This window comes from Balaenoptera ricei, chromosome 16 (genome assembly GCF_028023285.1).
Source record: "Balaenoptera ricei isolate mBalRic1 chromosome 16, mBalRic1.hap2, whole genome shotgun sequence".
Classification (NCBI taxonomy): domain Eukaryota; kingdom Metazoa; phylum Chordata; class Mammalia; order Artiodactyla; family Balaenopteridae; genus Balaenoptera; species Balaenoptera ricei.
The window spans coordinates 3,553,979-3,626,067 of record NC_082654.1 but is presented as its reverse complement, the minus strand read 5'-3'; positions in this window follow the sequence as shown (position 1 = coordinate 3,626,067).

Here is a 72,089-nt window from a genome sequence, read left to right as displayed (position 1 = left end):
CTTAGGGACGGCAACGATGGCCCCGGGCAAACGTCATCCCAGCCACGGGAGGGGAGGTGGCACTCTGCCAGTGCCCAGAGGCCTGATGACACTCAGAGCATCCAGCCCGACCAGACCAGGAGCAGGGTGGGGAGGAGGACAGCTCAGGAGGGAGGCATGATGGGGAAGGTACCTTGTAAGCCCTTCCCAGCAGAGACAGGGAGCAGAAAAAGAAATGGGGGTCACATGGGTGGGCCGGCCAGCTTCCATTCAGCGTTGACTGAGAACATGCTTTCTTCAGGCACTGAGCTAGCTTCTAATCATCCGATGATGGCTGGCCAAGGGAACAGGCATGTGAGTAGCCAGGATGTGGGGATTCCTGCAGTGAGAAATGGAGCTCAAGGTGTAAATGGGGGGGATTTCTTTCCACCTGAGATGGCCACTTCCCCCATGCTCCAGCCTGGGTAACAAGGATTATCCACGTGTGTTCTATAATCTACCAGCATCCCATAAGATGGTGGAAGGGATAGAAAGGTTTGGTGTTGAAGAAAGTTTCCAAGGTGCTGTATCGGCACAGTTCAAGGGTTACTGAGTGCAAAGCTGATGTCACGGAGGATCGCCAAGGCCGGCTGGCATGACCATGAGGTCCTGAGACCCACTTCTTCAAAGGACACATCCGAGGGTTGTTCATGGCGCACCCTTAGGACACCTCTGAGTTTGATTCCACACCTCCAGCTGGTATGGTCTGTCCTTCAAACTGTCTAACTCTATCTCCTGTGCTCTCCCTCTTCACCGCCAGCTCACCTGCAGAAAATCGTCCCCAATTCTACCAAAAGGCAGTTTTCCAGAGATTCTGGCAAAGGTATTCCATCCTGAGCCCTCTGAGAAAGTCCCAGCTGCCCTTCAGGCATCGGGATCATGCTTGTGTGACTGTTATAACCACCTCAAGGACTAAATGGCTCTTAGTTTGATGTAAAAATGAAATGGCACAACCTTTTCTTCTTCTGTTTTCTTATCTGTAACTTGAAGATCCCATTACCACCTACTTCATAGAACTGCTGTAATGGCTAAATTCAGGGTTGCCAGGAAATACAGGGTGCCCAGGTAAAAACAGACTTTCAGATACACAAGGAGAGATTTTTAGGGTGAGTAGGTCCCAAATATTGTGTGAGACCGACTTATGCTAAAAAACTGTTGTTTATTTGAAATTCAATTTAACTGGGCATCCAGTATTTTTATTTGCTAACTCTGGCCCTGATTAAATCATACAAAGCACTTTGCAAGGTGATGAATAGTCACATGAATAGTCTGGAGGATAGTTAATGACAGTGATATTTGCTCACAGGTCAGTCTCTGATCCTGGACAATGAGTTTCCAGAGGGAAAGGAACCTCTTATTTTCATCTCTGACTCCTCAGTGCCTGAGTCAGGAGCTGGAATGTGGTTCATGTCAGCAGATTTTGAATTAAATGGTAGCTTTGAAATCAGTGCTTCTCCGAAGGATGATGGTACACAGAGGCGATTTGTTATCAATAAAATCCTCCCTTCCTTTTCACTCTTCTGCTGCCCTGTAACCCGAGTGGTTAGTTCATTATGACTAATTCAGTAAATAGTGGTGCTATTTGCGGTGCTGCCCCACTCCTGACCCCAACTGGGCATCTTACCATCTACGGGGATAAAGAGACATATCGCAGGCAGACCCTGCCCCAGGGGAACGCAGGCCCAGCAGACGGTGGGGAGGCAGCAGCGTAGCTCTGTGGTGAGGGATGAGAAGAACTTCTCTGGGGGTCGGTAAGGGTTGGGTGGGCATCCTCAGCTGAAGAAAAGCTTGAGCAAAATCACCGAGAAGGGGAAGAGCAGCTGGGGGTGCTATAACAAATTACCCCAAACAGGGGTGCTTAAGACAGCAGAAATTATTCTCTCACAGTTCTGGAAGCAGGAAGTCTGACATCGAAGTAACAGCGGGGCTCCCTCCGGGGCTGTGGTGGAGAATCGTTCTTTGCCTTTCCGGGTTCTGGTGGCTTCCAGCGCTCTGCGGCTTGCAGTCCCATCACCCGACTCCTCCTCCATCTTCACACGGCCTCTCTCCTCCTCCTTGGGTTCCTCTTACCAGGACAGCCGTGATGGGATTTGGAATTGACTCTAAATCCAGGTGATCTCATCTCAAGATCCTTAATTTAATCACATCTGGAAAGACCCTTTTCTCCAAATAAGGTCACATTCACAGGTTCCAGAGTCAGGGTGTGGACACGTGTTTCTGGGGCCACCATTCCCCCCACCACCATGGGGGGGGCGAGGAGCCTCCAGAGATGAGTTAGGAACTGTGGGTGGAGCCTGGCTCTAAAGGGTTTTCTAGTCAAGGCTGAGGAGTGTGGGGTTGACACACAGGCTTCGGGAGCCCCTGAGGGTCTCCGCCTGGGACTGACTTGCTCAGAATCGTGTTCTGAGAAGCAGGCTCTGGTGCCAGGCTAGAGGGGAGCTGGGAAGGGCTGGCCGAGAAGTGCGTGCAGAGACAAGGGGCTCCGGAGGTGCTGTACTTCCCTCCTGGGCCCACCTGCAGCTGGTCCAACGGCTCCCCACTCCACGAGGCTCCTTGAAAGTGGCTCAGGCCTCTGCCTACAGACGGGAGAACAAAGCTTTCAGTCTAATACAAGTTTCACAGATTATGTCTCTGTTTTTATGAGGCTAAAGGAAGCAGATCTCAAAATCGTGGAAGCCACAAGACTTCCCTGTGCTGCTAGCATGAAAGGATCCCTCCCCCTGTGCTTGGAAGGAGCTGGGAAAAAAACACCTAGATGCATCATTGAAAGAAAAATCAACCTTAGGGGTCTAGAGGTGTTCAAGGTGTCTCAGCATCCCCTTCCCCTGAACCACTCGTGACAAAGCAGCAAGAGGAGTCCACAGGGAACAGCACGGCCGAGGTCACACAGGGTGACTCTGCTTTGCCAGCATTAGACACCGCCTGGAATGGTCTTCCAACCTCCACTCCAAACCCACTCCCCAGAGGATGCCCTTCTCCCTCCAGAGTATCCCTAAAACGTGACTTCTGTGAACAGAATATTTTAGTATGATCGATATACAGACACACGAAGAGGAAGGCAGAGTGCCCAGCCCTCCTGGTCACCCAGGGAAGCTTCTCTAACTGGTGACACAGCAGCCGAAGAAAACTCCACTCCAGGAGGCAAGAACCTGGCCTCACTCTCCTCCTGTCCGGGTCCCTGGGGAAGATGGCAGACACTGAAATGGCCTAACTGATCACAAGCCAACAAACATCGCGTTCCGAGATGCTGAGGTCACCTGCTTGGAGCCACATGGAGGGGCCTGTCCTACTTGTGTCCCCACCTGGGCTCCAAGGATGGCACCTGTTTCTAAAGGCTCAAGTCGCACACATTCTGCTAGAGCGTGACTCTCATTAAGAGGGGCTGCGTCATGTGGGGCAGTGCTAATTGGATGTGGTTGGAAGCTCAGGAGGGGAAGAGGAGAAAGTCACTGACCTGTACAGTGACTTTGATGACACAGCGATGCCACCGCCCAGACGCCGAGCTGCAGCCTCTCCCCACTCCCCTCCCTCCTCTCCAGGATGTAGACACCAGGCTGTTTTATTTTCTTTAATCAACTACTACATCTGCCCGTGAAACAGCTGAGAAGGACACAGAGTCTGTTTTGCTGGAACTCCAAGCAGGGAAGAAACTACTCCAGCTGGTATTTTAGAGAGAGGCCCCTACGTTACCCTGTTGCATGCCAATTTCATCCAAGGGAGACCTGAAACTGTTTGCTCAGAATAAGCACCAGGATGTGGGCTCGGACTGCATCCTGGAAGCACCTACCTGTGTGTTACCTTCAGCAGCTGGAAATCAGGATGGTGTGATGGCAATAGAAAGAAGCCTCCGGTACATTTACAGAAGGTACGCTCACGTGAAGAGTCATTCTCCCCACCTCACACCTAGCAGCTGCAGCCACTGAAGAACCCGTGACTCACTAGGCGGAGACAGGAGTGTGAGCATGGCGTGTGTGTGTGCACGTGTGCCCGGTGCACTGGCTTGGGTGCACATGGCCGAGTGAGTGTGCGTTTGTGTGCACACGTGCAGTGCACATCTACTTGTGCAGGTGTGGCTGTGTGTGAGCACATGTGCACGTGTGTGCACGAGGTCTCCAGATGTGCATCTGGGTGTTTCCAGAGAAATACCCCAGGACACAAGGTCTCGTACATGCTTAGGCGGGAAGTTTGCTGACCCCAGCCCAGAAGTCCGCATCCATGAGGCGGGACTGAGAAAGAAAAGGTGCTGAGAGCAGGTGCCGCACCTGAGCTCCAAGGCCCTGCCCAGGGCGGGCAGAGCGAGTAGGAGGCCAGGCACAGAGCTGTCCCGTGGCTGCTGCCCTGTGGCTGTGGAGAGGAGGAAGGTTCTAGAAATTCTTAGGGGGCGGCTTTCAATAACCACCCAGGAAGAAGCCCCCAGATGCCAATGGGAAGTGGGGGAAAGAAGTGAGGGACGATTTCTTCCAGAGAAGCTGGCCAGGGCCACAGTGATAGCAACAAAGTGGCCCCTCGGTGGTCTCAGGAGACAACTGCACCTCCTTGGCCTGAATGTGCACTTGGAGCAGTGCCCGCCTTGAGCTCATGTGGGCTCCCTCCCCTACTTACGGTCAAATCTCCGGATTATCCGGAAGCCCCCAAGTGTGGCAGCGTGATGCTGTACATGGAGAGGGAGCCCTGGGTCGCTAAGCTGTCGCCCGATCCTTCCCACACGCTCCCCCCATCAAGAGAGGAGTTGGCGGGGGACCGTGTCCCTGCTCCCAGCCAACAAGAATCACAAAGTGTTTCTGTTGCTTAAAAAGAAAACCTGGGCTCACTTCCACCCAGTCTCGTGGAAACCAGAGCAACAGAAATCTAGGAACGCCGAGGCCAGGCCCCATGGCCAGAGGGCCCTGATTCTGGGGACACTCGTGTGCTCGCAGCCTGTCTGCAGGGAATTTCAGGGAGCAGCGCCGTACGGAGAGGCTGGCAAGCAGGACACTCTGCTGCTGGTTTTCTGTTGCTTTTGCTCTCGGCGCCTTGTGCAAATCTGCGCCCTTTAATCTCCAGAGGCTTTTCCTCCAGACCCACCCTGAGGAAGGTCACGGGTCCCTTTGGAAAGGAGGTGGGAGGCGTCCTATCGAAAATTCAGGAAACAACTGCTCGAATAAAGAGTGAGCTTTGAGGGGGTCTCCTGTCATCCCCTTGAAGAAATGCCCCCATCTGAAGAATGACAGAATCGACCAAAGGAAATCCAGATCTTTTGAAAGCCACCGTCAGAGAACCTGTCTCGAGTTGACATGACAAGAGTCCTAGAGGCTTGGATCTCACATGCCCCTAACAGGTGCTGGACGTGACCCCACTTGCCTCGGGGACCTGGGCTCCTGCTACTCTGAACACATGTCTCCATCACCCAGTGCACAAAGCCGCAAACCATTTTTTTTTATAAAGTATAGAATGAATTCCAGGTTATTCCTAGAGTCAGGAGCTCATCACAGGAAACCAAAGGACAAGTGGTGGCCCCCAGGCTGGGTGTGTCCTTGGCCCCTGTAAGGGCCTCGAGTGTGGGAGGTGTCCCCCAGCTGGAGGCTGAGTAAGTGGGGACCCAGGCGCCAATTCCAAGCTCCTGGGCAGGTCCGATTTCAGAACCACCGCAGGGTCCAACAGATGTGGCAACAGGAGGAGACAAGTGCCTCCGGTTGCTTTCCTGGATGAGCCTGATCTGGACATTCAGATTTCTTAACTCTTTTGTGGATTGTAGTACCAGTGAATAGACTAACATTGCCGTCCACTTAAGGGTCTCAGTCTTTGGCCTAAGGATCTGAGCAAAGGACTAATACAATCTCCCGTTCTATGAAGGGGTAGAAAGTACCCAGAGCTCATTTTTGTAAGTTCAGAGCAAGGTTTTGCCGCGAACATTCTAATTAGAAGTAGCCGAGTGCCATCCTGACAGAAGTCGGCTCCACTCTGTTAGAATCTAAATACGGTTTCTCAGCACCCCAGCTGGGGTCACAGAAAGGGACGTGATGTTAGGTTGCTTGCCAGGCTGAGTCCTGGGTGGTGAGGACACAGGCCGAAGCTGGGTGAGAACACGGACCTAACACGCCAAGAGCTTCTGGACACAGAAGCCTTGACAACATCTTCTTGGAGACCAGAGCGTCTGTACCCTGTTCTACTGAAATCCTCTAGGGATGCAGTTCTAGAAGCACACACTCGACCCTACAGCCCCAGCTGACATGCGATGAGAGGTCCTGCAGGAACACAGGAGGAAAAGGAAACACAGAGGACTTCCTGCTTCCCTCCAAGAGCTGGTCATCTAGAAAGGCACCCACATCTGACACGGGGCCTCCCTGCTATTTCAGTGGAAGAGAAATGTAAATGCCTTCTCGTGTTTCACCTTCAAGAAGTGAATCTCGGGCTTCCCTGGTGGCGCAGTGGTTGAGAATCTGCCTGCCAATGCAGGGGACACGGGTTCGAGCCCTGGTCTGGGAAGATCCCACATGCCGCGGAGCGACTAGGCCCGTGAGCCACAACTACTGAGCCTGCGCGTCTGGAGCCTGTGCTCCGCAACAGGAGAGGCCGTGACAGTGAGAGGCCTGTGCACCGCGATGAAGAGTGGCCCCCACTTGCCACAGCTGGAGAAAGCCCTCGCACAGAAACGAAGACCCAACACAGCCAAAAATAAATAAATAAATAAATAAATAATAAAAATAAAGGAATTCCTTTTAAAAAAAAAAAAAAAGAAGAAGTGAATCTCCTGTCCAGGTGGCGACCCTGAGGTCACCTAACGATGACTTGAGCCCCTGGACAACAGGCCAACAAGAAAGAGAGTGGAGAGCTAAGGCAGCTGGAGGGGGGGCAAGAAGAGGCTGCACGGAAACTCTGAGGATGGAGGGCAAACAACTGGAATTCAGAAGGTTCTGCTACCCCTAAAAGTCTCTCTGCCACGTCTCAACTTCCTCCAGTTAAGAAATCCATTCTGGCTGACAAGCTTCACTAACTAACATATATACAAATATCCCAAGAAGAGTAAAGAGAACGGGACATTCCCAGCACAGAACGACCATTTCCTCAGATTGCTTTCCGCACCTCCTGGAGATACACACTCAGCTTTTTCCAAAGTGGGTTCTGCCAAGTGCTCCGCGCAGGGGCTGCTCTGGGTAGCACTCAGCATTCTGCACGGCGTGTCTCCCCGGCGGGGATCCACCAGACGTGTGAGACAGACAGTCGAGCTCCTTCCCCGCAGGGTTCCTCAAAACCTTATGAACATTGCTCACCTGGAGTTTCTCCTCTTTCCTGACTCAGGACCGCCTTGGCCATTAGACGTGTTACTACGGCCTGGGAGATGTGGCAGGAAGGAAGGGAGTTCATCTCTGAGTTCCATTCAGGCTGAGCCTCCTGGGCAAACTGGGCCCCAGCAGGGAGAGATGCTGAGGGTGCCGTCCCAGGACCCAGGAGAGGACAGAGAGGGGCGGTAGGCTTGTAACCAGCTGCTCAGGCCCAACCCAGCGGCTTCGTCCAGCACGATTTTCTGAGGTCAGGACAGACTTCCTCCCTGCGGCCCCAGGGCCGCCTCTGCAGGCCCATCCATCGGAGAACCTCCTCGCCACTCAGAATCTGTTCTCTGTCGTATTCAGCACCAGAGCAGCCGTCCAGGTAACCAACCAAGGTGATGTAAACACCAGAGCAGCCCCGCACCAGGTGACTAAGCGCGCACGCGCACACACACGCGCGCGCGCACACACACACACGCGCGCACACACACACGCGCGCGCACACCCAGAGCCAGCTGCCTGTAACAGAGAGCAGTTTTGTGGGATTCTGACCAGTCCCTTTCTTATTCACGTGCAACTTTTGCGATAAGCCATCAAAGCAGCTTGAGTAATCCTGGAGGCTCCAGAATTAGCCCCATGAGTCCCATGTCCTCTGCTTTTGCTCCTTCCTTGGTGCACTAAAGGGAAAACAGCCTTCACCCGGCAGCCGTCCGCCTACGAGGCATTTCATTTGCCCCTCGGAGCATCTCCTCTGGTCCAGGCTCGGGCAGAGTGAGAGGCGGTTGAAGGTAAACGGATGTCATTGAATTTGTACTCGGGCTGACCCAGAGCGAGGGAACATGGTCGTGCGACGGAACTTAAGTTTAATGTCTGAGTATGAATTTCCAGCTATTACATCTGAATTTTTTTAAGGCCAAAATATTTACAATGAAGCTCTCTCATTACCAAATTAAATAGATATGCCTCTCGTTTCACACAATAGGCATGTTCCTGAGCAACTACATGAGAAGAGAATTTTTAAAAATCAAATTATATTTTTCAAAGTACTTGGAGAGCTTTCTATTTAAAAGAATCCCACAAGGAATCCTCCCTGAGAATGAAGAATCCTATTGTAATGCAAATGATCACCTCCTAATTTATCTGTTTTCTAAATTCAAATAAACTCCAGTTTATTCAAAATGGTCAAAGAGTGGGGTCTTGTGGTTAATTGAATATTCATGTTAATCTGGAATCACCATACATACCTTGTGTTGATCACTAATTTTCAAGAGACAAGAATATAATGAAATACAATAAAATACACTTAACCATGAAAGGATGCAGAATCTAATTACTTTTTCTTTGATAATCCAAAGGCATTTCGGACCTCAAATTGTCGGGCAGTCATGGGGTCTGTTCATCCCTTAAACCTGCTCAGACCTGAGTTTCCAGAAAGGGTTTAGGCTGAAGCAAACTGGTCTGGGGAAATGACCTTGGAGTCTCATTTTTGACATAGGTCTCCTGAATTATTTTTTACCTTCTTCTCTATTTCAAAAAAAATTAGAGTTCAGAGTATATTTTTTTTTATGTTCTGAAAATGCATGGTCTCCAACTCTTTGGATTGTTTGAATATGCAGTTGACAACATCTGCACAGGTAGGTCCCCCTTTCAGAAAGCCAGTCCAATTCAGAACAATAAAGCAAGATTTAGCTGTTCTTCTCTGCTTGCTATCTAATGAGGTGTGGGAAAGGCCAACAATTCTGGGATATACCACGCTTACAGACAGTGCCTGCCCTAGGAATAGATGGTGATCTTGATTTCATATAATGATGAAGGAAATGATTCGTTTCAAAAGCAAAGCACAGAGCATCCATCCCCCATCACCGAAGAAAAGTCTCATCCCTTTGCTTCTTTCCAAATACCCTTCTATCCACGCTGCAGGCTTGAACTTGTTAAGTACACTACAGTCCAAGTGCTTGAGGCTTTAAAATCTATCCACTTCCCTGTGGTTTGTTAGAACTGCTTTTCCAAGGAATCCTGCGACCATATATTCCTATTTAAGCAAATAAGGTTAGCTCCCTTTTGCCATTCACAATTCAGCAGTCCTCCTAAATTAATTTTTCCAAAAGTAATTCAAATAAAAGCTTCGTTGCCACTGCTCTTTTCTGAGCCACAAGATTGAATAAGGCATCTGAATAAAAATGTGTATTACAGCCTTCTTTAATATTTAAGCATGACATTCATTGATTTGTTTCTTGTTTTCTGCAAACCTTGACAACATGATAAAATAAATCATAAGAACAAAATATAGTGGTAACATCTTTTATGGACTTCACATAGTCATCAATCTCAAGCTGTGAGTGAATTATCAGTACAGCAAAAAGATCTATGTTTTAAGAGCTCCAACAGCACACTAGCTGGAGGTTTTTCACAAGCAAACTCAAGGCAAGTGACTGATAAGCATCATTATTATTTTCTGAGAGTCTAGTTTATGGTGTGTTGCGGAGGTGTTGGCATATATGTTTCGGAAGCAAAGGTTTGATCAATTCTAAGTAGACATCTTGTAACATATAAAAAATATAACAAGGCTTCCTGCTGAGCGGCCTTGTAGTACCCGCCATCCCATGTCAGCGTGACAGGCCCTGTATTGTATCTCTCGTTACACTTAATACAGAATTAACCTTTCTTAATGTGATATACTACATATGAAACATGGATCAACCTCTAGGTATTTGGACACATTCCCATTTTATTTGTGTTTTGACTTTTAGCAACATCATTGTAAATAGAAAAAACCAAAAAAGCCTTGAATTGTCATATAATAACCTCTTGGACACTCCATAGGCAAAAGAGCTGGAGAAGACTATTGTTTCGAAGGTAATCCCATCCGGAGCCAGTGCCAGAGTTTAGGATGATGGAAGAGTCTGGAGCCTGTAACGCCAAGCACAACAAAGTTTTTTCACCATCATCAGCGCCTTCACTGGTGAAACTGTGTCCATACCACACCTTCCAGGTGACACAGAAACCTGCAGCCTATGACCCAGCTGTTGGCAAAGCTACCATGGGGCCTCTGGACATTTGGAAACATCTGAATGAGTGTACTCCATGTGCTGCTTTTGTCCGTTAAGCATTATGTTCATGCAACCTAAGTTATGTTTTCCTTTTTTTGAAAAAAATCCACAGTTTCTTGCCTGTGAATGCCGGCCCTCAATGGGGCTTAAAGTTTTAAGGGAAAATCACCAACAAGGGAAATGTTGGCCGCATCGAATCCAGTTGCGACAAACTGCAACACGAGGATTATTCTGTGAGATCTGAATCATCATCAGCATTTTCTCCCAAGCATGTCACAGGGCTGGTAATGCAGAGGGATCATCTCAAAATCTGAAATGACGTTCCAGAAAGCACAGCGGCTTCAGTGCATTGACTGGAGCTTTCTATCTGGAAAATGGGTAAATGAAACCTCTAGAGGAGGGGGGCTTCCCTCTCGGGATTGCAGGAGTAAATATTAAGACGTTTTCTGACAAGCTGGATATCTGTGGTTTCCCACAAAGTCTCACAATGCTTTGCACTCCATAAATATCACTCCTCTTCCCTTACAATCTGAACTCCTTGAAATACGATGCCATGGTCCACTAAAGCACAGCTGCACTTTCATTGGCTGGAATCTCAGGCCTGCCCTCATTTACGTAGGTGGGCACCATTCATCACCCTCATAATTAATTCAAGTCAATTACACCATTCTAAAGTATCTCCTCTCCCAGGCATGTTGCATTCTTACCACCTACTTTTAATAAAATTATACTCACTGTCTCTCTGGTTGAGTCACTGTAACTCCTGGAGGTTTTTTTCTCTCTCTCTCTTCTTTTCATTATTCTAACCAATTAAAGTCACTATGATTTTCTTTACTCGGCCTAAGAGAAATACCATCAGTATTATTGCTTGTTTGACATTTTGGTTTTCCATTTGTTAAATTTTATTAGCAATATTAGAAATGTGAATTACTGTATCGTCGCGGCCACAAACGTTCTTTTGAGGAGTTCGTGCACGGTTGGTGTTGCTATATACATCCACTGTAAACCTTTCAGAGTCTGCATTTCAGTGCGGACTGCCAAGGTACCGCCGGATAGGCAATTGGGAGAGAAATCATGGCGAGGGCAGAAAATGCCACCAGTGGCTCCAATGAAGTGTGGAGCGTGAGATGGCCCAAGGATCCCCCAGCCTGACCTGAGTGGCTGCTTCCTGGAGGTCCTTGATTTTTAGGGTCATAAAATGAAGCCTCTGCCCTGAGCCAACCTCGCTGCAAAAACTCTAACAACCACACGGGTAGAGGTTTTACTCAATTGACTGATAAACCAAACACTGGTCAATTTACCTATAAACACACTTTATATTTTATTCGTTGATTTTCAGTTTCCAAGTCAGAGAACCAGGAAAGAGCAGAAGGGGTCGTGCACACCTTGAATGAGTGGGCGTAGGGAGAAATGTGTTAACCAGATCCCAACACACACAGCACCTGCCCTGCCACCAACGCCCACCCAAGCACACTACACAGTCACTGAACTAGAGACTGCTTCACCAAGTCCCAGAGCCTCCCCAAACTGACTTACAGCTCAATCATGTATTTTCCTGGGATACCTAATTAACCTCCCTGAGATGTAATTAACTTGCTGAGTTTGGCTGGGGTGGTAGTGTTAGTCATATCATACTAGGGAATAAATCTTTAACAATAATCTGGAATGTTGGCTCCATGAGGGCATGGGCTGTGCTTATTGTGTTCACCGTATGTCCCCAGTACCTACAGGAGTGTGTGGTACACAGTAGGTGTGCAGGAAATGCCTGCTGAGTGAGTAAACCCCTTAGTCACCTGATCCAGGCTCAGTTTCCCCATTCTATCTCAGCATGCCTGGAGGCGTTTGCTGGCGTCGAGCCACTGTGCCTCTGTTTCCCCGTCTATAAAATGGAGACATTAACAGTGCCCACCTCAAAGGGCTGTTCTTGGACTGAGTAATTTTATATACATATATATATATATATATATATATATATATATATATATATATATAGTGTGTGTGTGTGTGTTTATATACACACATATACATATACATATGTGTATGTGGGGCGGTTGCCCCACATACACATATGCGTTAACAGTGCCCACCTCAAAGGGCTGTTCTTGGACTGAGTAATTTTATATATATACATATATATATATATATATGTATATATATATATATATATATATGGTGTGTGTGTGTTTATATACACACATATACATACACATGTGTATGTGGGGCGGCTGGAGACAGACACACAGAGAGGAAATAGCACATAGCCTGCTCTCAGAAGAAAAGGACACTATTATTAATTTTACGTGGGGCTACCATTTATCACAGCTAGTTAGCATGGCTTCCTAAGCTGACCCAGCTTTGAATACACCTGAAGACCCTAATGAGGTCAATTTTATATTTCTAGAAAAATCATGGAGGAATTCCAGGGTTTGGAACAAGCGGGTGTCTCCAATCATTTCCTGTATCGTATCATTCCGCACCATGGTACCATTTAAAAATCCAAACTGAAGAGCCCCCGTGAAGAGCACGTGATTTCACAGAGGAAAGAATCTGCGGAAACCTTTAATCCTGTGTGTAAATGATACATTAGGAATTTTTTTCCTTCTGAATACTAATATATAATTCTTGCAGGAAAAGAAAGCCACGTGCCTCTTCTTATGCAGTGGCCTGAAAAATAATCTATAATATTGCATCAATATTCACTTAATAAAGGAGGAAGTTCGCATTGCTTATGGTATTTCTATTTGGTTCCCCCAGCCTTTAGATATTATGTACAAGAGTCGGTCCAGCAACATCTATGCCTTGTCAGTCATTTAATTAAGCAAAGAAAGCTTGCTATTCATTTTATTTCTGTATATGTTAATGTTAAAAACTAATAGAAAACAGCTAGTAAATTGTCCCCTGCATATATTGGACACAGCAACAATTACTCTGGCGGAGAAGATATAATAAAAGACGAAATTTTAATAGTATCTTTATTCCATTTATTCTCTTGGGCTTCTGTTTCAAGGTACTGTAGAAATTAACAATTATTTCTTCTCATTGTTTTTGATGATCTTTTTCTATTATCCTCCTACCCGACTTAAAATAAAAAATAATTTAAACTTACATTTTTTTAATCAATTTTATGGTGCCCTGAGATTTACATTCCAGGCATGAGGAAGAACTGAGAAAAATCAGAAAATCACCCAGAGTTTTCCCTTCTTGCTCTTCTGACAACTAGTTAAGGCCATGCCAGTCAGTAGTACAACTGAGATTATCTTGATTTCAACTCGGAAATTCACATAATAAAAATAATTATCTTACACATCACTGTATCAACAAATATGTCTGTCTTGTATTTATGAATGTCTGTCATATGGCATATCTAAATAGTTAACATAGCTCTACACCATAAAGCAATTAACTCGGTTTATATGGCAAATTGTCTAAGGATTTCTCCAGAATGCTTGGGGAAATCTACAAACTAAAATATTCTCCAATTTATTGACATGCTACCACGTTGAAAAAAGTAGGCCATCAATAACCAGCTTTCTTTGCAACCTGGGATCTTATTATCAGTGTAGGGACTAGGAGACCCCTGACTTGGCTGAAATATAGAAGACCGATTTTACCTTGTAAAGAGGACTTTTGTTCTTTGTTTTGGCAAAAGAACACATGGTCTTGATGAATAAAAATGTGCAATCAAGACAATATTATTTAAAAATGGAAAGTTTTTCTTGGTGAAAATCTCATCAGAGCCACTTCTCAGACCCTGGAACATTTTCAGTTCAAGTCCCATTTGGTTTTCTGTGGGATCACTCAGATTCTCCATGGAGACTTGCAGGTTCACTGGCCCTGGGAGGTGTAAACCCTTGTGACTCCCTTAAATCCACAGAGCCATGAGTCCTCCCAGGTCCAGTGAAATCAACCAGCCTGGAAATGCACACATTGACTTCCACATACCTACTATTACCTAAGTGTGCTACTTTTCCATTGATGCATAAAAAGTCACCACAAATTTAGCCACTTAAAACAATACACATTTACGAGCTCACAGTTTCCATGGGTCAGGAGTCCAACCAGAGTTTAGCTGGGGTCTCTGCTCAGGGTCTCAGGCTGCAGTCAAGGTGTCAGGGGGGCTGCGTGTTTCTGGAGGTTGGGGGCCTCTCCTAAGCTCATGTGGTTGTTGGGTTGTTCCTTGTGGTTGTAGGACTGAGGTCCCTACTTTCTTGCTGGTTGTCAGCCATGGGCTGTTCTCGGGTCCCAGAGCACCCTCACCCTGTGATAACCTTCTTAGGGACCCTCTAACAACATGAAAAGCTTACTTCCTCAAGGCCAACAGGAAGGACCCAGTCCCTCTTTAAAGGGCTTTCATCTGAGTCACTCAGTCCCACGCAGGAGAATCTCCCTGGAATTCATTCAAAGTGAAGCTGACTGGGGAGTTGATTACATCTGCAGGAAAGTTCCATCTTTACCAAAGGCTGTAATCCAATCACGAAGCAGCATCCCGTTCCATTCACAGGTCCTGCCTTACTTAAAGGAGGGGGTTATACAGGGTGGGGATGGGGGGAGGATAGGCCCCAGGGGCTGGGAATTTGGGGGGGCATCTTAGAATTCTGCCCACCACAATAAAGGAATCTAGAATATGAATGCTGTATGAACCTAGGAAAATTATCTAAAACCTGGGAATTTATCCCTAACTTGCCTTAAATGCCTGGAATTTTCAGAGATATAAATAAATCCAAAAGCAATTATTGCTGCGCCTGTTATTTCTAAGACCACCTCGGGGAATCATCTTAAATGAGCTCATCTCCCATACCCCAGCTCCCCTTGAAACAAATCTTTGCTCAGATAATTATGAAAAACTACAGCAAGTGCACTTCTTGGAGGGAAACTAACAGGAAACCTGGGCTTCGTTCACTGGAACACCTGTTTCCAGCCAGGGATCAATAGGCTCTGCTGGGCCTGGATGGGGTCGGGGTGGACTGGCCTGTCCTTGCCCTGCACCTGATCACCTTGACTGTCTCCACCAGCTCGTCCCCGAAGTACCTAAGAACTCTCCCTTCTCAGCTGTACCAAAGGGCCCAGATTTGAAATCTCACCGTTTTCAGCCAGTCACGAACCTCTGGCCCGTGACTGCTTCCATCTCCCCTTCCTGGAGTCAGACTGATGACGCTCAGCTCAGGCTGCACCCAACTAATCACTGTCTTCCAACAAGTCTACCCCGTCCCTTCCCTTAACTCCGCTACTCTTGTTCCAGTCTTGTGAGACCCTGAAAAAGCCTCCCAAAACGTCCCCCTCCTGCTCCCCACCTTACATGGTAAATGGGACTTTGCTGGTGGGATTAAATTAAAGACCTGGGTGGGGAGATTACCCTGGATTATTCAGGTGAGCCCTCAGCGCAATCACAGGGGTCCTTCTCGGAAGGAGGCAGGATAAGAATGAGAAGTAGAAGAGGCGAGGAGGGAAGCCAGAGGTGGAGTGATTGAGGAAGGGGACATGAGCCGAAGGATGCAGCAGCCTCTGGAAGCTGGAGAAGGCTAGGAAAATATCTCTCCCCTGGAGCATCCAGAAGGAACCAGCCCCGTTCACCTTGACTTTAGCCCAGTGAGACTGATTTTGGGTTTCTGACCTCCAGAACTGCAAGACTATAAATCTGCCTTGTTTTAAGTCTCTAAATTTGAGGTAATTTGTTACTGCAGCAACAGGAAGCTGGTGCAGGTGGGGAAGGATGTCCTTCTTCAAGCCCTCCTGATTGTCAAGACTCCATCTCTCTGCAGATGCTGTATTGGTGTGAGCTGGGCTCGGCTCTTTGAACAGGGCCTTCTTTTTAAGCCCAGAACACAGTGAGACTAGACCCAGAATAAAAATTAGTCACCCAAGGGGCAAGAATACCAGCTATGAGCTGAGGCTGGACGATTCCTATATTGGTCCATAGAAGAAGGCAGGAGCCACATTGTTGGGATCTTAGTCAGAATCAGAGCCTTTTCTGTCCCTGCCCCTGCTGCAGGAATAATTTCACATGGTGTGTGAATTTATCTAGAAGAAACCATACCTGACAAACTTTCATTTGCCTTAAATGATGAATTAAAATAAAAAACCAGAAAGACTGGAGTGCTAGTATATTCATTTCATAATTTAACAGACACACTGCTCAAGACAAAAGAACCAAAACTAGAGCATTAGACACATTATTTAAATTAAAAAGGTAGCCAACTGAAACAATATTAATGGTGATATCAAACATAGGGATAAGTTAGTGAGATTGGTATACACAGGGTTGACATCAGGCTGCAGCAAGGCTGTAATCATTCTTAAAGTGTTGAAATGGTTCCACAGAGCTTGGGGAACAGTCACTGCTCCTGTCTCCTCCCCTTCCCATCACCCCCCTCCACCAGTCCTTCCATTGGATTCCATCCCCCTGATTTAGGAACTAAATGGTTAACAGCTGATGTCGCAGCACACCTGTGGAACCTACCCCAGCACCTTGGACAGCGCCCACACCTGTTGGCTAATGCCTGGGTGCACCTGTTGTCAAAGACTTTCAATATGTCCCCTGAGTATAAGTAAGATCCTTATCTTCTACAAAAGTATCAATTCATATTGTATAGATCCGAAAAACAAGTACTAGAGTTATAAGCGTATTACCTTCAATTATGAAGGCCAACCAGAGCAAGGAGAACAGGAAAGTTACATCTAGGGAGCAGAATGGAGTGGAAGGGGCAGGGTAGAGAGAACTGCTTTCCATCCTCATTGCTTCTGGACAATTTATTACCATCTACATGTTTCCCTCTATTAAATAAAAATTAAATGCCTCCTGTTCACCAAGTCCCATGTCATGCCCCTCTTCCAGGATGCGGAAGAGGGTTACACGTCCCAGGCTTCCTGCAGCTATAGGTTGGGCCCACATTACTGGTTCTAGCAGGTGGGTTGTGGGCCAAAGCCCAGGAGAGTGAAGGGGAGGTTTTAGTGCTCTCTCTCCGGTCCTGCTGTTGTGACCTGGTAGCCATGTGTTGAGACGGGAATGTCACAATGTGGGAGCAGCCTGGATTACTGAGTCACAAGGCGGAGGACAGCCACCGGGGGTTGCCCCACCCAGAGCGTGCTTCGCATGGATGAAAATAAGCTTTGGGGTTTTGTTACATCAGCAAAACTTGGCCTATCCTAACTAATACGTGGTAAAAATAATGGCATGTCTGGGTGTATCATCTATGTGTCATATAAACTTTTAGATGGATGGAGTGTCCACTCTGCCACCATATCAGACAGGATGGCAGGGCTTCCCCTGTCACTCAGCGGGTTGTTTTTACTACCTCAAACCATAAATGTCCATGAGAAGAAGCAACTGACGCTGTAAATCAGTACTGTCTCCAATGTGCAAATAATCAATTCCAAATGATCTTTTTGGTTAATGAAGGACAAGTTTTTTCCTTTCCTTTCCATTTCTTTTTCCTTTCTTCTGTATTTAAGCAATGTCCCTCGACAGACAGAGCAGGAGACTGTGTTGCCCAAGATTAGGCATCTCTCGGGAGCAGGGCTGGGCGTGTCCTGTGGTCAAGGTAAGTGAGTGTCATTCCTGTCTTTACAATGTTCTGCTCAAAGCATCTCTTACTGTTTAAAGGACACCTAGGGCAATGGACAGTAGGCTCATTTGTCTGAGAGCAAAACGTTTTCTGTCCCTTGCTTTGTAGAAAATAAATGAGTGCAAGTCTCCACATCCAGAAAAAGCTACCTATGTAGCCACCTGCTCCAGTCTTCTTATGAACCTTCCAGAACCTTCTGGAGTGGCGTGGTGGAGAGAGAAGGGAGAAAGTGGCCGGGCCTAGGATGTGGCAGGGACACAGTGACAGGCAGTTACAGCTTTGCCACCCAAGGAATAGCTGTTAGGATCAAAGAGTGTTTCCCCACCACCATGCCTAACAGCATTGTTGGATGCTGACAGGACTTCAGTGTGGGCAGCCCAGGACATCGAGAGGCAGAGAGCAAGACTGCAGCTCAGCCCTGATTCCTCAGAGCCTTGGAGTGGCCGCTAAGGCTTTGCAACCTGCAGCTCTGCTAAGGGGAGCTACCTCCCAGTAACCCGGGCTTGCGTTTGCTGAGAAGCATGTGGCCACTTTTCATATACTTTTAATATTCTAGTTATCATGCAAAATCTCATCGATGAGAAAGTTTAAGCAGTGTGCAAACAAGGCAGCCTGCCGAGCCACTTTAAGATACCTAGCACGCCATGTCAACACGCAAACCTCACGTTGTGTTTCTGATTATATTTAATAACACAAAATTAGCTTTTCTTCACATAACATATTGTGCCTGCAACGCTATTTGTTTGAACTAAAAACACCCTTCCTACTTTTCCGTTGTAATAAAAGGACTCATGTGGTGACCAAAATTTCTAGCCATTTTTATGCATTTGCAAAACAGTAGGAACATGGAGCAATTCTTCTCTGAAACCAGCCAGAGAGGGGCGTGCTGAAATGGGCTCCATTACCCAGGGGCATGGCGGATTGTTCCAGACATCTGGGATTGGAGCGCTCAGCGGTTACTCGCAGGGGGACCCAGGCCACGCCATCCTGAGGGCATGGTTCCCAGTTCTCCTTCCTGCACCCGGGTCTGTGCAGATAAGGCCAGAAACGTGTCAGCACGCAGCTCATCTCATGCACTCCAGCCTCTCAGGGCTAAGCAGGGGGAGCCCAGCATCGGGCAAGGAGGGCTTGGGATGTGTCCATGTTGGCATCCATGCAGGCTGGGGCAGTAACTGCTAAAGGGGGTAGTGGGGGGACTGGGCGTGACCCCTCCAAGTCGAGGAGACGTGCCCACCCAGTGGGAGCACAGGGGTTTAGCGCTCATACCGCTGGTCTTGGGGTTCACTCTGATGCTAGACTTTTCCATCCCCTGTTGCTGCCCCAAATAATTTTGAGTTCAAATGTAAAGTTTACTTCCTGCTCATTTCTAAGCTGGCAAAGATTATGGCACATGGTAGAGTTTGAGGCTGGGAATGAAGGGAGGATGGAGCTCCTAATAATTCCTGTATCCTTTTTCTTTCCATGCTTCCTTGTTCTCAACAAATTCTCAGTAGACTTTCATTAAGCAAACACAAAAGATAGGAGGACCCCGCTGGCAGCCTCGTTACTCAGGACAAGACATAGGAAGGCCCCAGTCTAGAGTTCCCATGTGCATCTGGGCTCTTGTACAATGTGGCGGGCGTTCAAGATGGACATGCAGCTCTAAACAGAAAATTCAAAACAGACTCCTGATCAGTGACCGTCTCAGAAAGAACCTGGGGTTCGCCTGGATTTAGTTCTGATTTAAAGCCATGAGGAGAAGTGGGGGTCAAAACTGCACCTGGACAGTGAGGATGCTGGTGAGAAGGTGAGGAAAGCAAAGGCCATTTTCACGGATGGACAAAAGGAGAAAGATTTGGCTTGACAGCTTAATATGAAGAAAAGGATGAGACTATTTCCCCCAAATATTAAACCCAAGAACATATTGTGCAGTGGTAATGCAACTAGAGCAAAAGCTGGCTATTCAAATATCTTCCTTCGAGAAAAATCTAGAGAAGCTAACACTATTATTAGATGTTGCTTTACAATATTAATGTATTAATTAATAAATAGCATGCAGCTGATAGTAGTAAAAATTATATTTCATCTTCAAGAATCCCTACCCCAACAAAACAAGGAAATCTTGAAAAATAAGAGCAATGGGGAAGAATTCCACTTTCACGTATCAACATATACTACTATATACATAACATGCAGCAAACTATGTGACTCCAGAAAATCCAGACCACAGCCAGACAAAGAACTTAGACTAAAAATGAAAGTCCTGAGATAATTAAGAAAACAAGTGATGTCAAATGGATGCAGGAGAGAAAGATTATTCAGTGCCTGGTGCTAAATTATTGAAAAATTAATCTAAATCCTTATCTCATATCTCACAACAAATAAATTCCAAATGAAAATTAGAAAGTAAGTGAAAAATAACATGTAAGGACAAGTAATAAATATACGTGATTTTTTAAAATATACAAGTTTAGTGTGAGAAAGGCCTTTCCAAGCACAAGACCTAAATAAGGAAACAGAAGAAATTATTAAAGATTTGTGTAAATAAAAATTTTAAAAACTGCTAAAAGGGGACCCACCTAATATACAATTAAAATGGAAGCCAACTGAGAGAAAACGTTTGCTAAATATCAATCTATGACTAGCTCATGTTTATTAGCCTTAAGATAAAACGAATACTCACAAATCAATAAGAAAAAGATGAATGGAAAAGTGGGCAAATAACCTGGCAAGGTGATTCACAGAAGAGAAATATGAATGGTTAATAAAGTTCTGAAATAGCGAGCTAGATCACCCAGAGTCACAGGTAGCCAATTATCCAGGGTTCTTACTGTGTCTCTGTTGTTAATCCAGTAGGGTTTCATCTGTTTGTTTTGTTTTTCTTTGCTTTTTAGTGATGGTATCAGGGTCCTCATTAACCCGGTCAAAGGGAAGGGCCATTCTCGTGTTGCTAGGTGAAACTTTAACTTGCTGAAAGCTTTCTAGAGGGAAATTTGGCAATGCACATAAAGATTATTTAAAATATGCACTGTCTTTGACCCTGTGGGTCCATTCCTAGGAATTATTCTGAAGGAAAACTAAAACAAGTTCAAAAATTAGGTTACTAAGTTCATACAGTAAGTAATTAAGTTCAACACAGTATTTTTATAAAATTCAGAAACTTTGTATCCTAAGAGTGAGGGCCACAATACCCACCTCTCAGAAATCCTGTGATGACTCAGTCCAACAAAACACGCAGAGTCTGGCACAGAGCTGGTTTGTATTATATTATTATCCTTGTTGTTGTTGTTGTTTAGCCTTACGAAGAAATACTAGGTGCCATTAAGAAAAATGTTGGAGAACTACATGCATTCACCTGGGGAAATTTGAGATACAGTAAATGTGGAAAAAGCAAGCTACAAAACAACACTTACAGGAAAATCCTATTTTTGAAAAGAAAAATATATATGAATATGTATCATAAACATTCTGAAAGGAAATATACAAAATGTTAATAGCACCTATCTATGGATTCTGGGACAATACAGTAATTCTTTTATTCATAATTCTCTGTATTTTCTTATTCATCTACAGTGATTATGTATTTCTAGGGCAATAAAAAAAAATAAAGTATTTTATCTAGGGAGACTATTTAGATACAAAGGAAATACTTGTGATACAATGGAAAGTGAGAAAATTATCCAGCTGGCATATGCACCAATTTCAACCTTGTAAAAGTACCTGTGCATGTGGAGGAGGGTTGGAGGTTTCTGCGGGCCAATGAACATAGGTGAGTTGTGCGATGCTTGTATCTCCTCGGGTGAGGAAAGAGGAGCTCGTGCCCTGCACCCTGAACTTTACAAGCTCCTGCTCTGGCCCCTCACCTGCTCATAAGACAAGGTCAAGAAGACCCCAGGGTATAAGCTCACCTGGAGCTCGTGGCCCCTGGCTGACCCCAGCCCGTCTCCTCTGTGACCTGCCCTGTTGAAGGCATGTCCACTCAGAGGCTCCAAGCCTAGCCCAGGGGCCACTGTGGGTGCATGTGAGGGGGCAGAACTTGTGTGTAAGGTCCTCAAAGTGCAAGAGGTGGTCAGAGGTGGAAAGAGAGACGCGTGGTCCAAGGCCAGGCGCCAGCTCTCCCACTGCCATGCTCAGGCACGGAGTACCCAGGAGTCCCACAGCAAACTCTAAATTCTAGTCTCCCTTCCAGGGACCCAGGGAAGCCTCCTGGCCAACAGAGGAGGAGCGACGGCATCTATCCGACAGCTTGGTTAGTTGCATTGGTGACTCTTCCGTATTGAGTCCCATGGCCTGTGTCTATATGACTCTTGCTCCGGACCTACAATTTCAGGGGTGGGCTCGGGTGGTGAGGTTATCGCTTTCACTGCTGTTGTTGTTGTTGATATTTTATTTTCTTTACTATGGTTGCAAGTGGCCTTTTTCATTACAAAAATTAGAAATAAGGAAATATCAGCCAAATGGCACATTTCCCTTAGAATGAGGGTTGTGGCGGCCTGCCGGTGGCCCTGTCCCCACCCCAGTTGGCTCACAGGTTGGGTGTCCACTCCTGTCCAGGGTCTGCGGTCAACCTCTGCCCACCCCCCACCCCCCTGCATCCCTGTGTTGGCTCCTCCGGATCCAGAGGCCTCTACCAGCCCTGGCTTCACGGCTGACACCAAGCTCCATGTGTTTTGCTCCTGTTCACATCCTGGAGGCCCGCAACTCCTAAATACTTTGGTCGCTTGTCCCAAAAGTCTGGGGGCTTTTCCAGCAAGACCTGCATTTAAGCCCTGAGCAGAGGCTCCTGGCTGACCACTGGCTTGTAGATCTACCTCTGCTGCCCCCTCTCTCAAGCAGGGCCTCCAGATGTGAGCAGGGCTGACCCTCGGAGTCCATCTAATTTTCAGCCTCTCTTCAGACCAGTCCCTACTTTGTCCTCTGTGTGTGTGTGTGTGTGTGTGTGTGTGTGTGTGTGTAAGTGCACAGCAGGAAATGAGTTGCTGTCGCTGCTTTTCAATAGCATGACCATGACCAGCTCTCCCAGGCTGACGGCGGCATCGACGCGGCTGCTCTTCAGGGTGAGTGACCATGATGAACGGGACCCCAGGGGCGCCGCCTGGACCTTCAGACAGCACCTCGCTCCCCGTCTGTGCAGAGGAGCTGGGACCCGAGGGCCCAGGGGGCACCCGGTGACGTGGACCAACAAGCACAGGGCATAAAAGCAGTAGCTGCTCGATAAATGCTGGATGAATTCAGTTTGCTCTTCGGGCTCAGGAGGAAATGGGACCAGCTCAGTGTTAAAACACTGCAAGACCAGCCTGGCCTGCTTCTGTTCTACGTGCGGACACGGATTCTCCTTCCTCGGGCCTCAGAGCCACAGGGCAATCCTTACGTGGGTTTTAACCTGGAGAGAATTCAGGGATTCATAAACTTGGATGGGAAAAATTACTGAAATGTGACATATCTTTAATTCTGAATGCAGGCAACAGACCATGGTGCTATTAGCAGTAAGGATAGAAATCAAGAGATACTTTGAGACATCTGCTACAAACACCATGCGACATGGAAAGTCAGTAATTCTCAGCATCCCTTCTACAAAGAGTGTTGACCGTCCCTCCACCAGACCAGGTCACTAATGTGTTAAAGGAGCACATATCATACATTTACTATAGTGTCTGTACCATCCATATGTTTTTGTCAATATCTGAAAACTTAACTTCGGTTATTTCAACAATATTTGGTTTCATTCCATAGATTTTTAAAAATCATTTGAGAAGGGGGTCCTGAGACCAGCCAAATGCCAAAGGTGTCCATAGAAGAGAAATTTTCCAAGCTCCCCACCTTCAATGGTGCCATGAGCTTAACGCCCCATTAGTCAGTACCTTCAGGTTGTAAACTAGGCAAAATAGATATTTTCCAAGGGAACCAGTCCTCGTTTCATACGTCTTAGCTTCCTAAATTTAAGTGGCAACTTCAACTTTGTTCCAGCACTCGGTGCCAGGAACGCAAGATGAAAGAGGGCTGTGGAATGAAGCCAACCATAACCCAGCGCCCGAGCCAGGAGAAAGAATAGACAAAGCTGGAAAATAAGCAAAGGGCTTTGTTATTATGGTAACTTTGGCTGGGGTAAGTAAACGCCAGCTTTAAAATGCTCAGGGTCAGACAGAAGCAAAGATCTGGGGCCTATTTGTTTGGGAGCCAAGGATATGGGGAGAAACCACCAGGATCATAATTCTGGCTGGCACCATGGGGTAATGACCCAGAACTGGTTTGTTTTGACAGCTAAAACCCGAGGCAGTTAACTGAGATACTGCACCGTTAAGACCAAGCGGGCCTCTCAGATGAGCCTGGAACCAAAGACATCAGTTGCCTGAGGACACCACTTTCTCTTTGTCTCCATGTGGGCAGCATTAAGCATGGGGGTTTACCCAGAAGCAGCCTGGAATATAGGTTGGCCAGTCAAAAGAAAAGACGAGGCCACTGGGCCGCTGTGAAAGCCAACACACATCTGACTGGCAACCCTACCAAATGCCCATCTAAGCCAGAGCCTGTGTATCCAGTATCTCCAGATCCAATTCCTTCAAGAGGAAATGCTTGCATTTTGTCTTTCTCTCTCCAAGATAGAGGCTGTGACGCCCACATGCCCAGCCCCTGTTTGAGAGACCAATGTAACCCCTAACTTGGCATTTGAAGGATATCAAAGGATATTTCAATCAGTAAAACAAAATCCACAGAAAAACAAACAAGATATGACACCTCCTCAAATATCAAGCCCCAGAGCAAATCTAGCTCATTCTTCCCCCAAGAACATTCCAAGTCCAGTGGTAGCCCCTAGGACTGAGTGCAAAGCAAACTTTGAAGGGATATTAGGGAACCTCTTATAAAAAAAAGTGAATCTTTCTGGCTAAGACAGAGGAGCCTGGAGCAGTGACGTGACCCTGCTATTGAGAACAACTATAAAAGCTGGATAGAAAAAAACCTGCTTGAGGACACTGGAAACCAATCAAGACAGCCAGGACTGGAGGGTTTGAAATCTCAGAGGGAAGAGAAAAGCAGCGGGGTGAGTCTTCTGTTCACTGATGCTTTTTTTCCCCACTGGGGTATTTGCCAATTTACAGCATAGGAAATAGAGTTGAAAGAAAGTGGTAGCCCAGAAAAGTCTCAATGGGCTGAGAAGACAACAATTGGAATGCAGCGCAGCCAGAAAGTGAGAGGCCAAGATTCTAGTGTAAAGGAAACCCCAAGAGAATAACCCGTTATTCCACACCCAGTTCTCCCCAGGGCATTTGTCAATGCTGAGCAATGAATGCAAGCACAGGGCAAAGGAGGAGACACCAAGAGCAACGCAGCTGTTAAGAGGCTTAAAATCTGAGCAGGGATTTTGGCAGGCGCAGAGTCCTGGCGAGACAAAAATTGAAGTTCAGAGCCCACTAAGGAGGACGGCCCTGGTAGGTACTGCCGGTTCTCAGCTGAAACTCCTGAAACACTGTAGCCCAGGAATAAGGGCAAACCATAAATAGGTCACCCTTTCCACAGCTGGAAACCCAGCCTAGATAAGGTCAAGGTCATCTTCCCCTACTCTATTCCCCCTCAAGAAGAAAGTGACAACATCATCCACTGGCTTTACTATTTTTATATGAGGTCTTGACATTCAAGTACAAACTTACCAAGTGAGACATGCAATAGGAATAAATGATAAAAATCAAGAGAAACAATTGATGACAGGAATAGGCTCACGGGTGATCGAGATACTAGACTAATCAGATATGAACTTGAATTATAATAAATATATTTAAGAAAATTAATGAAAAATAGAGAATTTCATCAGAAAACTGGAATCTATAAGGAAGAATCATAGTGAAATACAATACAGAACTTGAGAATTTAATCAGCGGATTTACCTGTAGGTTAGACACAGCAGAAGAGATGATAAGTGAAATGATGACAGGTCAATATGAAAGATCCAAAATTGGCACAGGAAAACATAAGAGATACATGAGACAGGGTAAAAATCTAACATATGGTTAACTGGAAAGGTTAGATAAAAGCATCATTTGAAGAGATAGTGGGTGAGAATTTTCCAACTCTGACAGAAGAATTTCAAGATGTTCTACAAAGCCCCAAAAAGGATAAATACAAAAGCCACTTCATACTAAAACTGAAAATCAAAGACAGGAAAAAATGTTTCATAGCAGAAGCAACCAAGGATAAACAAAGGAAAAATAATCAGATGGACAACTACTTTTTCAAAAGAAATGAAGAAAGCCAGAAGACAATGGAGAGAAATCTTTAAAATGCTAGAAGAAACTAATAACTAATTTAGGAATTTATGCTCATTGAAATATCTTTCGAAAATGGAGAACACATGACATTTGAAAAATGAGAATATTTATTTACAGTACACCCGTACTAAAAGAAATATTAAAGCAAATTATTAAGGCAAAAAAATGGTAATAAGTAGATTCACATAGTGCAGAAAGAAGCAAAGACCATTAGAAAGGGTAATACAACTAACATCATTCTCAGTAGTGAAAAGCTAAAAGCTTTTCCTCTGAAACCAGGAAAAAGACAAGGATACCTACTCTCACCACATTTACTCAACATAGTTTTGGAACTCCTAGCCAGAGTAATTAGGTGAGAAAAATAAATAAAAGACATTCAGATTAAAAAGGAAGAAGTAAAACTCACTATTTGCAGATGACATGATATATAGAAAACCCTAAAGACACCACCAAAAAACTAACTATTAGGATTAATACATGAATTCAGTAAAGTTGCAGGATACAAAATCAATACACAGAAATCTGTATATACTATACAGTATTTCTATATACTAATAACAAACTATAAGAAAGAGAAATTTAAAAAAACAATACCATTTATAAGTACACCAAAAAGAATAAAATACTTAGGGATAAATTTAACCAAGGAGGTGAAAGACCTGTACACTGAAAACTATAAGACATTGATGAAAGAAATCAAAGAAAACACAAGTAAATGGAAAGATCTTCCATGCTCATGAATTGGAAGAAATAATATTGTAAAAATATCCATACTACTCAAAGAAATCTACAGAACAAATGTAATTGAAGTGTTATAAAGTCCTTGAAATGTTGGAAAAATGATAAAAGATTTAATCTGAGGTTGACTCTAATAAGCCAAGAATGTGCAAGTCATCCAGACCCAGCAAAAATCTCTAGAATAACCATGAAAGAAAAACTAAAAAGAACATTTAACCAGTAATCTGATAGAGAGTGAAAATTTAAAGAATAAATAATGTTTTATTACATTAATTGGCATCAGGTTAGGGCAAATAGAGAAAACAAGTAAAAACTAAAGAATAAGACTTCAAATATAATCCCTACACCAAAGTTTACATTGAACATAAATGGAGTAAATACACTAATTGAAAGACTCATATTATCTCTTAAATGAACTTTTTAAAGCTTAACTACATGCTGCTTACATATATGCTAGATGCTGCTTGTTTTATTTGTAAAGACACAGTCAAGTTCAGAGTAAAAGAATGAAAGTAGAGATCCCATGCAAACATCAGCCCCCAAAAGACTCCTGTGCCTATGTTCATATCAGACAAAGTAGACTCTAAGACAAGACATATTATTAGAAATGAAGAGAGAGATTTTATAATGATTAAAGGGAAAGTTCATCAACAAGATAAAATAATTCTAAGTGTGTTCCACCTAATAAAATGGCCCCAAAATATATAAAGAAACCAAACAGAAGTAAAAGCAAAACCATAGAAATCCACAAATTTACTCAGAGATTTTAATACAGTTCTCTCAGTGGAAGATAGAATAATCAGAAAAAATAAAATCAAAAAGTTTATAGAAGAATTAAAAGCCACAGTTAACAAATTTGACCTGTTTGATATACATAGAATACCACACCCAACAACTTCAGGATACATATTCTTTACAAGTGCACACAAAACTTTTCTTAAAATAGAATTTATGTTGGATTATAAACCAAGTCTCAATATTCATAATATATTCTATGATCAGAGTAGAATTGAGCTAGAAATCAATAACAAAATGATAACCAGAAATTCTTTCCTAATTGTATGGAAATTAAGCAACACAATTCTGAATAATATACAATCAGAGAAGAAATCATAATGGAAATTAGAAAATGTTTTTAATTAATTTTTATTGGCGTATAGTTGCTTTACAATGTTGTGTTTGTTTCTTGCTGTTCAGCAAAGTGATTCAGTTATATGTATACATATATCCCCTCTTTTTTAGATTTCCTTACCATTTAGGTCACCACAGAGCACTGAGTAGAGTTCCTTGTGCCATACAGCAGGTTCTCATTAGTTATCTATTTTATATATAGTAGTGTATATATGTCAATCCCAGACTGAATAATAATAAAAACAAGTTATACCAAAATTTGCAAATAAAGTAATACCTAGAAAGAAATGTATAGCCTTAAATACATTTATTGGACATGTGTAAAGGCTGAAAAATTATGATCTAAGCCAAAGGCACTTAAACTTCTTGGTCTCAGGACACCTTTGTAGTCTTAAAAATCATTGAGGATCCCAAATAACTTTTGTTTATGTGAATAATATCAATCATTATTTACCACATTCTAAATTAAAACTGAGACTTTTTAAAATATTTATTAAAAAAAAAGTAAAAAAAAAAATAAAAAAATAAAAAATAAAAAATAAAAAATAAAATATTTATTAATTCTTTTTAAGTAACAATAATGAATCAATTACATGCTAACATTGATAACATCGTTTTAGAAAAAAATTATATTTTCTAAAGCAAAATATTAAGTGAAAAGTTTGGCATTGTTTTGCATTTTTGAAAATTTCTGTAATGCCTGGCTTAATGGAAAACAGCTGTATTCTCATATTTGCAGCTGTATTCAATCTGTTGTGATATTTTGTTTTGGTTGAAGTATATAAAGAAAGTTCAGCTTCACATAGCTACGTAGTTGGACAAAGAAGTATTTTAATAGCCTTGTCAGATAATTGTGTAGGTCTTCTTTGATACTACACCAAAATTTGGCGGGTATAGTTTCTTAAAGGTTAATTGCAATGTGAAATCTGAACCCATGTGAATGCACTTTCTATACTCTGTTGCATTAAAATCCATTGTCTCTCTTACACATTGAGTGGATCTTTCACTCATACATGATTTTATAACCTTATGCAATGGTCATTTGGAAAATATTAGTTTACTGAGTTATGTAGATCTTGCAAATATCAACACATTATCCTTATACAATATTTTTAAATTACACTTATTAATGTCTCTACCTATCTCATTATAAAAGTCTCAAAGTATAGGTAAGGTATCAAGTTCACAATTAGTGGGACCAACCTTTCCACTTTGACTGGGACTATTCCAATTTTAGCACCGAAATTCCTGCATCCCAGGAAACCCCACGGTTCTAGGCAAACTAGCATGGTGGATCAATAGTCGGTGAATGCAAGTCTTCCAAAATTTTCAATTTTGCTTAAAAGCTTGAAGATTGTCATTGGCAACAAATACTCTCAGTGATTTTTCTTGAAATGACAGGCCCATTTTATTCTTCTTTTGGGAAAATGTCTGCTAAATACCCAAGTTGGAATAACCAAAACTTGTCTGTCAGTTATTTTTTCAAGTAAAATAGCAATCCATGAAAACAGTGGGTTAGTTCACTTTGTGTCACAATCACAAAAGTGCTTTTCTTTGAGTCAATCACTGGACTTCAGTATTCAGCAGAAATGCTTTATGTATATTTCTTATTTTGCCATACAGAATATTTATTAAAAGAAAAATCTAATTAATATTTTTTACCACTCATCAAATATACTGTTTAAGTGAAATGAGCATTTTGTTTGTAAGTATGTGGCATTAAAGAATATAATGACTAGTAATACACTTTGGTGCTACTATGCTAATTCAAGCTAGAGCACCAACAATTTTATTCACTGTTGTTTTTACACCATCAATAAAAATAACGACACCGTAGAAAAGGTAATGAATATTGTACTATAGTGCTTTAGTATTATTATGAAAGTATATTTTACTTCATTGGGATCCTAAATTTCCTGGGTAGTCCCAGGGTTCACAGAAGTTAATTTGAGAACTAATGCCCTAAATACTCATATCTAGAACCCAAAAACAAAAAGTAAGTTGAGCCCAAAGAAATGAAAAGTATAACAGAACTTAAGAATTCAATTTGTAGGTTTAATAGCAAATTAGAGACAGCAGAAAAAGAAAGAAGAATAAAGGTAAGAGCATAAACCAGCTAAACATGAAGCAAATACAGTAGAAAATAAACACAGCCTGAAGTTGGCTTTTTGAAAAATCTAACAAAATATATAAATGAAGATAGTGAGACTGATCAAGAAACAGGGAGGCGACAATACCAAGAACAACAACCAAAAAAGGTCATTGATGTAGACATTTTAGACATTAAGAAGATGGTATTTTGAACAACTTCGTGTCAATACATTTGGAGAATTTAGGTGGAACAAGCAAATTCATTGAAACATACAAAACTGACTCAAAAAGAAATAGAAAATCTGAAAAGTTTGATGTGTATTAAACATGTGGTTCAAAGACATCCCCCAGGGAAAACTCAATGTCTAAGTGACTTCCTTAGTGAATTCTTCTGAACATTTAAGAAAGAAACGATGCCTATCTTACTCAATCTTTTTCAAAGCCTAGCAAAAGAGAAACCACTCTCTCAATTTGTTTTTTGAAACCAATATAATCTTAACACCAACATCTGATAAGAGCATTATGAAAAAGAAAAATTACAGGCCTATCTCTCTCATTAATTTGGATGCCAATTTACCAAATAAAATATCAACAAACCAAATCTGGTATGAAAGAAAAAGGCAAATGCATCACATCTCCACAGGGTTTAAGAATCCAATGTTAGTATAATATTTAAAAATCAGCCAATGTAATTGACTACATTGACAAAATAAAGGAAAAAATCTGCAATCATTATAGCAGATGCAGAAAATGAATTTAATAAAATTAAGCATTCATCTATAATGAAAAATCAACAAATTAGAACTAGAAGAGAATTTCCTTGATTTGACAAAGGATACACACACACACGCACATACCAGCAATGATCATAATTACTGATGAAACATTGAAACTTACCCCCAGAAACTGGAAAAAAGACAAAAGTGTTTGCTGTTATCACTCTCATGAGAACGTTGTACTAGACGTCCTAAGTAGTGTAATAAAGCAAGAAAAATAAAAGTATGAGTGTTGGGAAGGAAGAACCAAAACTAATTATTTTCAGGTGACATGATTATGTACGTAGAATATCTTACAGATAAATTATTAGACTTAAAGCATCTGGGTTCAAGGTCAATGTACAAAAATCAAAATTGCATTTCTATACACTAGAAATAAACAACTAGAATGTGACTTTTTTCATTGACACCAGTTATAATAGCATCAGGAATCACATACATAGAAATAAATCTACTAAAAGGTGTACAGAGTCTACACAGAAAACAGCAAATCACTGAAAGAAATTACAGGAGATCGAAATGAGTGGAAATATATACCATGAGCATTGATTAACAGACTCAATAGCGTAATTATGTCAGTTCCCTAGAGAGTCAGTAAAACCCCAGTCTTAAATCCCAGGAGGTATTTTGTGTGTGAAGTTGACAAACTGATTTTAGTATTTATATGGAAATGCAAATGACACTCTGGAAGTCAAAAAATGTATTACTCTTTAATAAGAGAAAGATGTATTTCCCAAGTCAATTACTAAAACTCACGATGCAAGGATAGAATAAAGAGTCCAGAAACACAAGCATATACAATTATATGATATATGTATATGTACATATGCATATATATGAATATTCATAGCCCAAAAGTGGAAACCACCCAGATGTCCTTCAACAGATGAATGGTTAAAAAAACTGTGATCCATCCATATCATGGAACACTACTCAGTGATAAAAAGGAATGAACTATTGATACACGCAACAGCTTGAATGAATCTCAAATGAATTATGCTGAGTGAAAAAAAGCCAATCCCAAAAGGTTATATACCATATGGTTCCACTTATATAATATTTTTGAAATGGCAAAATTACAGAAATGGAAAACAGATTAGTGGTTACCAAGGATCTAGGTATGACTACAAAAAGGCAACATGAGGGATACTTGGGGTGATGGAGATATTCTGTCTTGACTGCATTAGTGTCAGTATCCTGGTGCTGATACTCTACTATGCGATGCAAGATGTTACCTTTGGGGGAAACTGGGTAAAACATGTATTGAATCTCAGTATTGTTTCTTACAATTGCATGTGAACCTACAGTTACCTCAAAATAAAAAAGTTTAATTAAAAAATATTTGTGAGCACCAAAACAAAACAAAACAAAACAAAAAAACCCAAAGAACTGATGTACATTTCATTAAAAAGCTTCAACAAATGGCTAATAAGCATATTAAATAGTGTTCAACATAATTAGTCATCAAAGAACTGTGATTTTCAAACAGCAAAGAGATATCACTGCTTAGCCACCAGAACAGAGGGGGGGAATGACAGTGCCAAAGTGTTGACAAGATGCAAAACAACTGGAACTCTTACCCACTGCTGGTCAGAGTATGAACTGATGCAGACACTGGGAAACCTGCTTGAGGATCTAATCAGGCTGATGACTCACATAGTCTACGACCGAGCCAGTCCGTCCCTAGATATATATATACCCAGCAGAAGTGCACCCGTGTGTTTCCCAAAGGACGTGCACAAGAACATTCTCAGCAGTGCTGTTTGTAATTGACAAAACTTGGGGGACCCACAGATATCCATCAACAGTAGGACACGTGATTATATTGCAATACTTCCATGTAGTAGAATATTATGGGCAGTGAACACGAACAAAGTATTGTTACATATACTGATGAACCTTGGAGAAATATTGTTGAGCTAAAAAGCCAGATGCAACAGACACAAAAGTGGATGAAACATAATTTCATACACATTCAGTTTTAAAACAGGTAAAATTAAACTATGGTCATAGATGTCAGAATGGTGGTAACTTTTGGCAGGGTAGTAACAAGAAGGAAACATAAGGAAGGCTTCTGTCGTCTGGTAACATTCCATACTCAACAAGTAGAAATGCAACGAAATTAAATGTGGTAAGCACCAGGATAGGCGCGTTTATGGCGGGGACCTCAGGGAACCACTTACTCTGGCTGAAAGGAGAGCAATGATGAGGAATAGACAAGGTGGGAGAAATTCATGATGAGACGTGAACAGTGATGGGGTCCTGGATACAAGCACAAGAGGTAGAAGCACGGAAATGTCAAGGACAGTCTCATTCTCATTACATTCTTGGAGGGGGCAAGGTGATGCTTAAATGTGATTGTTTAATCCTAGGAAGAGAAGACCAGGGAGTCCTGTAATAATAGACAAGCAGTGTAAACAAGTACAATTATGGAAGATGAAATATTAGAAAAGGAGAAATCTCTTAGTGATAGAGTAATGCTAGGAAGTACAGTTTTCTGATTTGCTGCTAAAACACATCCTCGATTGTAAAGAACATTGTTTTCGTACTATAACAGGAGAGCTCACAAAAGTCAGCATCCCTGATACTCCACGTTTGCTTCAGCACCACACACACTGGTTTATGTGTGATTTATTTATCCACCTCTTCCGGTCTCTTTATAGTTATTAATGTCCCTCTTCAATGTATAATTTAAGAGGATGTGTAATTGACAATGTTGTGAGCTCAATTTTTTAATGCCAATTAAAAGATGCCACACCAATTATTTTTCCAACCTCTTACTGACTTAATCCTCAAGACTGTCCTGCCTGGCTGAGATCAGTCTTACTGCTCCAGAAAGAGGTGAGCCAGCAGGGTAACAGGTGGAGCATGTTAGAAGCTGTGCTCACACGCAGTGGCACACGTGTTCCTGTGGGTGCCCACGCGGTACTGACAGCAGCCTAGCATTTATGGTGGGACGTGGCGGCACATTTCAGTAGATGGACTCATCCTCTGAGGCCCAGATTTGTGGTGGTGGAAGCCCACTTTCTTCTTCATTTTGTGTAGAAAGCATCGTGTGTTCCTCTGCTTTCAGAGCAGCCCAATACTGCAGGGTAATAGAAATGAAATCCATGCCTAAAATGATTAACATTTGAAGCCAAATTCCTCCTGCTCAGAGAAGAGGAGGGAATTTAGACCATGTTCTCCAATTACTGGTGCTCAGTGCTATTTGCTGAACTTACAGGCAGAAAATACTCATTTCAGATGCAGCCAAAAAGGCCAGTCTACCATGTTTATAACTGTGTTCTTTTCCCCTGTACTTGAAAAGGAAAACATTTTGATAAAACCTTTAGAAGTCTTTACCCATAGCTCTCTAAAACCTGAAGGAAATGAGGGATGGGCTTTTCCACTAATGAGAAGCCTCCGTTCGGGTTCCCATGTCCCAGAAGAGCAGAGGTGCCTGGGGGATGCCAAGTCCCATCCCACGAGACTCAGGGCATCCTCGGATGGGAGCCGCCAGCAGAACTGAAGTGGGGTTGAGCGTGTGCCATTAGCGTCTGCAAGTCTGTACTTGAACTGCCCTTTGTTCTGCGGGGTTTATTTCACCCATAATAGACCGTGTTGACTTCAAAGCAGCCCCTTTGCTTGTGGGGTGATAGGCTAGGAGAATAGAGCTCATTAACAGTCCTCCCTTTCAAATGGAAATTGTCCTGCCTTTATGGAGGGAGACTGGAGAGCCCTTCGTAGAATGAACACTGCTTCTTCTTTTCTCTCAATGACTCTTTGGGTCCTTGCTTGCTTCTGGGCTGAGACAGGGAGAGTGGGAGAGGGAAATTAAAGGGATATTCACATCGCTCTTCCCCTCGCACAGGCTGAAAATGGGTTAACCAGAAATACTTAGAAACCGCTCAGTCTCAAAGGATTGGGTCCCCCCATCACGGCCCCCCAAATGATAATGTAAGAAGACGACAGTCTTGTGTGTCAACCATTTGGCCAATTTGTGCCAGAGCACAAACGTGCACACGCACACATGAGCGTACACACATGTGAGCACACGCGCACACACAGTGCATGGAGTTGAAGGATGGCCACACCCTTTCAGTACTGAGACCTCCCTCTATGGCCTCTTATACTGTCCTTGGGTTGCTGTTTGTTGCCCGGGCTGCAAGCAATGGCTGGACATCCAAGCCCAGGATCGCAGGGAGCTTGAGGAAGGAGGAGCTTCTACCCCAGGGTAGGGCAGGTGATCCTGGAGATGATTTTGATTTGACAATGACAGGGTCAAACTGCAGCTCTAGGAGCAGCCTCTGGGGGCTCTTTTCCCCAGCACAACCATGCTGTGGTTGCCGCCTTCCCGGGATCACACAGGCCTCCTATCCCCACACCTCTCTCTCCCCAAGGACCCTGTCCCTACAGAGAAATCCCGCCGGAGGAGGTCTGCAGCCTCCAGGCTAGTAAAAAGGGAAGGACATCAGACACCACTAAGCCACCAGAGGTAGGAAGGGAAGATGGACTTGCCAGATAAGCATAATGGGACCTGCGGAGAAATTTCAGGGACAGAGAAACGACATTAAATGCCTGAAGGGAAAAACCTGTGGCAAGCTTAGGGATGCATTGCTGCCGAGGCAGAACTTGGCAGGGCCCGGGCCTTTCTCAATACGACATATGTGTTAATGGATCCAAAATATTGAAAGCAAATATTGACTCTGACTCCTAAAAACCCTTTAATTATTTATTTTGAATAATTTGATACTCAAGTAAATTAATGCTAAAGCATTTCTCCGTTTGTGCCAAATCAGTGCCTCTCAGTGGGAACTCAGTCCATCTTTGCAGGCAAGCGCTCACTCTCAGTAGGCAGTCCATTTCTGCAGAGTGCCATTAAGTTAATTTCAAAAAGAACCAGTAAAGGTATATGGAGCAGGCAGTAATAGCATGGAAAATATCCAAAATTACTAGACCCAGCAGCAGAACTTGGATGCCATTTTCATGCACTAATAATTTGTAGTCTACGTATTGAAGGTAACTATAAACTGACTACTTTCTGTGCTAAAGCATTCAAGTCATTAAAAATACGCCATTTGTTGTCTACCTTTCAACATTTGGGAACAAGATGCCTTTTTTTTCTTTTCCTGGGTAAATGCATCTTGCAGGCTCTTACCCAAAGCGACGCTGAAGTCCCGTGTCACAAAGATGATTTCCGTGTCCTTGTTTTCCTTCAGGAATGTGAAGTGGATTTGCCCACCAGGCCAGCGGGTGAGCTGGGTTTGCTCTGGAGAGGTTGCCTGGAAACCGATTTCATTTTAGATGAATTACTATGTTAGGAATTTGTTAATAGGGACGATTCTGGATGAACTACATGAAATGAAGCATCTGACAACAGAAGGACCCCACCAAAATCCATCATATGCTTTTGTTTGAGGTGGGCGGGGGGGGGGGGGGCGGTTAAAAAAACATGGGCAGGAAAAAAAAATGTCAGACGACATGTTTTAACTTCCAAGACCAGGTAAAAAGAAAACGAAGTATTTTAAGTTCGTATGAACCTCGTGTGTTAGAGCATTTCCCGCTGCCTCGTGGATTTTCAGGAGGAATTATCTCTTTCAGTTCCATCTCATCCCCAACAGCCACTGTTTAGGCTGTTTTCATACACTACCTATTTTTATAAGTCCCTATAGAAAAGGGATCAATTTAACCAAGGAAGGTTCAAAAAGAGCAATCTTTTTACTATTCATGAAGGATATCAATATTACTGCAACCAGACTCAACCAGAGCCATTGTTCCTTTCCAACTCCTAGAGAAGGTGTAATTCTGACAGTAAAAAGCCATTCAACTATCCACTGTGTGTAAGCTACAACCACACAATTAGTCAGGTAATCGCTCCAAAGGACAGCAGCTTTGATCTTCAGAATAAAGAGATGTGAAAATGACAAAGAAACAGAGTTCTGCACTGGATTTTCCATATGACTTGGATTTACCTTAATTCAGAGATGCTGGTTAGTCCTGTAAGTGTCGAGTTCATACCAGGTGGCATGGCGTCAGGGGGACTATAGCTTCCAGACTCACAAAGTGGTGGGTCTGTTTAAGGCTCTCTCTGAAATTATCAGGTGGATTTGGAAATTCTCTGGGTAATTTCCCCAAGAGAATTCCATTGCCTCTTGAGGTTTCAACAGTCCCTGGAGAAGACCTGTCTCAGCATTTTAAAGGAGGCAGCACAGAGGCCTTGAAACCAAGGAGTGGGAGGTTCAAAGGTGGGTTCCCAGCCCCACCTGTGTCCTCCAGACCATAAGGGGCCTTCCTATCACCACATCTGATGTGTCACCCTTGCTGGCTTTTCTCTTAGTCCGGCCCACCTCACTTCCTTCTGGTCAATTACAGAGTGGTCCTCTGCCTACCCAGAGCTAAAACCTCAACACAAGCACGCCAGGGGATGTTTCAGACCACTATAGGGGGTGTTTTTCTGAGGCTCCTTCGGCATTTCATGCCCTCTGGCTCTCCCTGATGAATCAGGCTGCGTAATGATATCACTCATATGTATCACAGTCTGTAGTTTGGAACGTGCTTGGGCTGCAATCCCAGGTGTACCCTCTGTGGTCCCCTGGGAAGCCCACAGAACTATCTGCTCTATAAATGAGGAAACCCTGGAGACATCCCCAGGTCCCGAAGCCAGAGGAACTCAGGAGTCAGCTGAAGACTCGTCCAGAGGCTGTCCAAACTCAACACACTAACCCTGGCACCCACAGAGCTGGAGACGATGAGACAGAAGTGGATGAGTCAGAGGCTGGAGGAAGGGTCCCCTCCCTCCCTCCCCTGGTGGCAGAGGTGGGCGGCCACACCAGGATTTGAGTTCAAAGGCCTTGAAAGACCCCCTTGTCAAAATCTCTTCTTCAGTCAAGGCCTGATGCCTTGAAACAAGAAATTCCCACCTTTCCGTTCCCTACCCTAGGCTAAAGGAGCATGTCTGGAAAGTGTTACATGGGAGGGGAAGCCCATTAACTAAGGATCCCCCATTAGCCCACATTTCCAAATTTGCACTCAGCAGGACCCAAAAGGAATGGCATTTAGTACTGGAACATCTGGATCAGAGAGACGGAAGGGAGGGAGGAGCCGGGAGTAGTCAGGGTGAGAAATAGGGCAGAGGGAACCTTCCCTAGGAATTGGAAAACCCTGAGCAGGTGCTAAGTGCCTCAACTGGATGGAAGATGAAGGACAGAGAGAGAGATGGACAAAAGGAGATGTGCACACAGCTGCCAGAGGCCGATAGGGCCAAGGAGGCTCCTTCCCCAGCTTTTTTTAAGGACGCATCATGGACAAGCCAAGACAATAGACGCCATCTTGGCCTGGCGTGTGCCGCAGGAGCTGCCAGCAGAGCACGACGACGGTGGGACTCAGTGGTGAGCTTGTGAGCGCCACCATCTCTCCTGCCTTGGAACATGGCACCAGCATCGGAAGCCAGACCTGGGTGCCACCTGGGTCATGAGATAAATTGCTTGGGTGTGTCTTCTTCTCTCTCCCCAGTGCAAAGGACATCCCACACTGGGCAAGGAAAGATAGGGAAAAATCCTTTATAAAACCTTCTGGTGCCATTCGACTGAGGGTGACCCCCAAGCCATTCCTGAAGGATGTTTGCTGAGGACCTTTCAAGCAGCAACAATGGAAGCCAACGTACCAGATGTGGAAATTTGGCTGAGAAACAAGCCCTCCCCTTTCCCAGGCATCTGACCCACGAGATGCAGGGGTTCAGAGTCCTCAGGGGGCAGCAGGGTTGGGTTTCAGTCTGAGTTGTTGGCTTTCTGAGGACCCACCCTACGGACTCTCAGGTAAAACTTGCAAAATATTCCTTGCAGACTAAGTGAGGACCCCTGGATCAAACCCAAACTCGGAAGCCAGGAAATCCACTTGCAAACAAAATGAGGTTCTGAGACACACTGCACATGTGTAGCGTGTGAACTCAGAGCTTGGAAACTAAAGCTGAATTGTGCAGATTCCCATCCAGTGGAACTCCAAGAAACACGTGCCAGGGTTCATGACATATGATAGTGTGTAACTTCATTTTCTATAATACATTTCACACAAATTATACCCCGCCTTGCTTTGTGGAGTTAAATACCCTATGAGAATTCACCCAGAGTTAACATACGAGAATATTCTGGTCCCATAATATATGAAGTCAATCCTTGGTTTCTTATGGAATTTAAAACACACACACACACACACACACACACACACACACACACACACACAGTGGAGAGGGTAGATTTTCTTTTATTCAATGCTTTACTGCATAAAGACAGATCGTGGTATTTTATTTAATACAACAATTTTCAAACATTTTGACCTGCTTTCTCAAATGGCACCAAAAATATCCTACACGGTAGGAAAATAGTGTAAGCAGAGGTAGGTAGAATATGTCCTGCTGAAAGGATGGATTGGGGGCCAAACGATGGAGAGATTAAGGATACAGGCAGCAGCTCCTCTCCCCCCCATAGGGATACCCTGTAGGCAGTGCAGAAAATGTAGTAACTACGACTAAAATTGGATTTAATCATTGCTACTAATAAAGCGCCAAGGATATATGGCAATTTACTATGCTGTCGGCAAAACGAATTGCTTAAGGCACGTTAGCGGCGCATTAGACAACACATACACGGTAAGTAAATTATGATTACAATAAGCATAGAGTAAATATTGAGTGGGCGTTAGCACAATAACTCTTTTCAAAAATCTTTTAAAGATTCCTCCCCCCGTGAATCTGTTTATCGTCTTCTACAATAGTTATCAAATTCAAGAAGCATATTTCTGATTCTATAAACTGTTTTTGATTGGTCTTTTTGATTTTTTTCAATTGGTAAATGAAAGAATGATGTCATATGACAGCATTAAATACTATTAAACAGACCATAACTAACATTCGCTGTATAAATTATACATAAGCTGACACTTTTATGCACTTTGTGAAGAATTGCTTCATGGGTTATGCAATCTTTTCCAAAACAGGCTCCACGGAATAACACGACTGGTTATGTTTCATGGCTACAAATCGGTAACTGAATTAGCATTCATTTATTAAGTTTTCACAGGGAGCACTTCTCATTCAAATACTTGTAGATTATAATTTATTTTTATCTGAGGCATAACTTTTCACGTGGCATTTTTGCCAAAATCAATACAACCGGAGCCAAGCCCTGTTCCCTGTTCAGACCCTCCTCTCCTCGGCTACTTACATACATGTGTCTTTTCTAGCTGGGAAGATCAATAAATGAGTCTGCCTCATGATCATAATCTTTGCCAAAATGCTGAGCTGAATATTATTTTTTTACCAGTTCAGCCCATCACACTCAGGACTCTATTCACACACTTTTTAAACAGCTTTTGTATTCTTAAACAAGGAGTCCGGGCTTTTGCTAGATGGCAGAAAGCCTGCATATTTCACTTCTGAAACACACGGGAAGTCCAGGCCAAGAGTGATGATGACAGCAACGGTTTCGAGATTGCCCAGATTAGCATAGAGAACGCGCAGAAGCTTGGGTACCACACCTCTGGATGTAGTCGGTCATGTCAGGTTCCCCAGTGGCATGTGGACTCTTGGACTCTGTTCCAAACACACACGGACAAAATATTTTCTTCCAGTCACAGGCAACATGCACAGTGGGTAAGGTCCAGCAGCAAAACACGGCCGGGTTCGTGGGACACGAAAGTCTCTGGACCACCAATCTGCTGCTCTGCATCATCAGAGCAAATGTTTACAAATGACAGGTACAGTCATGGACACCCGAAAACAGGGATCTTCTGTGAATTTCAACCTTCTTGATAATCCTGGTGAGTGGGAAGGGCTTTAGATTCTAATCATTTATTTTATATGGTGAAGATGCATTATTCCCTTTAATATTCAGTGGTTTCCTTTCAAGTTACTAAAATCTAGACAACACCATGTATACAGCCAAATATGTACCAGAAGATATAAATTTTACAATGCATAAGACCTCAACAAATCTATTATTGTTATCGGCATTACTGAGTTTTAATTGATACATCTGTCATGCCTCAAGTTCAAATTCTGGGTAATGTTGACTCTTGTTCGACAGATTTGCGTCTACCTCTAAAGTCGGGAGAATACACTCCAACCACCCCTGTGCCATTTTAGTCCACTTCTCTGTACATTTCATACTTAGCCAAACTGCTCTAAGCAAATTCTGACACCAGTAAGGATTTTACTTTCACTGAGACATTTTGCATTTGTATATAATTGAAGAAAATCCTCCTTGCTTACTTAGGAGTTACTGTGGCTACTCAGCCCACACCCAATGTGACAATCAGAACTCGATGAACCCAGAATTACCACCCATTCCAAGGTTGGTGTCTAAAGCAGTTTGGACAAAGCAACCTGTGTTCCCTGAGGGAGGCTCAAAGCAGACACTGGCCGGGGGGTGGGGAGGGTGCTGGGAGCCTGAGAGATGCCACAGCGCTGGGGTCAGTGTCCAGGCTGAATACTGGGGGTACCTTTGTCATGGCCGGTCAATGAGAATTTCAAAAGAGGAGAGTAGATTGTACACAAAAGGCGTAAGAGACGTATTTCTATCTCAGGAAAATGTGTATATAGAGAGGTGCACACATACAGAAGTTACACATATATATATGAATGTATGTATGTATCAGATAAAATTATGGCTTTTTATTCCCACTGCAGCCACGAAGGAGGGTTTGCAACCTGTAGATACAGTTCTCTGTGCTCTGGCCTTTCCCACCTGAGCTGCAGCCGAACCTGTCAGGTTTCTCTAACTTCCCCACAGGAAGTGACCCAGAAACACCACAGAAGCCACCAGTGGGGTTTCAACAGGATTTCAGAGTCAGGATGAGGAAGACACAAGTGGCAAACAAGTAGAGTATGGACTGAATGTTTGTGTCCTGCCCAAATTCAGATGTCGACGCTCTACCCCCAATGTGACTGTATTTGGTGATGGGACCTTTAAAGAAGTAATTAAAGTCACATGAGGTCATATGGGTGGGGCCCTGATCCAATAGGACCAGTGCCCTTAAAAAACAAGGAAAAGACTCCAGAGTACTCTCTCCTCTGTGTGAAGACACAGCAAGAAGGAGGCTGTCTGCAAGCCAAGGGGAGAGCCCTCACCAGAAACCAAACACTGGCAGAACCTGACCTCTGGCTTCCAGCCTCCATAACTGTGGGAAACTAAATCTCTGTTGTTTATGCCTGTGGGTGTTTAGTTGGGGCATCTGGAGCAGACTGACACAAGGAGTGAATACACCCAAGGCCCAAGTGTGGCCGTGAAGTGCCTCAGTAATGCTAGAAATGTGAAATGACTCCAGGTTAAAACTCCCATGAAAAGGACTGGCTACAGAAATGGTCACATTTCGGTTTTATACTTGGGATTGTAAAGCATACACCATTGGCATATTACTCTTTTTATGTCGAGGTTCTGGACATTCCATGCGAACAAGGAATTATAAAAAAGAGAACGTTTGCACTCCGTGATCCTGTCTGTGATCCCTCACTTACCATCTTTGCTGATGACTCAAATCTATACCTTGGCCTAAAACTCTCTCTTGAGCTCCAGACAGGCATCTAATAACAGCCAATTCTCCTGAGCAGGAATGCGTGCCAGGCGGGTTCTAGATGCGTCACGTGAGCTGGCTCCTATAACCCTGATACAAGCTGGGAGGAAGGTCAGGTCTAGGACCACAGACACTGGTGTCGGTGGTCTGTCTCCAGAGCCCACACTGTTATCAGCATGATCAGCTAAACACCTGCCATCTCTCCAGTATCCCACGGGTACTTCAAAATCAACATGTACCAAAACTTAACTCTACCCCTCACTCCAAATCTGGCCCACCCCCTGCGCTCCCTGCCTTGGAGGATGGAACCTCCATAGACCTGTTCATTTCTGATGGTTCACCTGGATGCTACAATTCAGGGTTCACCTGTCATTCACCCCACTCCCCTCCTCTGCTTCCCCACAGGGAAACAAAGGAAACCCCGGGATGTGGCCGCCAGGATTTAATCATTAACACAGGAGATCTTACAAGAGAAGGATGAGATCCCCTCCAGGGGTGGCAGCAAAGGTAGGTTAGCTTTCACGTAACCCCCTGCTTGAAACACTTCAATGGACCCCTGATCAGCACAGCTCCCCCAGCATCTACACCTCCGCTGCTGCCCTCCTGAACACCAAGCCTCAATCACATCCTGAAGCCATGGTTGCAGCACTCTGCTTGGTCATCTGGTTTTGGTGCCCGTTGCCCCCTCTTTCTGCACTGTCTCCATGCTTCCTCGACTCTCCTACTCTCCTCTGGGACCCCGTTTGGATGGCGCCTCCTCTGGGCAGATTCCCTTAACCAAATGATTCATCCCACCCTAAAACCCAGCAATGTCTGACACCCCACCTCCCCCATGAGTTTTCCACATCTGTACACAACTCAGCTTCTATTTTCTGGTATTCTTTTAAGAAAGTGACTCATTTTTTTCACTCAGATTTACTTTGAAAATAAAAATCCTTTACATCATTATGATGAACAGGCAATACAAATCACCTTTTAAAATAAATCGCTAACTGCAAAGGAAAGTGAATCAATGTTCTTAAAATTACAGCGATATGTTGATAAGACCTATTTTCAGGGATAAGCAGATTATAGCTTTTCTCTTTGTCATTATCAGAAGGATCCAAAGACAATGGGCACAGAGGTAACTTCCTAACTATGTAATTCAATGCCACTTAATGCCACACTGTGCTATCATAAAGGCTGCTCACCTGAGGGCAGAGGTGCCACCCACCTGCTGGGAAACTTGGCCCTGAGGGTCTTGTCTGTGTCTCATCCATCGCCCTCTAGCCTCTAGTCTCCTGGGAGTTAAAGACCAGTCCCACCCCACCTAACACAGCACTGGTATTTTTGCATGTGTTGAATAAATACTTGTGGACTAAATGAATATATCAAAGACTGAGAAACACAAAATTCTGTGGCTAATCAGAAAGTAAATGTGTCCCATTATAAGCGTTTGGCAGGAGGGGAATCTGAACCACAAAAGCACGTTGAGATAACTCACGGATTTTCAGACAGGACCTGGACAGCTCCTGGATGGGACCTCCCATTGAGCAGGGACCCACTGCATCTAGAACCAGACTTGTGTGATAAAGGACGCTACACCCTACTTGTGTCTTTCTTCATCCACTCCTGTCTAAGAACAAGGAGAAGAACAGCCGATAACCTTACTTTTATATTTAACTGGCAAGCAAGTCCAAAATGAAATCTCTATCTTCCCAGGCAGGCACACCAGCCTGCGTTTGAAGCCATAAGATCATCACCAGGGCACCAGGGCAGAATGGGCTGGAATCTTTGCAGGGAAAAACCAGGTCTGTGGCAGCCATTGGCAGAATGCCAAGGCAGTGAAGGATTTGTGCTAAAACCTCTCTTCTCATCCACTTCAGCAGAGCATTCAGGCACTCAGCACAAAGCCTGCCTTTCAGAAGTGTGTGTGTGTGTGTGTGTGAGAACATGTGGTGGGGACGGGAGGGAGGCGCTCTGTGCAGGGAAAACTTACCTTCTAATCGCACCAAGAGTCTCACATGCCTTGGTCTTCATGATTTAGGATGTCCATAGACATTCAGAACCTGGGCCTTGTCACATATGGAGAACGCCTGTGTGTTCTGTCATCACCTCTTCCTGTCCCATTTGGCAGAGGAGTGTTTGCTGCTCGGAGATGTTGTGATTGCCCAGGTTAAAGATGCCAGCTACCTGTGCAGGTGGTGGACCACCTAGGACTGACCTTTCGAGTCAAATGATGACAACTTTTTCTGCACATTGATCCTTTGCAGGAAACAAATGGCATTCTGGAAGGCATTTGACTCTGTAGATGCTTTTGGTTAAAAACTAAACAAAACCAAAAGGAGCACACATGGTTTTTAGCATTGTGGGATGGGAACCAAGAGACTTGAGTTCAATTCTCAACTCTTCTTCTTCACCACTGGTTGACTCTGAGCTTCTTGAATTTACCATTTCTTCATCTATATGGGAAAGGTGAACTGTTGAACTTGAAGGTTTGTGCAAACTCCTAAATTCTATTTCCAGGCTTCCTAGGAGACCCTAGGAAAGATGTGCAGGTGGGTGAAGACCACCTACAGAACCTGGGTTGCTTGTAGGTGCACAAGAGGGTCACCTGATGGGAAACAAAAGTACCCCCTCTCTGGTCTAACTTTTGCCTGGGACTTTATTTCTTTGCTTGTCCTTACAAAAGTGACTCTTTAGCCATGTTGGAAATGGAGCATTCGATTCAGGAAATATTTATTGTGTTCCTACTGCTTCACCACTCTTCTAGGGGCTTGTCCATCCATGAACAAAATGAAGATGCTTCTCTTGGTGGAGAACCATAAAATTAACAATAAACATAAGCAGTACCTCACATAGTGAAGTAGCTGGTCAGTGATATGGGAAAACGTAGAAAAAAATGGAGCAGAGTGAAGCAGATTGGCAACCAGGGTGCTGTGGAGGGCTGCCCTGTACACAGACCACCAGTACGGGTGTCACGAGAATGAGACTTTTGGTCAAAGATGTGATGGAACATTATTCTGGATATTTCTGTGAGAGGATTTTTTTTTGGCGGGAGGATGAGATTAACATTGAACTCTATGGACTTTGAGTAAAGCAGATTGCCCTCTGTCATGTTGGTGGGCTTCACCCAATCAGTTGAAGGCTGACCTCTAGAACAAAAGACTGACCTCTCCTGAACAAGAGGGAATTCTGCAGCACCTGCTCTCCTGGGCCTCCAGCCTGCCAGACCGGCCTGCAGAATTTGGGACTTGCCAGCCTTCATAATCATGTGAGCCAGCTCCTTACAATAGATCTCTTCCTAAATATAGGTACATCCTACTCTTCTGCTTCCTGGAGAATCCTGCCTGTCACACCGTGCAGAGAGGCAGGACCACGGGCATCCTGTAGGCCATTGGGAAGACCTCACTCACTTAGGGGCAAAGCCCACAGAGCTCCAAGGCCTGGTGGATGTTTTCACAGAGGCACCACTGGTGCAGGGGGATGGCCTTGAGCACGTTTTCCCTTCCCACTAAAGTGGGGCTCCTCAGTGCAAGAAACCAAGCAACTCCTCCAAGGAAGGGGAGTGGGAAATGAAGGCCCCGTATTTCATGACCTTTGACTGAGAACTAGACCTACCTTCCTAATTTATAAATAACATGGAATTATCTTCTTCCCCTCACACCATGCTGTATCCAGACAACATCAGGTTATATCGAAGAATGCTTGTCAGTGGAGTATGGGGGCCCTGAAAGGTAGGCTGCTCAGAACACTTCTCAGACACAAACGCCGTCCTTGCACGTGCAGCGCGACACTCTGAGAAGAGCGGTAGGCTCCGCATCACCAGCCCCGCTGCCCCCATCTGTCACCGTGAACCCTCCGCTTCCCAGGTCTGCTTGATGCTTCTTCCATGAATCCCTCCACACCCTCGGGAGGAGTAACCAGTGGCCCTTCTTACCCCTCGACATCAGGATGCATCTCCCGTCCACCTTGGATCTTCCCCACCAGGTCTTTCAAGAGCCGAGCCCAGGGGGGTCACCCAGCAAATGCTTCCCCAAGGAAGGGAGGAAGGTCCTTGCGCTGCGGATGTGAATTCCTCCAGAGTTACCAGGAAAGAGTAAGCATCTCCCAAGCCATGCTCAAGGACAGCGCTGCCCCATCTTCTTTCGAGGTGACCCCAGCTTTAGACAGCAGCCTACAGGGAAGGCTGGGGTCAGAGAAGGGATCTGCATGATCTCCCTCTGCCATCCGGGTCCTCCAGGGCATGAATCTGGACACCTGCTCCCTCGTCTGAGACCCTCACCCTCCTGCCAGGGGGCAATTCTCTTGTGGGCACTGGGGCTTCTGACACTAAGTCAAATCTCCCATCTCCATGAGGGCCAGGTGATGCAAACTGACTAAGTTTTCCCCTGACTAAAGTCAGTTATTGCTCAGCATTGGCTTTTGGGGTTTTTTTTGCAATTATTTCAGCTTCAAGGAATCTGATGTACTAAACTGATTTAGAAAACAAATGCTGTCACCCACTCTCTCCTCCCTTCCTGACTTCACTGATACTCAGTCTCCCATCGAATAAGTATTGATCCGCTAACCACGTTACAGAGCGCAATAGGAACCTAGAGTTAGGGGAAATAAAATAGGAGAATATTTCTCTGATGATGAGAGGATGTCTCAAGATGAAAACACTGTTCTTCCGTCTACATAAAATAAAACATCTTCACGACACACAAGAAATCATATAAGATGTCTGCTGCGGTCTCTCGTTTTGGGTTTTCCAAGCCCAGGCAGAGTTATGTGGTGCCTCATGTGACGGGGAATTCACAACTTTCAGACTTTTTTAATATGAATTTTAAGTAAAGGAACAAGCAGAGGGTCAGGAATGTTCATATTAAAGTTTGTTATTTGTTTTTCTTTTAACTTCTTAAGTTTGAAAATATCCTATCAGTTAAACCACAGAAAGATTTTTATCTCTCATTCACATGAAATAACAGACCACAGCCTTCAGATTAAAATAACAAAAACACTTAAGTAACTCTCGATGTTGTTAAATACAAGATAAATATTTGAGTGTTTTTTTTGCCAACATTTTTTACATATTTGTGGAAACATCGAGGGAAAACTATATCCTGTGAGGGAGAAAAATAAGATAGAGGGAGGAGAGTTTTAACTGAGAGTCTCTTACTAAATTACTCCTTATGTGCTGTTTTCCCCGTGGATAAGCCACAGCATTCTTAGGAGCAGATAGTCCTGGGACTTGGTGATACTCTTTGGCACTTCCTACAACTGCCCATGAATAGAAAGAGGGGAAATTCCTTGGTTAAGGTTTACCTCAGTGCACACAAACTCATCTCTGGTAAACAAACAAACTTTTGAGACTTTCAGGGAAAGGATTCTTTGGTTCCCTCGTGGGTTCATGGTGCAGCCAGCATCCCACCATAGAAGCAAAACAGCTCACCCATCAGCCTCCTCCAAGGCCTGGGGCATCTGCAGTTGACTTGAGAAAGAGGGCAAGGTTATCAAGATGTCCCAACGTGAACTACAGCCTCAGAGCGATGGCCATGACCAGCCAGCCACGGGCAGAGCCAATTTGAACCTTCCGCCCGCCATTCAATTTCTCACCTCGGGCATGTGGAATAATTCCGCCAATAGGGATACTCTTTCTGGTTTTTATGCCTCTGTCAATGGAAAATCCTATAACACACATAGTTTTCAGAATACGTCACTATCTAGAGAGATCTCTGGATCCCAGTAAACCAACATAGGGCCTTGCACTGTAGATTCCCAATAAATATCAGCAGAATGAATAAATGTCTGGTGAGATTTGCCTCTTGAGATACATAAGCATGGGCAAAGTAGAGTTAATAGCAAATCATTTATGGATTTGTTCACCATGTCTTATTTAGAAGGACAGAAATTTGAAGTTCTTTTTAAATTAATAATTGCTTCTCTCTCTCCCCCCCAAAAAAGATTTAAGTTGGCTAATAATCATTAATTTACCAAGAATAAAAAGATTCACCAAGGTTATAATTAGGAATAGGAAAAATGTCAGCCCCATTATTGATTTTAATTTTGATGCCGAAAACACAACTTCTGTAAGTTGAGTAAATTCCAGTAATAAATGAATGGGTCGAGCCTTTCATAGGTTCACTAATATTCTAATAATAAACAGCGTTAAGGGAAAAATATTAACTTTTGGAAGCTAACGAGGTAACACTTTCAGCTAACTGAAAAGAAAGTGTATGTCTCAAAAGTACTTTGGTGACTTTTAAAGAAGTAATACATCTACTCAAGGACCAGGATTAGAACTGAGGAATGACGAAGGTGATGGAATGAATAAGACCAATTAAAGGCTGGGCAAGAGGGAAACACTGTTGTACCAGAGGAGTTCTTTGAGAGTTCACATTTGCTTTCAGTCGTTTCAACTTTGCCAAGTCTGACACTGGTGTGATATCCAACTGGTCATCTGACATGAGGGAGGTTAGTTATTTGTGGTGACAAAATGAAAGCTGTCTTAATCTTGCAGACCTAGTCAAATTATGAAACAGGAACCACTAGATTCTCTAGGGGGCTAATTAGAAAACCTCCTGGCGAGGAGACATTGCAAGCTCACTTGTCAATCTGACTGTCGGCTTCCCAGAGTACATGTGCCATTGGACGAACACATAGCAGTGGCTGCATCTTTATCAAGATATGGGGATGCGAATTGGACGTGGCTATGGATATGGATGTGGTAGATGTGGATGGGGACATGGATGTGGAGAGAGATGTGGACAGACTTATCAACGTGATGGGGAAGTGTTGGAAATGTGGAGAGAGAAATGGATCTGGATGAGGATGGGGATGGAGAGATGGATGGAGATGAGGATGAGGAAGGGTTTGGGGATGGTGATGAGGATGAGGATATACACGTGACTATGGATATAGATATGGATGGGAATGGGGATAGGATGGGGATGGAGACAGGGATACAGAAAAGGATATGCCTGTGGCTACAGATATGGGATGTGGATTAGAATGGGATAATGCCACTTGGAGTCAATGCCTTACCTCCAAACACAGGGGCCGCAAAATCTTAACCCCTCCCCATTTGGGGATTCCTTTTGACTAATCTACCTTCTCTGTCTTACCTTGAGCATTTGTAATTTCTGGGGGTTACTGATTCATTGTATGGAAATTGAGTTTCATTCAGAAATGTTGTGAATTGCTGTAGTTTAACACCCTTTCTTCTCACCACCCAGACCTAGCTTTTCTAAGCCCTGAGAAGCCTTTGACTAATCATTAGTGTGCCCTCATGTAGTGTCTGTATCTTCAGGAAGCCTGCATACTAAAATTAGTGACAAGACAGACTAATGGCATCAAAGAAATTGTGGAGTTGGAAAGTTAGAAATGTTGACCATATCCTTAGCGAGTGTTCTCTACTCTTGGGGAAAATGTTAAGATAAAAACAAATCTTCAAGAAAATATTAATCACATTATAATTTCTGCCATTTAAATGCCTACTAGAGCTAGGCTTTTTTTTTTTAAATACCCACAGCTTGAAGTTTACTTGTTTCAGACAATGATCTCTACTGACTTTAGTAAAATACCCCTAACTAGTTAAGGCACAGCTGGCCAGTCTCCTCCTCTCATGGTGCTGGATTCAGCCAACAAGTCAATTATTTATTCAGCAGATGTTTTGACTCTATGGGCCAAGGAGAACTTTATAGCCAGTATGCTACACAAGCCATACACCCACACTCACGCACTTACACTCCTGATTGCACTCTCACTGGGAAATTATCTCAAGATTGTGTAAAATTTATAGACAAATATCCCAAGCTCACTTTGCAAGAGTCAGAATGGCATTCTTCTGAGATCTTTTGGGATTCTCTTGTGGTTCTCTTGGGAGCCCCGTGGTAATTACACACCACAATTACCATGTGTATCTTCACTGTGGTATGGCTAGAATCAAAATTCCTCCTCTATGCCTGTCAGAGCAAAGAGCCGAGCATCTCTCTGAAGATCGGTATGTAGCTGGTAACCTCAAAGTTCTGAATTTCTTCCACATGACAGTACGAGCCTCTTCCTTTTTATTGAAAGGCCACATGACAGATTTGGTTAAGAGAACGGAGCTCTTCAAAAGAAGTGTCTCTGTTTTGTCACTGTGCCAAAATCTTATGTTAAAGATTCTTCTCATAGAATTTCCCATTATTAATATTATCCTTGTACAGAATATCCAAGGGTCACATAAGAGAGGTTGGTCTTCAAAGACATTCCATATCCTACAGGAATAATTGCTCTATTCTCTTAGGAGGCCCTGCCTGTTTGGGGCCTGGTTGACAGATTTCAAGAGGAGAATTTGGGTCTGTCAATTTGGGGGAAGCGTCATTTCAGAAGGGAGCTGGGCTACGAGAGAAAGGACCAGGCTCCTCCAACCTGACAGAAACACTGGCCAGCGTGTTGATTCCAAGTGTGGCTGTGACCACCTACGTCCCTCTGCCCAATGTGTCAGTCAGGGTTCTCCAGAGAAACAGAACTAATAGGAAAGGTGTGTGTGTGTGTGTGTGTGTGTGTGTGTGTGTGTGTGTATAAAAAGATTTATTTCTAGAAACTGGCTCATGCATTGATGGGATTTGGCAAGTCTGATGTCCACGGGCTGGGCTGGTAGGTCATCTGGTCACCCAGGCAAAATTTCAATGGCATCATCTTGAGGCAGAATTTCTTCTTCTCTGGGAAATTTCAGGATTTTGCTCTTAAAGCTTTCAAAGGATTGGATGAGGTCCACCCACATTTTTTAGTATAATCTTCTTTACTTAAGTCAATGGATCATCTACAAAATACCTTCACAGCAACACCTAGACTATTATTTGACCAGATAACTGGGCGCCATAGCCTGGCCGAGTAAACACATAAAGTTTAACCATCAGGCCCTGACAAGGCTCCAGGTTCCCAGATACTGGCATTACTCTTCCCGTCACCTCTCACCTCATACCCTCGGGATGAGCCCCTGAGCCTCCCTCGGTAGCCCATTGGGCACTTTGTCCTTATATTTTTCCTGTGTGGCCTTGGTGATACCTCGCCCATCTTCTGCCCTTGGATTCCTCCCAGAGGTCACGCGCTATCCTCTCTCTGCATCACCACAGGTCATCCCTCTGGGCTGGGGCAGGCTGGTGGGGCGAGGGGTCCACCATCTCTACCCCTCCACATCCTGTCCATCACACAGCCACCCCTCTCTACCCCTCCTCCAGTCATGTGGGACAGTGTGTAGGCTCCCCAAGGTTGACTCCCATTAGCAGGACTGACTCAGAAATCAGCACAGGCCAGCAGGGGGGGCTGGAGGAGGCTACAGCAGAGCAGAGGCCCAGGAAATGGGGAGGACTTCCAGGAGGGAGCCTCTGGCAGAGTGAGGAGGATTACTGGTTTCTCTGGAAGATTCTGTACATGTGCAGAGGCTTCTCAAGGAGCTCAGAGCTTACCTGGTCCACACATCCTGAGGGGGTCTGGGTTTCACCCACCCACAGGGGACACTTAACACCTTCCACCTGGTGAAGGAATTTTCTTCATTCACAAAGGATTTCCCACACGTGAAGTGCAATTGCATTCTTTCAGGATCCTTGTCTAATTTGTAGAAACATTGGTTTATTATTTAACCTATTTGTATAGTACAAGGGGTGCCCTTCCTTTCCAAATCTCAGCACGGTATGGCGATCTGTTTAAATTGAAAAGAGGGAGGGAGTAAGACCATGCTAAGTTTAAGAAGATATAAAAGGCAGGGTAATAAATGATTACCATGTGTTAGCAGCCAAACCTGAAGCAGCAAAGTTTATGATAATGATCAAAGCAACTGGGAAAGCTGCACAGTCATCTCGTTGACTTGCACTTTATGAATCGGGAGGCCATACAGGGAAATCATGAAAAGCCAATCAGAGAGGGATTTTTGTTTTCAAATTATTGCTGGGCGCTGGAAGAGCTTTTAAACTGTTATGGTGATTCTGCAGCCCTGGAGCTGAGATGCTTTGGCGCATCTTCCAGGGAGGCCCAGGGGTGGGCTGGCAGAAGGAAGAGTGTCCCCCACTCAGGGGGTGAGGGGGGCAGGGACAAGGCAGAGCTGACTCCCACCCACTCTGGAGGGTTTTTGGAAAAAACATCGGGCCAGTGTTTTCTGCCAGGATATATTTTGGAGCAGTGGTGTTTAGAACCATTTCCGAGTGTTCTGGGAAACAGAATTGGACCTGTTCCTTCAGTCAGGAAAGACATTCATCCATGAGAATCTGGAAGGAAATGATGCAGAGAAAGGAGGTGAGGGCCTGGAAGGCGAACAGGCAGGAGACGGCTCTGCCCCGTGGCCGGAGAAGGAGGGGCGAGAACGAGCAGGAGACAGAGGCTGGCCTAGTTGGCACTGTCCCACAGGATTGGAATTGAGAAATCACAGGAACTCCAGAACGCTGTATCATCCACAGTCACTTCTATTTGGAAGTGGAGCCATGCTGGAATTCCCAGCAGCAGGCTCCCTTCTGAATTCTACATTTTGGTTCATAATGAATTGAACATTTCTCAAGAAGATGCCAGTGGTCAGCTCCAGGAGCAGCCCTGGCCCCGAGCTGAAGCTCCTGAGATGTGACCCGCAGATGAAAAGCGCAGCCCCCGACCCTGCACAGTGCAGGAGCAGCTCCAGATGCCATTCGCCCACTCACCATGCCGAGGGCACAGCCTCTGGCGTGACTCCGTGTCATGTTCCTGTGAAAGCTGAGGATCCAGGGCACAGAGGGGCTCTGTACCCAAGTCCACGGCTATCATCTGACCAGGCCAGTGGTGGCTGGCGGCACTCACCCTTCACAGGGTGGATTGCTTGACATTAAAAGTAGGTGAAGTTCTTGCTAAAGGGCAACATGAAACTTGTTCCCGATTATGAAAAAAACTAATACAAAGACACCAGGTTTCTTCTGTTTTTTAATTGCAATATAGTTGATGTACAATATTATGTTAGTTTCAGGTGTACTACATGGTGATTTGACATTTGCATACATTATGAAATGATCACCAAGATAATTCTAGTAACCATCTGTCCCCATACAAACTCATTACAATATTATTGACTGTATTCTCCATGCTGCATACTATATTCCCGTGGCTGACTTACTTTACAACTGGAGGTTTGTACCTCTTAATCCCCTTCACCTACTTCTCCTCCCAACTCACCTCCCCTCTGGCAACCACTGGTTTGTTATCTGTACCTGTGAGCCCGTTTTCACTTTGTTGTATTTGTTTGTTTGTTTGTTTTGTTTTATAAATTCCACAAATAAATGGGACCGTGCAGTGTCTTTCTTAGTCTGACTGATTTCACTTAGCAGAGAACCCTCTAGGTCCATCCATGTTACAAGACTCCTTTTTATGGTTGAGTAATATTCCATGGCATGGATATACCACATCTTCTTTATCCAGTCATCTATCAATGGACAGTAATGTTGCTTGATGTTCTTTGTCATTTGTGTGTCACCAACTCGGGATTATGGGTCCTGACTGTACCATGTCTCCACCCCTCCTGGCCCATCTCATTGTAGTATCTTCTTTATGTCTTATTTGTGGAAAATCTCTCCTGATGGTCTTCAGGTTGTTCTCACAGAGAGCTGCCCCATATGTAGTTGTAATTTGGGGGCACCTCTGGGAGGAGGTGAGCTCAATGATTTTCTGCTCCCCGTCTTGGCCACCTTCCACACCAGGTGTCTTCTAGGCCAACTCTGGTCAGTGCCGAGCTTGGGGCCCCTCCCAGCTCTGGGGCGAGGACTCAGAGGTCCTCCTCCACCATCCACAGAGTGAGGCTAATTGTGATGTTCACTTTTCCTGAGTGATCACCTCTGCCAGGCACAGTGCCAGCTCACATAGCGTCAGAGAGGCAAGTGCTGGGTGCTGCAGGCTGGATCCTCTGGAACCCAACGCTCGCTGAACAGTGGGGGGCAGAGTGTTCTTTAGGGATCAACACCCGTGAAAGAAGCAGGGAGGAAGGGATTGCGCAGAGGGTTGGAAACAGCGTTCCCCAGCTCAGCAAGGAGCCCTGGAGCAAATACAGCCCCACAGAGTTGTCCTATGTCAGAAAGAAATGGCCAGACCTTTGCACCCCACCTCACTCAACAGACAACAGATGTGGCTGCCCCAGAAAGGGCATGGCCTTGGCTCTGCAGGAACAGATACCTGGAAGCCACACCCCCATAGCACTGAGCAGCAGACCCGTCCTCAGAGACCTGGAAGGCGCAAGCTCACATCCGCCACACCAGGATTATCCTCACTCTGCAGGTGAGAAAATGCAGGCACAGAAGCATTGGCCAGTGTTCCCAGGGTCACACAGCTAGTTGGTGAGTGCCTTCAGTCCCAAGCAGAGGAGCTCAGAACTAGTGTTCTAGCCTCTGCATCATGCTACCCCATGGGTGTTCTGCATTTAAATGAGATGGTGACTTTATAGCCAAAATATGGAAATAATCTAAGTGTCCATCAATGGGTGAATGAATAAAAACCACAATATATATATAGTTAATATTACTCAGCCATGAGAAAAAAGGAAATACAGCCATTTGTGACAACGTGAATGGACCTTGAGGGCATTATGCTAAGTAAAATAAGCCAGACAGGAAAAGATAAACACTGTATAATCTTACTGATATGTGGAATCTAAAAAGCCAAATTCATGGAAACAGAGACTAGGGTGGTGGTTACCAGGGACTAGGGGGTGGGAGAAATGGGGAGATGCTGATCAAAGAGTACAAACTTCCAGTTACAAGAAAAATAAAACATAAAGAAATGAGATCGTGCCCGTACAAGGCTCAGCCCAAGCCTCACTGGTGGCTCCATCAGTGCTATCTGTAATATTGTCATAAATGATGATTTATGTTCTGCACCAGGCTGCATGAGGGATATAAAAATGGTTTGTGAAGAACACTGCATAGGAAGGTAAGAGATGGCTCTGTCTGTTGGCCATTGGAGGTGAGAGTTTGGATCTTGTCTACTTACTTGTCTGTAAAAGGAGAAGGTTGAACTTGGTGCCCCCAAGGACACTTCCAGCTCTAATGTCCGGATGCTCTGACCTTGTCATCACTGCCCTGGAAGACAAACCTTGCTCTGGCTTCAGGGTCTGGCAGGGCTGCATGGTGAGCTGGAAGCGTAGTTCCCTAAAGGGAAGCAGATCCCCGGGTGAGAGTTATAGACCTGGGACAGGGGCCCTTTGTCCACCTATGGGTTTGCCCTGCTTGGATGTAGCGTGAAGGGAAGAGCGTGATGTGGAGGGAGAAGTGAGGGCAGGAAGGGGATTTGCTGAGACACTTCAGAGCCTGAAAGCCCCTAGCAAGGTCCGCACCAGCAGCTGCCACATTGCACAGCCCCACGGCTCTCAGCACCACCCCTGATGTGGAAGGTTCAAGGAAGGCACAGGAAACCTCACCACCTGCACTGAGTCCAGACCCCCCTCACCCAGCATTGGGAGAACTTGCCAAGGGGATTCCAGAGTGCCCTCTGAGAAATAATGGGGGCTAGGAGACATGCCCAAAATAGGGGAAATGTCACTTTTCTAGAAAAGAAAGAACCAGTCCTAAAAACCCCAGACTGGTAACCTGAATAAGGATGCCACATTGAACTCCTGGCCAGCTGATTCAGCCCAATTCTAGAGCACAGAGGATGGGAGAAGGAGAAATCCCCGGGTCTGTAAGAGCACCAACAAAAGAAAGCAGGTGCTTATTTTCCTTCGTTGCTTTTCTGAAAGAAGGAACGATATCATAGTCTTAAATAATCTTGATCCGGAAAAAATATCTGTCTCTGGAGGGTGCCCGGAGGCTTGGGTGGGCTGCAAATACCAGCTATGCTACTGCTCTCCCAGGACCCAAGAGAATCTCACCCGTTCGGGACTCAGGAGAAGCGGAAGAAAAGTAGCCCATGCTGAACCTCTACTATGTGTGTGAGTGATTCTTACCTCGGCTCCAAGATTCCCGCCCACTGTCCCCTTCCTGCGTGTGCAATCTTACCAGATAGGTATTATCTTCTCTCTTTTACAGATTTAAACATCAAGACTCAGAAAGGCTAAGATCTTGACCTTGCAGCCAAAAGAGGTGAAACTGGGAGTATAACGATGACCGTAAACCAGAGCTGAGGACCCAAGATGGGTTAGCAAACAGGAAGAGAAACAGAGGCCGAAGCCAGGGTACCTGACAGCCTGGGATATAGGACCAGAGCATCCCAAGTCAGGTGGGCAAGGAGAACCCCTGGGAGCATCCTTGACATGTGGGCTTTGGATTAAAGTGGACGTTTGTGTTCCTCCTGGCATGTTGATGGGGGTTGGGTGGAGTTGATCTTGCTTAAATGGCCAAGGATAGAGAAGACAGGAGGTAATTATTATCACCATTTTACAGACGAGGGAACAAAGTCAGAGAATATAAATAAGCAACTTACCCAAATTCAAACAGATAGCATTCTGAGCCTAAAGCCAAGATCTTTTGTGCCCTCATTCACAAAATTGGAATTACTGTCCATGCTCCTCTTACCACATGGCGTTGCATTAAGGATCCAAATGAGACCCAATCGTTGAGTATTTGTATGAACAAGATAGAGAATGTGAACAGTGCCCAGCATAGTAAAGTAGATTCATAACCAGTGAAGCAGTGCTGATCAATGAGTTAATATCTGCCTGGGAGAGAGCTCTGATGTGGTGCTGGCTGCAAAGCTTTGCACTTGACCTGACCTAGAGCATCATTTCCCAGACACTTGAGATATCAAATTTGTAGGCCAAACAGTACAGGGAGGCAACTTTTGCTATCACGCTCGATTACAGCACAGGGCTCAGGAAAAACGAGCCAGGTTGAATGACATGAAAGCAAATAAAATTCAACAGCAATGTACGGAAAGCTCTGTATTTAGGTTTTAAAGAATCAATTATACAAGCACAAGATGGGAGGGATGTGGGTTTACAAATGTTTGCATGGAAAAGCAGGAAGTATTAATGGTCCTGGTGTGACACCATGGCAAAGAAGAGAATGGATTCTCTGGCTGTATCCAGCTTCCAGATGGAGGGCTGTCAACATTGGAGCAGGATGGTCCATTATGGGAACTGCCTTTTCAGGGAGAATTAGCATCGTGGACTGGATTCTGAGGCAGGTAACCAAGCCAACAGAGAGCCCAGAACTTCCATTTATTGAAGAGTGGTGTGTGAAATGGGAGGGCTCATGTGAAGCCAGGACTTGGGGAGGAAAGTCACTAAGGTGATCTTCATATGGGGGAGGGGGCAGATATCTGTGCTGGCGAAACACACCAAGAGGGCCAGTGGGCCTAACGTTCAGAGGCCGACAGCATTCCGATGTGAGGGGGACCAGTCTGAGCAGCGCCCTCCCTAAAGGCTGAGAGACCCTAGAACTGGGGGCGTGCAGTAGAAGCGGGTGGATCACATGTCACGAGTAACGCAGTGAACGTCCCTGCAGTGGGAGAGCTTGGGCCTCAGTTGCATCTTTACATGAGGCCCATGGAGCCCTGGGGATCCCGTCACTCTTTCTTTGGGACCACGGTGGGTAGACCAGTAGCCCGAAGGTGGGGCTCCGGGCTTCAGGCCCTACATCTACAAAAGCAGCCCCCTCTATCCATTTTCCACACTGAGCCCTAAGATTTAATTTGAACAAAGCTTCTCTGACTAAAAATGAAGATTGAAAGCCACTGCTCTAGATGGTCAAGAAGCCCAACCAGATCCCAAACTTGATTAACCTCCAGCCCCAAAACCAGCACAGGAACACATGCAGGTATTTGGGGTTCAGGGCTTTCCATTGAAAAGGAGTGGCAAGAGGCAGGTAACCCACAGACATAGGGGTCTCCGGGAAACACTTTGGGAAGCCTCGATATCAAGGTTATAGAGGTGTTTGTTTTCGTTGTTACTTACCAATATTTGTTTGGGTATAATTTGAGGCGATCACCTAATTACTTTGAAGATTCAAGGCCAGTGAGTTCGTCCTGGGGAGCACCCTTGAAACTCAGTCTTTAGATTAAAGTGGGCATTTGTGTTCCTCCTGGCATGCTGATAGGGGTTGGGTGGAGTTGATCTTGCTTAAATGGCCAAGGATAGAGAAGACAGGAGGTAATTATTATCACCATTTTACAGATGAGGGAACAAAGTCAGAGAATATAAATAAGCAATTTACCCAAATTCAAACAGATAGAATTCTGAGTCCAAAGCCAAGATCTCTTGTGCCCTCATTCACAAAATTGATGCTCCTCTTACCCCATGGCATTTGTCCTGTGAGTTTTTGGCCTTGTTGGCTGACCTATGAAATCGGGCTTCTCAGTTTCTTTTTGTTTGAGTTCATGGAAAATGTGCACTTTCTAACAGAAATAATGCCATAGTATTGTGGAGAAGATGAAGATCTTCCAATGAGTTGACCCTGAGGTTTATATTTTGTTATGGTGTTTGACCTCCTGGTGACACTCATAGCTCAGGTGAAATGAGGTCAGGACCCCACTCCAGTCGTGGCCAGAGCAGCAGGAATGGTAGAGCTCCAGAAAGGGCTCGGTGGAGAGCTGAGGCACCCCCTGCGGGGGAAGGCACCATGGGACCTGCACACCTGGACTTTCACACATCAGGCTGGTCGCATCCTACTTTAAGTCCATCCCGGGCAATGACAATTCCTTCTACCGGTCAAGGGTTTGCTGGACTCTGGAACTCCCACACGTGGCTGAAGTTGAGGTCCTGGCCTCAGAGAATATCCAGTCCTGCTGACAGAGCAGCAATCACCACGCAGGTGAGTGTGTGGTGGGCTCGGCACTCAGTGTGGAAGGGGGAGGGGGGCTGTGTGTGTACCATAGTGGAGGGTTTCCAAGGATGCAGTGCCCAGTGGGAGATGCGCTCAAGGAAGTGAGGGGAGACAGACCCCCCAAGAGACCAGGGCTTGTGTGAAGACCCGAGATCCAGGGGGTGGGGGTCTGATAAGAGCCGAAGATGTGCACTGGGGACAGTAGGGAACTTTGCCAGGGGACAGACTGAGGTTCACCTTGCCCACGAGGGTTTCCCAGCAATGTGGAACGATTGCAGGAGCTTGGGCAAGGATGAGATGGAGAAGGGAGTGCGGGGAAGTGGTCAGAGGGCAGCTCATAACCTGGGAAGATGGCTGTGCAAAGAGGAAAACACTAGAAGCTCAATCCAGTCAACCTGGTCTCCCTAGCCACGTAGTAAATGATACCTGGCTGTTGAACTTTGGCCGTGGAAGGCAGAATCTCCACATGAAGAATGTTTTGAGTTTGTACCTCCCAAAAGATGTTGAAGTCAACCCCCAGTTCCTATAAATGCAACCTTATTTGGCAACCAGGTCTTTGCAGATGATCAAGTTAAGATGAGGTCACTCAGGTGGGCCTTTATAGGACAAGGGAATTTGGACACAGAGACATGCACACAGGAAGAATCCTGAGTAAAGATGAAGGCAGAGATCAGGGTGATGTTTGTACAAGCCAAGGAGCAAAAGGATTGCAGGAAGCCAGCAGGAGATGAAGAAGAGGCAAGGAACAGCTTCTTCCTCTCAGCGCTCAGAGGGAACCATCCCTGCCAACACCTTGATCTCAGACTTCTAGCCCCCAGAACCAGGAGTGAACACATTCCTTTTGTTTAAACCCCCCAGTTGCGGTCCTTTGTTTCGGCAGCCCTAGAAAACCAACACAAGCGCTCACATTTTCCATCTCCAGTCAAGGGAGGGTACCCCTCCGCCTGGCACAGGAATTGCTGTAGCTCACGCACGCCACATCTGTTCCGTGTCAGCTCCTTAGGACCGTGCTCAGGAGACCCCTGGGGGCTCAGTCCCTGTGGAATCTGGTGCTGGTCTTCCTTTTGGCAACCATCTCTGTTTCTTTCTGAAAAGGTGACAATCCGTGTTTTAGGGCAGAAAGGGCCCTTTCTTGATTTACAATTGAATAAACCAAGGTTCGGAGACAATCCAACCTACTCTCTCGGATAAATTCACATGGGCATGTGAGGATCCGCTCCAGCCCTGGATCTGGAAACGTCCAGAGATGGGAATTGTGAACATTTCAGAACTCAGAACTTATAAATTCTGCAGCTTGGTTACTAGCAGCCACACAAAAGTGACTTCTAAAAAACTTTCAATTTTACCTTTTTTTAAAATAGGAAACATTTTCACAAAGGTTCTAACCATGGCCAGTATCACAAAAGTTCCCAGTCAAGTGGGAAGGGACGATTTCTCTCCTCAATCGTTTCCTATACTTAATGGTGGGTCTTTGCGGGCTCTGCATCAGCCCTTGGGCAGGTGATGGCGTTGAAATCTGAAACTGACACAAGGAAAATTCAGGAACACCCCCAGTCCAGGCGCAGCTGTGTGATTGATGCGACTCTGCTGGCCAGGTGAGCACAGTCGAGCTGTTGGCTGCATTTCTTATTCAGAAAGAGTGGAGGTCAACTTGGAAGTTTTGCTTCCATGAGGCTGCGGTACTAACTGCAGAACAAGAACATAAATCACACTGCCCTGGCTTGAAACCGTGGATCTCCCGACAACCAGCACTTGTCATGAGAGTATCTGAAACAGAGGTCCAGCCCCACACAGGAGTGAGACCCTGCACGGTTTAGCTCGGGACTGTGGGTATCCCCTTAAATGGAAACAAGATTAGCACCAAGAGATGACGTTTCTATCTCTCAGCATCTGTTTCTCAGACCTTGCAATGACGAAGCATAAACTAATAAAAGTAAAATATCTGCTTCTTGAAGGATTGAAAGAGTGCAGTTGAATGGATGAAATAAACAACTTGAAGAACTCATGGTAACCAATCAATCAGACATGGCTTTCCCCCAAGAAAGCTTCACGCTAGACACCTGGATAAACGACTCGCCCAGAGAACAAAGTCCCAAATCCCTTCCCCCATTTGTTGAACCATTTGTCCATCCAACACATATTTTTAAAGCACCGGCTTCGTGACAGGCACTGTAACACGTGCTGGAGTTAAACGATGCCTGTGGCATCACCCCTACTCCGGAAGAAACTACGGTGGGCAAATGATGTCAAGCCAAGGATAAGTGTCCGTGTAACACAAAGTGCTGCACAAACACACAGATATTAGAGGAAGAACAAACTTGATTTTCGAAACATTTCTAGGAAGAAGTGACATTTGCATTAGACCTTGGAGTAGAAGTAAAACTATATAGGTGTGAGGTAAGAGGAAGAGAATTTGAGGACCTGAGACCAGCACGTGCAAAGCTCTGGGTGTATGACAGGGATGGGGAAGTCAGGCAAAGGCAACCCAAAACGCCTAGTGCCCCAGTGGGGCTTGGGTAGACAGGGGCCACAGGAAGTAGGGAAAGAAGAGAGCTACGTGTGGATTATGGATGTCCTTGTCAGCTATATTTGGGAGATTGCACTTAATCCCATCCACCCTGGAGAGACATCGAAGGTTTTGCAGTAGGAGAATGGCATGAACAAATTTCACCTAAAAACCTAAGGTATGCACATACTTTTGCAACAATTCAACTACAAAAATGAAGGCATGCTTGCTCACAGAAGTTTCTGTAAATTCCTAATCTGTGTGTCCTAGGCATCAATTTAAAACTCAAAACTACCTCTGCATCACCGAGCCCCGATGCTGGCCACACCCCAGTGACACCCCTTCCTTGAAAGACTCTCTCCAGATTCTCACTGTGGGCCTTGTCCTATTTCCCAGGGCTTTTACATGGGGGAGAGGTTTTAAATAAAGATTCCTCTTGCTTCTTGCAGATTAGACTTGATTAAATATTCCACTGATAAAGGGTAAGCAAATGTCAGCTTCAATATCACAGAAAGAGAAATGAGAGTTCATACAAGCAGCAAAGCAAATGATCCATTTTCATACTTTATTAGAAACACTTATTGCCTAATGACTACATTATTGTAAGCAAGCAGGTGGAAAGGTATTCTGTGCGTGATATCTTCAAATATCTTTATTTTTGAAGATGTTCTCTCTCTAGTATTTAGACAGATGTTTTATTCCCTCTAATAGAGCTAGGACATGAGATGCTGTGATTTCAGCTACTACACAAGCACTTGAAGGTCATGGCCTATCATTGTGCTTCCCCAACAATGCGAATCTGTTCAACGCTACATTTTTCTACTCTGCACGAAGTGAAGATTCTGGGTACAGATGGCAGAACTCACTGCGCACTCTCCAGTATTCTTCTAACATCCACAGCTCACATTCCAAGTGTGCCTCGCAGCTCTTCCTCTATAGCTTGCTAGCCACATAACTGTGATCTAGAGTCTACAGCCAAAAGAGAAAGAAAGCGCTGTTGTTCTTCTCTAATACCTGCACCACTTTGAAAAATATTGGCAGATCATCTTGAAGAGGAGATTCTCAAAGCCCTTCTCTTATCTGTTATTAGTTATCTATTGCTGTGTAATAGTGTTCACCACAAACTTGGTGGATTAACACAACACACATTCATTATCTCACGGTTTCTGTGGGCACAGCTTAGCTAGGTGCCCTTCAGGGCTGCAGTCAAGGCGTTGGCCACTTTTGATCTCACATGGTTGTCAGCAGTATTCCTCTCCTCGTGGGTAAGGACTGAGGACCGCAGTTTCTTACTGGCTGTTGATCAGAAGCTGCTCTCAGCCCCTTGCTATGGCCCTCTCCATATGACACTCACAATAGGGCAATTTGCATCTTCAGTCATTAAGGGAAAGAGCCACTCAGCAGGGCGAATGTGATGAAGTCACATCCTATGTCCATACTTCCCAGCACCTTTACTGTATACTTTTGGGCAGAAGCATGAACAAGTCCCACTCACACTCCAAGGAAGGGGTAAACACCAGGAGGCAGGGGCTGCCTCAGTCTCTTCCCCACACCTCCCTTTAATCTATTCATGGGAGAATAGCCAGATTCTTAGCCAGAATTTCCTATGACAGAGTTGAATTGTTTCCAAATTTAACAAAATGGAAAAAAAAATCCATCTAGTTTAATAAGCCATTTCTCCCTTTAACGTCATAAACTCAGATGTTCGTTCTTGTACATACTAAAGTCCCCAGTCTGTATAACTTAGAAATTTGCAAATACTTAGAAATTTGCTGTTTAGGAGTCTCCTAGTAACTTTACTTTCATTTTCTTTAGTCCTTATAACAGCTTTGCAATTAAGGTTATTATTACCCCATTTTACAGTTAAGAAAACTGAGGTTCCAAGAGGCTACCTCGCCTGCAGAAAAGGACATGTTCAGTTAAACAGAGTCAATAACTAAACTTGTACGTTTCCTCTGGCTCTTTTTCTGGAGTCTATTAACTAGTTATTCCCCCAGAGAGACTCTACAGAAAGTAAACTTTCTGGGTCTCTTTAGAGTGAAAATGCCATTATTTTGCTCTCACATTGGATGCCAGTTTGGCTGGGTATACAATTCTGGGCTCAAAATCCTTTTCCCTGAGACCTTTGGGAAAATCACTCCAGTGTTTCCTGCCTGTGTTGCTGGTGAGAAGATTCAAGTCAATGTGATTCTTGATTCTTTATAAATAGCTGTGCTTTTTTCCTTTCCCTGAAAGCCCTTAATCGTTGTCTCTTTACCTTTGGAGCTTAGACATTCGACAGTAACAAGACTGGGTTCCCATCTTTTCTTCACCTGCCCTGCTCAGCCCTCAGTCTTTCCATCTGAAGACACAGGTATTTCTTCAACTATGGGAAATATTTTCTCATTATTTCTCTGTTAAGTGCTGTCTCCTGTTCCCTTTGTGCTCTTTTGTGTTGGAGACATGGGGCCCAGCAACAGTCCTGGGAGCTCATGCCTCCATAGCTCCAATTCCCTCCTTCTGGCTCAATCCTGGGCACGTGCTGAGGCAGCCCGGTGCCCAGTTCTAGGTGGGGAGGGGCTTCCGATCAGCACAGCTCCTGCAAACACTGTGCTGGGGGCAGAGCCCCTATGATGAGCCCCCAAGTTCCATGGTTCCCTATCTCAGGGGTCCCCTTCACGGGCTGTGGACTAAGGCTTTTCTCATTTCACATCTGTCTCTTTCTACTTCTCAGAGATTCCCACCAATTTCTGATTCACTATCTTTCTTAATTCTTTTTTCCAGTGTCTCACTGGATTGGTTATTTTTAAAAGGTTTTTATGGCACTTCATGGCACTTACGGCAGTCCCTGGGCTGTAGAAAGTTTCTTCTCAGGCCACAGTGTAGCCCCGTAATTCTCTCTGTGTTTTAACTTCTCATGGAACATACAGAGCAAAGTACCAGCGAATTACGGCTGAGATCAGTGCTTCTTAAATGGCTACTTTGGAAACCTATCGAAAGCTTGGAGCATTCCTATTGTATAACGTCATGTCAATTGGATCAGACTTTTACGTTACGCTAAATTGGCAGCAAGCATTTCGAGGATGACTCAGAATTATCACTGAGGTTTGATCCTCTTTCCTGTTCTTTTGACGAAAATCTCAACAGCACAAGGATGACCTGTTATCGAGCCATTTCCAACAAGCAGAATTGTGAAAAATGGAGCTGCGTCTATTAGAATTGAGGTCTTACTTTGAGCACATTTTCCTTTTGACTTTTCTCCTGCCATGTTTCATACAATTTCTGCAGAGTTAAAGATGCAGTTTCAAAGGTAAATTGAAGCTATTGAGCCTCATCTATGAGTCCATGGGAGCATATTTGTGTGTGTGTGTGTGAGAAAGAGAGAGAGAGAGAGACATAAGGTGCATCCCATGAATACATTTTACCATTATTTAGTGTTTTACCTACTATTGAATCTAACCAGCTTATCAAAAATTTTAAAACAATAGATGATGTACATACAAGCTGTATTGAAAGCCCAAAATGTAAGGGGTGGGGGGAAAGCACAAAAATGATGTTTGTTACCAACAGGCTGGGCTTCCCAAGATGCTTCATTCCATTCAGCAGAATGGAGAAGCCTTGTCCCAGAAGGTTTGAAGGGAATTTTAGTAGAAAGAATACGCTATTAAAAATGTGTGAACCTCATGCAATTTAGATGGCTTTTCCAGCCCTCTTTGGTTGAAAAATCTCATGAGAAGATCCATTTAGCAAAGGGTGGGAAGCCTAGAAATCAGGAAGTAGATTATTAAAAGTGGGGCAGAGCTTAGAATTTAATAGGAAACCTGGTGACACTCCACGGTGAGGGCTGCTGTGAATGGGTTTTACTGGGGGAGTGTGGTCACCCCTATCTTGTTGGTTCATGCACTCTTGGTTGAAAAGCACACAAAATGCTGCTCAGGGCACACACTCTGGCAGCTCAGCGCTGTTCTCTCTGCAAGGCTCTGCATCCGAGGGGCAGGGTATATTTACGATGGGGTTTTAAGCAATTTCCCCTGCCCCAGGGTCATGACTGGGGCTGCTCTCCAGGTCTCTCCTGGTTCCCATTTCACAACTTGTGCAGATCCCGCAGACCGCTAAGGAATGATGTGTAAATTTCACACAGTTCCCACGTTTGGGTTGGAAGGGCATCTAAAACCTTGGTTGCTTACCCAGAATTTATCCAAATATTGTTAGTTGGACAATCTCACGTGATCAGCATTTCTCAAGAGACTTTCTTGGGTTTAAGCCCAGCCAGAAGCAGTAAATGGGCAGCCAATCAGTGAGTACAAAGGCACACATTTTTTAACCATCAAGACTGAAAAACCTTCTCTTTTAAACCTCAGAAATGGTTTGGATTGGCTTGTGCTGTCCATGGAGATCAGAGTTAGCTCTCCACTTCCCAACACAACACATGGGTTTTACAAGAGTCAAAGGAAGATTAAACAGAGGCCCACTAAGAACCACTGGAATTCCCATGAGAATGAAGGACTCAGTTCCCAGGAGGAACACATTCTTTGCTAGGGTATTAGTTTTCTATTGCTGCTGTAACAAACGACCACAAACTTAGTGGCTTAAAGCAACAGAGTTGTTTTTTTCCAGCTCTGAGGTCAGAAGTCTAAAATCAAGTCTAAAATCAGGGTTGCAGGGCTTCCCTGGTGGCACAGTGGTTAAGAATCTGCCTGCCAATGTAGGGGACACGGGTTCGAGCCCTGGTCTGGGAAGATCCCACATGCCACGGAGCAACTAAGCCCGTGCACCACAACTACCGAAGCCCACGCACCTAGAGCCCGTGCTCTGCAACAAGAGAAGCCACGGCAATGAGAAGCCCGCGCACCGCAGCAAAGAGTAACCCCTGCTCAACACAGCTAAAGAAAGCGCTTGTGCAGCAAAGAAGACCCAATGCAGCCAAAAATAAATTAATTAATTAAATAAATTTTAAAAACCTAAAAAATAAAATTACTCTATAAAAAGTGTCTATTTTTTAAAAAGAGAGAAAAAAGCTATTACTAAAATATTCTATATTTAGCTACACTGGTAATTTTGACAGTAGTTCAAGGTACATGGCATTTACTTTCTTTGAAAATGTAGTATATAAATAAATATGGTTTTCTTATCTAAGTAAGAACAGTATATTATAATATCAAAATAAAGGAGAAAGAAAGAAAGAAAAAGCTAAAGCATAAACCCTGACAACTTCCTCTTTTCGGAAGCAGGATGAGAGCTGAGATCCAGAGCCCCGTTTGAATGTGGAGCAGCAGAGAGGCGGTCCCCTCTCTGGGGCTCAGAGTAGGTGTGGGGCATGGGGTACTGGGGGAGGGGAGTGCTGGTGCTGGTGGAGAAGGCTCACTGGGGCCAAGAAAGCAGGGACTCAGGCTCCTTGGACCTGACGTGTGACTGAAGGGCCTCGTCACCGCCACGTGTGTCTGACAAGCCTGAGAAAAGCCCAGCTCTTACAGCTCGGGGACGTCCGGTGTCCTGGCTCTCTCTGGATGGCAGCTCCAGAGGGACACCCATCACTTCTCTGGGCCTCGGTTTCTCCTGAGCAAGAAAAGGCAAGCACAGCTTCTATCGTGTTCTCGAGGCATCACGGGGCTGTGAGGGGCTGCACACGCCAGGCGGAGTGCAGGGTCACAGTTAGGATCAAACGATTCCCCCAAGAGTCGCTTTCCTTCCCCTCGGGTGGCACACTTTACGGAAGCAGGGAGGAAAAGGGTTCCCGCAGTGACAACAGAATGGATTATGGAGACGGCCACTTATTAGCCATCTCAGCCGAGGAAGGCTGCTCTGATTCCTGAAGAGCAAACGGGCATCCGGCCTTTAGCACCATGAGAACGTTTGGGAAACACAGAGACAGAGGCTGGCGGTATAAATCCTGTCTTCCCATCTCACACTTCAGATGACACGGCAAGGGGAGGAAAGTCAGGGGGATCTGCCCTCCAAGTCAGAGAATGTCAGAGTTGGGCCCATCGAGATCACCACATGCCAGACCCCAAACCAATTAATGGCACAAGTAGGAGGAAAAAATCAGTTTCAAATATTAATCTATTTTTTGCACCAACATTGGTACCTTTATATGAATGTCTTCTGTATTTGGCGTACTTGGGTTACCATCATGTTTCAGTGCCTCTAACACCGTGGACCGCCCCCCAATGCGTGTGAGTGATGGAGGCTTTATAAATTACAGATGTTTGTGTGAATAGTTATTTGACGGTGGAGAGGTGGGAACATAAGGCTCATTTCCTTACTCTGCTATGTTTTTCTCTCAGTACTTCTTTTAAAAGGATAAGTTCAAAATATTAAAAATAAATACAGAAACAGAGAAACTAACCTTGCCCAGAGCCTCGCCGAGCCTGCACAGGTGTGGATATCTGGCCGCTAAGCTCTGAGTCCAGACAGGTAACTCACCTGCAGCCTCCAAGATGGCAGACGGTCGCTGACTTCCAAAGTCCACGACAAACCCTCTCCTGGGACCGAGGTGCCACTTTTCTCACAGCCCCAGCGCTCTGGTGGTGACAACTTGCCAAGGACTGGTTAGTGACAGCAGCAGGCACCGTGGGAGGGGGTCTGTCGAGGTGGTCGTGACCCCCCAACCTACCTTTCTACAGCTTGAACTTGATTGCTGGGATTGAGACCCAAACAGGCACAAAGATCTGTCGTAAGTTGAGCTCCCAGGGCAGAGACCCCGAGGGTGAGAAGGTGGGGCCCTGCTGAGCCTTCTCGCTCCCACCCTGGTCCTGTTGAAATGAAAAATTAAAAAGACATCCCAGCCTAGGTGGCCTGTTGCATCCATGTCCTGGCCAGGTAGGGAGCTAAGACATTTCTCTGCATCCCCAGCTGGCTGGTCCCAGCAACTCTGCCACCACTGTGACTTCTATTGCCCTGCCCGTGTCCTAACGCGACTTGGGGAGTTAGATTACAAAATGATTTGTGATAATGGGCATGAAGGAGAGGGCTATTTGACTTCAGGAAACAGCACTGCGAGTTGGGAATGATATATGAAATGAAACATCCAGGGCCAGTGCACAGTCGATACACGAGGTACAACGGGCTGGCCCCACTGTGTCGAGCGGTTGCCTCGTAACCAGACTCACAGACGTTTGGCTCAGTCAGCAGCAACCTCCCAGAAAACTGCAGCAAGCCCTAAGTCGCAGATAAAATATAGCCAGCTAACAGACGTGCTGTTAATTAGCCAAAGAGTGAGGAGAAGGAGAGATAAAGATGGATTTACACACACACACACAAATATCCAGCTCTCTCTCCTCCCTTCCTGAATCAGACCATCCAGTTGCCTTCCAAAAGGCCAAAAATCAACACAGTCATCTTTGTTACAAATGCTAAAATTGAACTGGTTATCACATTTTGAAAGGCTGAAAAACAGAGGTGAGCTATTTTTGACTTCTTTGTTCCAGCTGTAAAATCAAAGAGAGGTGATTATGGAGAGTTCTTCAACAGACCAAAAAAAAAAAAAAAAAAAAATAGCAAAACTGGTTTTAAATATTTTTAAAAAGTCTTTAAATAGAAGTTGCCTTTTTTTTTAACGTTTCAGGAATACCTTACAATTAGTTCCCAAATTCTATGGGTGACCAGTGTACCCTGGATCTCCCGATCACAGGGCCTTCTTGCTTGTTGCAAGCCTTCCAAATTCTTTCAGATGCAGACACAGCGTTCACGGAATGTGGCCTCATCCAAACTGCAGCTCCAAAGGCAAAGATTTTATGTTTTTACCGAAAAAGCCAGGACAAGCCCAGGGCCGCGGTCCAGAGTTGATCTCCACGATGAAGGCCTCTGTCCTGGTCATGCGATATATCATCATGATTTAAAACATCAAAACGGTGCCAAATGATTAGCAGATGAAACTCACAGATTCCAGTTGCATGACTATGAGATTAAATTAGCCATTTATGGATTTCAGAAAGAGAGGAGACTAAAATGTTTTATCGCGTAGTTTTAAAAAGTCATTGAGTGATTGATTCCCTCGTGTTAAATATTTCCTAATGTCAGAAACAGGGTGGATGACACAGAAATCATAAATCCAATTGAAAAGTGTTAAAAATCACTTTAGTCTGCCATCTTAGTCGAAATTCAATAAAGTTGAAGGGAGGACTTCTGTGCATACCTTGGCCTGGACCAGTACCCTCAGACATTTTACTGCTCATCTAAGGAAGGACGTGGGACCCAATATTAATTGCATTTCATTCCTTAATAATTGATTACTTGTTAAATGCTTGCTTTATGTAAGACCTGATTTATCATAGATGCCAGGTGTATGTATATTACATGTATATATGCCCTCTTGCGCATCGTGCCCTGGACATCGGCACCTGTCCCGCCATTCACTATATTCACAGGAGCATTGGAACTTTAACAACCACCACCAAAAACTGGGGCTCTGCAGTTTTTTTTTCTTTTTCCTATCATGTTAGACAGTGCTTGGTCTGTGTTCCTGACATGTGACTCAGCAATTATTTCCTAACTAGCAAGCCAGACGTGTGTGCTTATAAAAGTCATGGCCTGATTTTTCAAACCAGTCGCCCGAGAGGAAGGCCCAGAGACCCTCCCCGGCCGTGAGTTCATCACTGCACCTGGAGTGACGAGGGTTTGTGTCTGTTCATCGAAGGAAAACGGTAAAACTTTGCTCCGGTTATCTGCCAGCTTTTGAAATAGGAGCCTTCGATATAAAACCAAGCTAGATTTTCAACCTAGCTCTCCCAGGTGAGTTGTAAGGATCAGTCTATAAGGAGAGGTGTGCTGATGGAAGAAAAAGCATCGCCCCTGAGATTATTCTCAGAAGCCGTGAGTCCTGCCTCTGCACAGGGAACCTGCCCCCATGTCCAGGAGCCTCACCAGCTGCTTCTATCGGAAACTCGCTTTGTTTCCCTGGGAGTGATGTGCAAAGGGGGTCAGACAGACAGGAAGTGCCCATCCTCCTCATCAAGACACAAATGGCCCCCTGGCGCTTCCCGGCTTGTGACTTGGGCTCCACTGTCTCTCTGGTTTGCCACCATCTCCTCCTTCGCTGGTCCCACGTAGCTCTCCAGATGAAGTCTTCTTTTAAAATCAGCCTAGAGGATTTTTGAGAGGAGCGTAAGAACCCCACACAGCTCCGTCCCCTCCCCAAGGCCTCCCTGGTTGCCTGGGGTGTCTGCCTCTGCTTCCATCCCAGCCACACAGGCAGCTGAGCCGGGGGCAAAGCTGGAGAGAGACAGAAACACTGGGCGTCCTTTACAAACAGAAGCGAACACCTCTCCTCCAGCAGGTCCTACATAATCGCAAAACAAAACTAGGGAAAAGGTATTTTTGATGTAAATTCCAAGCAGCCGCGACCCTGTATTTTCTTGAGGAAATCACACCATTTCTTAAGGACGTCTAGCACTGGGGTCTCCTGCAGCATCACAATTTCCTTTCTTGTTTACTGAAAAGCCCCTCTTTTGGCTTTGGTGTCACACCTAAGCATCTTGCCCGGGCCGGCGTGTGTGCCGGGAACCACGGCCTATTCCCTGCTCTGGAGGCGAGCTCAGCTGTGCCCTCGGAGGGTCGTACCTGAGCCGTGTGCTGTGAAGAAAGCCATCTCCCGGTGCCAGGAATTCACACTCCAGGGCCACTTGGACCGGCAGAGCCCGAGAACTTTCTGCAGCCGCAGCAGAGTGGGTGAAAATGAATCAGATATGAAAATGTCTGAAGCAATAAATTAACACACAGCAGGGGGGGTGATAGCTTAATCCTTTCTCGTCCAAACTCTACCTGACACCCATTATTGTTCCAGGAGGTGGGACCCAGCGACAGGACGGGAGCGAAAATGAACATTCCCCAAAGATTTGAAGCTTTGCAATAGGTAGGTAATGTGATTCTGCAAAGAAACCCGAACGGCTCTGAGAGTCTTTGTATGTTGAATTCCAGGTAACCTGTCAGGGGACTTCTCCCTCTCTCTCCCCCGTTTTATTTAATGCAAAAAGAATATCTTTGACATTTAGAAAAACTATTGAAAATGGGGATACTTGCTAAAGCTTATCAATGTATTTCTTGATACAAAATAAATAATTCTGCAGGCCTCTGCTTTTCTTTCCAAAGGTGCATTACAGCAGGCTTGACAATAGCGTTGATGAAACAAAAGATTAAAACCTCTAAACATGTGGCTCTGTTTTCTTTGCCAACTACCTGAGGCGAACAAATATTTCGTTATTGTACAAAGTACTTAATTTGTGTGCGTTCTTTGAAACGTAACTGACCAAAGTCTGCATTGTGTTCCTTGAACAAACATTTGTGAGAGATATTTAGAATGCGCCCCTCATGCAAAAAAAAAAAAAAAAAAAAAGAACCTGGAAACAAATTTACAAATTGCTTTGCTTGAGTCATACCTCTCTTCTTGATGTTTTGTTTGGAATATTTCATGTTCAAGGTCTTTGGAGGTGAGATTCAAAAGTGCACATTACTATTATTTTAAATCAATAAATTGCTTCTGGAGTGGCATCGTACAGGAGGCCAG